At 35.9% G+C, this 72,089-nt stretch overlaps 4 protein-coding genes across 4 annotated transcripts; 1 reads left to right on the top strand and 3 right to left on the bottom strand.

The window, feature by feature from the left end:
- Positions 1-18,440: 18,440 nt before the first annotated feature.
- On the bottom strand, positions 18,441-23,663 carry LOC149405589 (GDT1-like protein 1, chloroplastic). The gene is made up of 12 exons (XM_089607953.1): positions 23,350-23,663; positions 23,172-23,256; positions 21,918-22,169; positions 21,755-21,808; positions 21,570-21,631; positions 21,249-21,317; positions 21,100-21,151; positions 20,915-20,989; positions 20,572-20,701; positions 20,204-20,274; positions 19,845-19,892; positions 18,441-19,329 (listed from the first exon to the last, which is right to left on the bottom strand). The coding sequence occupies exons 1-12, from the start codon at positions 23,496-23,498 to the stop codon at positions 19,258-19,260; spliced, it is 1,119 nt and encodes a 372-aa protein (XP_089464079.1). The 5' UTR covers positions 23,499-23,663; the 3' UTR covers positions 18,441-19,257.
- Positions 23,664-24,814: 1,151 nt separating this feature from the next.
- Positions 24,815-26,258, bottom strand: LOC149405588 (dirigent protein-like). Its single transcript, XM_089608070.1, has one exon. It carries the CDS (start codon positions 26,216-26,218, stop codon positions 25,613-25,615), a length of 606 nt encoding a protein of 201 aa, XP_089464196.1. The 5' UTR covers positions 26,219-26,258; the 3' UTR covers positions 24,815-25,612.
- A 4,815-nt stretch (positions 26,259-31,073) lies between these two features.
- LOC149405587 (uncharacterized) lies at positions 31,074-51,963 on the top strand. The gene is made up of 14 exons (XM_089607323.1): positions 31,074-32,338; positions 32,428-32,541; positions 32,609-32,763; positions 32,859-32,970; positions 33,044-33,194; positions 33,318-33,420; positions 33,524-33,662; positions 33,910-34,008; positions 34,481-34,613; positions 34,710-34,771; positions 36,203-36,317; positions 36,424-36,505; positions 37,093-37,288; positions 51,524-51,963. Exons 4-7 carry the CDS (start codon positions 32,963-32,965, stop codon positions 33,577-33,579), a joined length of 318 nt encoding a protein of 105 aa, XP_089463449.1. The 5' UTR covers positions 31,074-32,338; positions 32,428-32,541; positions 32,609-32,763; positions 32,859-32,962; the 3' UTR covers positions 33,580-33,662; positions 33,910-34,008; positions 34,481-34,613; positions 34,710-34,771; positions 36,203-36,317; positions 36,424-36,505; positions 37,093-37,288; positions 51,524-51,963.
- A 7,486-nt stretch (positions 51,964-59,449) lies between these two features.
- On the bottom strand, positions 59,450-60,363 carry LOC149405586 (disease resistance response protein 206-like). Its single transcript, XM_089605171.1, has one exon. It carries the CDS (start codon positions 60,270-60,272, stop codon positions 59,661-59,663), a length of 612 nt encoding a protein of 203 aa, XP_089461297.1. The 5' UTR covers positions 60,273-60,363; the 3' UTR covers positions 59,450-59,660.
- Positions 60,364-72,089: the final 11,726 nt, after the last annotated feature.

The raw sequence follows: 72,089 nt of genomic DNA, 5'->3' as shown, positions 1-72,089 counted from the left end.
AAAAGCAAAGTAAATACAATTTGCAACAAATTACCCAAAAGTTTTTACCGTACGAAGAGAACCTTAGGAGTAATTTCCAACCAATAATGAGAAAAAAAAAAATTTAATATCTTATTTTTAAATTAGAGCACTTATTTTTTTAATTTTTTTTTAACAATGCACTTCATTTTTTACGCGTAGAATAGAATATTAAGCTAGACCTGGCGTGGCGAAACGAAATCGAAGACGAAGACCGCGGCGAAAGAACCGCCAACGAAACCCCTCGTAATGTGCCACGTCATCTATGACACGAGCGATTTTATTATTATTTAATAATTTATTTTGGTGGGTTTCTCTCTCCTGACGTGTTGGGTCGCCACTGCCGCTCTTGGTGCGCGTTCTCTCTCTCTCTCTCGTCATCGTAAGTGGGTCCCACGCGCTTAGTTTACGGATTCCTAAATTACTTTATTTTAATATAATAATTTGGAGGGAATTCTGTCCTCTCTCTCTCACACGCTGGCGTGACACAGTAATCCTTTTTCTCTGATAAAGATCTTCAACATCCACTCTCCGAAGATACGCTGTGGACTTCACGCTCCTGTTGAAAACATTTTATAATTGATTTTTATTGGAATGCATACGCTGTGTTTTCCCCATGAAAATTATATGACTTGTTATAAAACAATGTATTTTCCAATGATTTTCAAAAATAAAATAAAAATTATTATGGCTGTATTCGGATTGTTGGGGGGATTAATTGGATTGGTAATATGCATAACAATATAAAAAAAAGATTCGCAAGTGGCTATCATTTTACCCCTTAAAATAGTAAAATTAAAATTAACATTGAAAAGGCCTTTTAAAAAATTAGAAAGTTACACCATGAGAAATGAAGATATATAAGCGAATACTTTGGACGGAAAAGATTTATAAAGTGATTAATCGATTCTTTTTTATCCTCTGTGTTTCTGATCATAAGTGTCCCACATTAAAGGGTCATGAGATCCAATCATCTCAAACCTTTTATGGAGTTTGGTCAAATGTTTAAATAATTAACCACTCAATATCTGATTTTGATGGTAATTATTTGGAGTACTCTTAAACAAAAAAAAAAAAAAAAAAAAAAATCAAAGTTTATGATGGATGATAGTTTTTTTATTTGTCTGCAGAGCTGTATATTTTAATTTAAAATAAATGTGAGCCTCGGAATCGAAAGAAGAGAAGTTCATCAAAATTATAGTTCCGATGGAGTTTGAAACTGGTACTTCTGATTCTTTTATATAACTGAAAATACACAGTGCAACCTGAAATTTTACATAGCCAATGTAATATTATCGGATTCTCTTGTAAATTGTTAATGAATGATCTGAAAGACGTTTCTTGTTTTGAAAATAATTAATTCATCTTTATAATTTTTTATGAGAGTAAAAAATCGTATTCATTGCATAACAATCGCTTCCCAATATTTTTTTTTTCTTTCGGAAAGGAATCACTTCCCAATGATAGAATACAGCATATCACATTAGTATAAAATATTTATGTGGTATTTTGTAAAAGGAAATTTGGAATGTATGGGTGGACAGGTTGGTGCTTTCATCATATTATTTTTTAAACAATTCGCAAAAGAATATAGAATATGCCGAGTGATATTCTGTTTTAAGGGCACGTGTGTAAGTGTTTCAAACACGAGCTTTTTCACGTGATCACAAGTCAAAACCAAGTGACCAACCTATGATAATAATCATACAAATTATAGTGATATTAGTTTTGTGATCATTTGTTTATTTTTATCGTTTGGATGGTTGTCCGTGTTGTGAAGTATCAGGACGCACCAAGCTAACACTTTTATATGCAAATGTGATTTCCCTATAGTATTGGCCAAAAAGATCTACACAAATTTAAAATGTGGACTTCCCTAAGCTTGTTATAAAGAAACAGTAAGGGCAAAAGAAAAAAAAATAGAAAACAATGTTTAATTAATGCATAATGCGAAATTCACCTTCGGCTATTGTAATGTATAAACTTTTGTAACCGCTCGACTTGTGAATTTGAATAAATGGACGAGTTTTAATTCAAATTCTTGTTGCATATGAGACGTCCTTAAATTTTAGATATCTTGGAAAATGATAATATTTAAGGTCGATGAAATTTCGGAATGAAAATGTTCGAGTAATCCAATATTATTATTCGAAACATACTCGGAGATTTAAAAATCTCAAGAGTAAAAATGAATTCCGAAATCCCTTAAATATATTCAAAATAACGAGAAGTAATAATCAACAGCATCGGATACCTATACTCGGGCCGTAACCCCTGGTGAAAGATAAACTGCTGTCGGCGGTCCTCCAAAGCAAAGGGGCAAGATGTCACGATCTCCTCCTCGAATCGATCCTCGTACTGAGCGATCGACTCGAAGTCGAGCTGAAAGAAACCATGAGCGAACTCGTTCCACTCATCCGTTCGCCCCTGGGCTGAAAAAGTGGCCCCCATAATGGCCTGAACATGTCCCATGATCGATACAGACTACCCAGCGCTACATGCCGGGTCCAGCGAGTCCAGGCTGGTCCCTGCAAGAGCGTCGTGGCAATACTAGTACGGAACATCTCAGGGATAGCAAGGGCGTCCATCCACTCGATGGTAGTACCAATCCATCGCACCCACGTAAGTGCACCCCTCACCCCGCTGAAAGTCGGAGCGGTAGGAGGAACAGATGCGAGAGCCTCCGGGTAGGATAGTATCGTCACTTGAGCCATTCCACCTGCCAAAACGACAGGCCAACGGTCAGCACAAGTTCCAACACTTTCCCATAACCAGAACATGTATCTCAGGTCTACAGAAACGGCTAAACCTGGGCTCTGATACCACAAAATCTGTCACGACCCGCGAGCGTCGTCACCTCGCCCGCAAGCCGCGACTCGACGGAACCAACATCACGTAGCGGGAGCATATCATATATGAATAATATAATGTAAACAAAACATTTAAAGTAAATACATAATTTACAAAACATATAATATACGAAATACGATATTATTAAAAGTGCGGAAACGTTTACAACAAAAGTGGTTATCGGAAATCTCGGGAAATTTTTCGTTTTTCTTTTAGAACTAGAAGTCGTATATCGACCCTTATACATACATATATATGTACATAGAAGCTCCCGACTTTACCTATATACACGAGATATTATTTAAGGAAGAGTCGATATTATTCAAAACATTATATATATAGAGGTCTACTTCCCGAGCCAGAACCCATAGCCCGTAGGTCAAGAGATACGCGTTCCGTCTCAGTTTCCTTCTCGGTCGTCTACATTGCCGCCTTGCCCTTATCTACATTACCAAGGGACATAAAACTATGAGTCGAATGACTCAGCAAGCGGGAGTCTAGCCTATGAAAGAAAAGCAGCTAATGCAAAGCATGTGACGTGCGAACAAGCAAACAAGAATGCAGGATGCAGCTATCACCTAAAAGTGACTAATGAGCGCGCATCCTAGAAACTAGTCTTCCCGCAAGGTTATACACTCCTCACTGCTATAACCTCCGGTCCGACTAGAGACCAGTTCCCGACTTCGAGCAGCAGTCGTTAACCGATCTAAGTTTTACACATGTCTGGGATCCACTAGTGGTACTTCCTTCATCATGACGTCAGCGTCACTGGTCTCTGGCATAGTGAGCTCGCGAACCGCGACCATCACCCACTACGCCCCGGTGTGCTCAAGGCAGCTTCCGGTGAGTCTTCCAGCAAGCAATGAGCTCGCGATGCGCGACCTTCACCCATTGCTTCGAGTACTCGGCGCACGGACCGACATGGCCCGCCAAGCACAAGTCAGGGACTTGTGAGTACCACCGACACGAGTTTAAAGTTTGGGTACACTGCAGCTAGCAGCGTACACGTTAAACTTATATACGGAAGAGCGTGACGGGATAAACCCCGAAAGAAATTATTGTTTCCCTTTGAAGCTCGTTTAATGTTTTAAGTTGAAAGCTCGAAATGTGACTTTCGAACTCTCTACTCTCGATTGAATTTGAGAGTCTATCGCTCTTCCGTCCTCTCAATTCTAACCTACTTCCTAGAGTTAGAAGAGAAGTCTAACCACACACAAAGCAAACAAGGCTGGTTCAAGTTAGCGTTTGAACCTAACGGGCGAACCCGAGCTAAGTTTTCAAGCAAGAGTGGCCGAAGCCTTAACTTTCGAGTTTATTCATTTTTAGGCTTTTACCTACTCTTTTTTACTAGCAAGCATATGCACAAACAAGCAGGATTATACCCTTGGTAAGTAGTTGACTTATGTCTCCACACTTACCCGGAATTGTTCGACCAAAAGCTTGACGATTCCCGAAGATTTCTTGCTTCTCACGTTCTTCGAGACACTTAGCACATGTCGAGACGTCGAGAGAACTAGCATCCGGAGTTGAACATCTGTTAGTTAATGGATTTCGAGTTTACTTAAAGATAATAGGGTTCGTTGTCGGGATTAGAGTCGGTTCGGAATTCGAGAATTTAATTTATTATTCCCCGGTTTTTCGGAGGTTTATTCAAGACTCGCGTATCCTCATATCGAGAGTGATACGAGATAATGTTCAACGAGTAATCACGAGTCTTAAATAAATCAAATAATCCGAAATTAAAAATAACCGAGAATTCCAAATGAATAATTAAATTAAATTCATAAACATTATTAAATAAATAATTCTAAATTATTTATTTAAATACTGAAAGTACATATATAAGAGTATTTAAACGCTGTAAGCGATTTAAAACTCACGAGTTAATCGAGCTTTATTTCGATAACTCTATCAACTTGAGATCTTCAGAGGCTAATCTCAACGCTCTCGACTCGTCTGGTTCCCGTCCGTCCGTCAATGTCTGTAAATCAAACCTGGAACCCAACGACGAGTTAACACCTTAAAACCAAATTCCGATATCACATAACTCAAAACCCGAACCCATAATCCAATCAAGCGAACTCAACATAAATCCAAATGACCGGAAACGACCACAAAACTCAAACCGAGGCTCAGACTTTATCATCACAACTCAGTCAAAATAAATCACACAATCAAAATAGGTCACACGGCCATGAACAACCACACGGCCAAAGCAACAAATCCAACCAAACAATCTCACGGTTAAGAAATCACTCAAACAAGTATTCAGAGTCTTAAATTCATCATCACAGCCTCAGATACTAACACAAACAAATTCATATATCCAGAAATACCAATTAACTCGCAGAATCAAAAAGCCCCAATATCAAACCCTAGTTCATCATTTTCGGCCAAAATCAAACAATACCCAGAAATCCGAATCCAATCTTCAAATTCAGGTTACAAACAACATCAATCGAGTTCAATGAACGATAAAAACCAATCAATTTAACCGAAATCAACTCGGATTCAGAAATCCCCAATTCAGAATTTCAAACCCTAATTTCTCAGAAAAATCAATTGGGTTTAGCTTGTTCTTATCGAAATTCTCACGAATTCGGTGTCCTCGTCGCTCGATTGTGTGTTCCCGGCGTCTACTTCCTTGGCGGCGGTCACGGCGAGCTCGCGGCGGCGGTGTGTCGCTCGGTCTACGCGCGCGCGGTGGCTCAGCGATCGGTGACGCGCGAAGGCGAGAGAGAGAGAGAGACGAGTGGGAGGTGGCGATGGCAACGTCGGGGCTCGGCGGTGCTGTGCTTCCTCGGGCCGGAGCGCGCGGTGGAGCTCGGTGCTGGGTGATGGCGCGCGAAGGAGAAGAAGAAGAAGAGAAGGAGAAGAACGAGGGTGATGGCGGTGATGATGGTTGTCGGCGACGAGCAGAGGAGCGGCCGAGAGAGAGTTCTTTTTTTTTTCCTGGTTTGCTTGGTGTGGGTTTCGGCCGAGTGAAGGGTGAGGAAGAAGAAGAAGATAGAGAAGAGAGAGAGAATGGTGAGGTGGCAAGGATTTGAGGAGGAAGTGGCCATGTGGCACCCTCACTCTTTGCCACGCGTGCATACGTGGACCAATCCCATCCTGCCACAACTCTCTCAAATCAACCCCAGCTTCTCTTTTTCTTTCACTTTCGTCCTTCAAAATATTGCATATAAGTCCTTTCAAAATAAACTCTCACAATCCTGTCCTTAATTAATTAAAAATAATATTGAAAAATAACCGAGAAAATTATTATTATTTCTCGTTATTTTGAATATATTTAAGGGATTTCGGAATTCATTCTTTACTCTTGAGATTTTTTAAATCTCCGAGTATGTTTCGAATAATAATATTGGATTACTCGAATATTCTCATTCCGAAATTTCATCGACCTTAAATATTATCATATTCCAAGATATTTAAAATTTAAGGACGTCTCATATGCAACAAGAATTTGAATTAAAACTCGTCCATTTATTCAAATTCACAAGTCGAGCGGTTACAAAAGTTTATACATTACAATCCCTACCCCCTTAAAAGAGTTTCGTCCTCGAAACTTAGAACAAGGAAGGGTATTTCTTTTGCATTTCGCTCTCAAGCTCCCAAGTAGCTTCTTCTGTAGAGTGACTCTTCCAAAGTACTTTGACCAAAGGTATGGTCTTATTCCTTAAGACTTTCTCCTTGCGATCTAGGATTGCGACGGCTGATTCCTCATACCTGATGTCAGGAGAAACTTCAACCTCTTGATCTTGCAGTACATGTGAAGGATCAGATATGTATTTCCGTAGCATCGATACGTGAAATACATCATGGAGGTTGGACATCGACGGTGGTAGAGCTAGGCGATACGCTGCCTTGCCCACTCGTTCCAGAATCTCGAAAGGTCCAACATACCTCGGGCTGAGCTTGCCTTTCTTCCCGAATCTCATGACACCACGCATCGGGGAAACCTTTAAAAAGACTTTCTCTCCTGCTTCGAATTCTAACGATCTTCTCCGCTTGTCTGCATAGCTCTTTTGGCGACTCTGAGATGTTTTCATTCGGGCTCGAATCGTCTTGATTGCCTCTGTAGTCTGCTCCACCAATTCAGGTCCGAACAGCTTGCTCTCGCCAGCTTCATCCCAATGAATTGGAGAGCGACACTTACGTCCATAGAGGGCTTCATAAGGCGCCATTCCGATTGTCGCTTGGTAGCTGTTGTTGTAGGAGAATTCGACCAAAGGGAGATAACGACTCCACGAGCCTGGGAAGTCTAAGACACATGCCCGAAGCATATCCTCCAACACTTGTATCGTGCGTTCACTCTGACCATCTGTTTGGGGATGAAAAGCAGTACTGAACTTCAATCGTGTTCCCAAATTCTCCTGCAGACTCTTCCAAAATTTGGAAGTGAACCGAGTATCTCGGTCGGATACGATTGAATTAGGGATTCCATGGAGACGTACAATCTCCTTGATATACAATTCAGCAAGCTTATCCACCGTGTAAGTGGTTTTGATAGATAGAAAGTGAGCTGATTTGGTTAATCTATCAACAATAACCCAGACAGAGTCATGACCAGCAGTGGTTTTTGGCAAACCTGACACGAAATCCATCGTTATCTGCTCCCATTTCCATTGCGGAACCTCTAGGGGTTGAAGCATTCCTGCTGGTTTCTGATGTTCCGCCTTGATTTGTTGACAAGTTAAACACCTTTGAACAAATGCAGCTACATCTTTCTTCATTCCTGGCCACCAATAGACCTTTTTCAGGTGCTGGTACATCTTAGTCACACCAGGATGCACGGAATACGGCGTTCCGTGAGCTTCCTCCATCAATTGTCTCTTGATTCCTTCGTCGGACGGTACACAGACTCTCCCGTTACACCTTAGAACATCCTTCTCGTCCAGTGTAAACTTACCTTCTGCGTCATTCTGAGCATCAAACATCTTGCTGAGAAGATACTCATCTGCGTACTGACCGTCTTTGATCTGTTCCAGCAACATTGGTCGCACACTGAGCGCAGCTATCCTTCCCGTGATTAGCTGAAGCTCCAGTTACGACATTGCGACATTTATACGGACCATAAGACGCTGAAGTATCTCTTCACCCAGAAAGAGCTGAACATGCGACAAGGACGCTGGTTGGAACTTCTGAATGACTACGACTTTGAGCTGCACTATCACCCTGGTAAAGCTAATAAGGTCGCTGATGCGCTCAGTCGTAAGTCGGTAGTTTCACTAGCAAGTCTAGTTGAGACGTCCCTCAAGCTGAAGAAGGATGTTCAGCAACTGGAGCTTCAGCTAATCACGGGGGGGATAGCTGCGCTCAGTGTGCGACCGATACTATTGGAACAGATCAAAGACGGTCAATACGCAGATGAGTATCTTCTCAGCAAGATGTTTGATGCTCAGAATGACGCTGAAGGTAAGTTTACACTGGACGAGAAAGATGTTCTAAGGTGTAACGGGAGAGTCTGTGTACCGTCCGACGAAGGAATCAAGAGACAATTGATGGAAGAAGCTCACGGAACGCCGTATTCCGTGCATCCTGGTGTGACTAAGATGTACCAGGACCTGAAAAAGGTCTATTGGTGGCCAGGAATGAAGAAAGATGTAGCTGCATTTGTTCAAAGGTGCTTAACTTGTCAACAAATCAAGGCAGAACATCAGAAACCAGCAGGAATGCTTCAACCCCTTGAGGTTCCGCAATGGAAATGGGAGCAGATAACGATGGATTTCGTGTCAGGTTTGCCAAAAACCACTGCTGGTCATGACTCTGTCTGGGTTATTGTTGATAGATTAACCAAATCAGCTCACTTTCTACCTATCAAAACCACTCACACGGTGGATAAGCTTGCTGAATTGTATATCAAGGAGATTGTACGTCTCCATGGAATCCCTAATTCAATCGTATCCGACCGAGATACCCGATTCACTTCCAAATTTTGGAAGAGTCTGCAGGAGAATTTGGGAACACGATTGAAGTTCAGTACTGCTTTTCATCCACAAACAGATGGTCAGAGTGAACGCACGATACAAGTGTTGGAGGATATGCTTCGGGCATGTGTTTTAGACTTTCCAGGCTCGTGGAGTCGTTATCTCCCTTTGGTTGAATTCTCCTACAACAACAGCTACCAAGCGACAATCGGAATGGCGCCTTATGATGCCCTCTATAGACGGAAGTGTCGCTCTCCGATTCATTGGGATGAAGCTGGCGAGAGCAAGCTGTTCGGACCTGAATTGGTGGAGCAGACTACAGAGGCAATAAAGACAATTCGAGCCCGAATGAAAACATCTCAGAGTCGCCAAAAGAGCTATGCAGACAAACGAAGACGACCGCTAGAATTCGAAGTAGGAGAGAAAGTCTTTTTAAAGGTTTCCCCGATGCGTGGTGTCATGAGATTCGGGAAGAAAGGCAAGCTCAGCCCGAGGTATGTTGGACCTTTCGAAATTCTGGAGCGAGTGGGCAAGGCAGCGTATCGCCTAGCTCTACCACCGTCGATGTCCAACCTCCATGATGTATTTCACGTATCGATGCTACGGAAATACATGTCTGATCCTTCACATGTACTGCAAGATCAAGAGGTTGAAGTTTCTCCTGACATCAGGTATGAAGAATCAGCCGTCGCAATCCTAGATCGCAAGGAGAAAGTCTTAAGGAATAAGACCATACCTTTGGTCAAAGTACTTTGGAAGAGTCACTCTACAGAAGAAGCTTCTTGGGAGCTTTAGAGCGAAATGCAAAAGAAATACCCTTCCTTGTTCTAAGTTTCGAGGACGAAACTCTTTTAAGGGGGTAGGGATTGTAATGTATAAACTTTTGTAACCGCTCGACTTGTGAATTTGAATAAATGGACGAGTTTTAATTCAAATTCTTGTTGCATATGAGACGTCCTTAAATTTTAGATATCTTGGAAAATGATAATATTTAAGGTCGATGAAATTTCGGAATGAAAATGTTCGAGTAATCCAATATTATTATTCGAAACATACTCGGAGATTTAAAAATCTCAAGAGTAAAAATGAATTCCGAAATCCCTTAAATATATTCAAAATAACGAGAAGTAATAATAATTTTCTCGGTTATTTTTCAAGATTATTTTTAATTAATTAAGGACAGGATTGTGAGAGTTTATTTTGAAAGGACTTATATGCAATATTCTGAAGGACGAAAGTGAAAAAAAAAAGGAGAAACAAGGGTTGAATTGAGAGAAAACGTGGTGTGTCCTGATTGGTCCACGTATGCACGCGTGGCATAGAGTGAGGGTGCCACTTGGCCACTTCCTCCTCAAATCCTTGCCACCTCACCATTCTCTCTCTCTTCTCTATCTTCTTCTTCTTCCTCACCCTTCACTCGGCCGAAACCCACACCAAGCAAACCAGAAAAAAAAAAAAGAACTCTCTCTCGGCCGCTCCTCTGCTCGTCGCCGACAACCATCATCACCGCCATCACCCTCGTTCTTCTCCTTCTCTTCTTCTTCTTCTCCTTCGCGCGCCATCACCCAGCACCGAGCTCCACCGCGCGCTCCGGCCCGAGGAAGCACAGTACCGCCGAGCCCCGACGTTGCCATCGCCACCTCCCACTCGTCTCTCTCTCTCTCGCCTTCGCGCGTCACCGATCGCTGAGCCACCGCGCGCGCGTAGACCGAGCGACACACCGCCGCCGCGAGCTCGCCGTGACCGCCGCCAAGGAAGTAGACGCCGGGAACACACAATCGAGCGACGAGGACACCGAATTCGTGAGAATCTCGGTAAGAACAAGCTAAACCAAATTGATTTCTTTTTTTCTGAGAAATTAGGGTTTGAGATTCCAAATTAGGGATCTTCGAATCCGAGTTGATTTCGGTTAAATTGATTGGTTTTAATTGTTCATTAGACTCGATTAGTGATGTTTGTGACTTGAATTTGAAGATTGGATTCGGATTTCTGGGTATTGTTTGATTTTGGCCGAAAATGATGAACTAGGGTTTGATATTGGGGCTTTTTGATTCTGTGAGTTAATTGGTGTTTCTGGATATATGAATTTGTTTGTTGTTAGTATCTGAGGCTGTGATGATGAATTTAAGACTCTGAATACTTATTTGAGTGATTTCTTAACCGTGAGATTGTTTGGTTGGATTTGATGCTTGGCCGTGAGTAGTTTTTGGCCGTGAGAATGGAATTTGGCTGTGTAATTCTTAAGACTGATTTGAATTGTTGATGTTCTGATTGTGTTGAGGCTATGATGAATATCAGGATAAAATTGGATTGCATTGTTGCTTTGGCCGTGTGGTTGTTCATGGCCGTGTGACCTATTTTGATTGTGTGATTTTTTTTGACTGAGTTGTGATGATAAAGTCTGAGCCTCGGTTTGAGTTTTGTGGTCGTTTCCGGTCAGTTGGATTTATGTTGAGTTCGCTTGATTGGGTTATGGGTTCGGGTTTTGAGTTATGTGATATCGGGATTTGGTTTTAAGATGTTAACTCGTCGTTGGGTTCCAGGTTTGATTTACAGACATTGACGAACGGACGGGAACCAGACGAGTCGAGAGCGTCGAGATTAGCCTCTGAAGATCTCAAGTTGATAGAGTTATCGAAATAAAGCTCGATTAACTCGTGAGTTTTAAATCGCTTACAGCGTTTAAATACTCTTATATATGTACTTTCAGTATTTAAATAAATAATTTAGAATTATTTATTTAATAATGTTTATGAATTTAATTTAATTATTCATTTGGAATTCTCGGTTATTTTTAATTTCGGATTATTTAATTTATTTAAGACTCGTGATTACTCGTTGAACATTATCTCGTATCACTCTCGATATGAGGATACGCGAGTCTTGAATAAACCTCCGAAAAACCGGGGAATAATAAATTAAATTCTCGAATTCCGAACCAACTCTAATCCCGACAACGAACCCTATTATCTTTAAGTAAACTCGAATCCAATAACTAACGGATGTTCAACTCCGGATGCTAGTTCTCTCGACGTCTCGACAAGTGCTAAGTGTCTCGAAGAACGTGAGAAGCAGGACATCTTCAGGAATCGTCAAGCTTTCTGTCAAACATTTCCGGGTAAGTGAGGAGACATAAGTCAACTACTTACCAAGGGTATAATCCTGCTTGTTTGTGCATTTGCTTACTAGTAAACAAGAGTAGGTAAAAGCCTAAAAATGAATAAACTCGAAAGTTAAGGCTTCGGCCACTCTTGCTTGAAAACTTAGCTCGGGTTCGCCCGTTAGGTTCAAACGCTAACTTGAACCAGCCTTGTTTGCTTTGTGTGTGGTTAGACTTCTCTTCTAACTCTAGGAAGTAGGTTAGAATCGAGAGGACGGAAGAGCGATAGACTCTCAAATTCAATCGAGAGTAAAGAGTTCGAAAGTCACATTTCGAGCTTTCAACTTAAAACACTAAACGAGCTTCAAAGGGAAACAATAACTTCTCTCGGGGTTTATCCCGTCACGCTCTTCCGTATATAAGTTTAACGTGTACGCTGCTAGCTGCAGTGTACCCAAACTTTAAACTCGTGTCGGTGGTACTCACAAGTCCGTGACTTGTGCTTGGCGGGCTATGTCGGTCCGTGCGCCGAGTACTCGAAGCAATGGGTGAAGGTCGCGCATCGCGAGCTCATTGCTTGCTGGAAGACTCACCGGAAGCTGCCTTGAGCACACCGGGGCGTAGTGGGTGATGGTCGCGGTTCGCGAGCTCACTATGCCAGAGACCAGTGGCGCTGACGTCATGATGAAGGAGGTACCACTAGTGGATCCCAGACATGTGTTAAAACTTAGATCAGTTGACGACTGCTGCTCGAAGTTGAAAACTGGTCTCTAGTCGGACCGGAGGTTATAGCAGTGAGGAGTGTATAACCTTGCGGGACGGCTAGTATACTAGGATGCGCGCTCATTAGTCACTTTTAAGTGATAGCTGCATCCTGCATTCTTGTTTGCTTGTTCGCACGTCACATGCTTTGCATTAGCTGCTTTTCTTTCATAGGCTAGACTCCCGCTTGCTGAGTCATTCGACTCATAGTTTTATGTCCCTTGGTAATGTAGATAAGGGCAAGGCGGCAATGTAGACGACCAAGAAGGAAACTGAGACGGAACGCGTATCTCTTGACCTACGGGCTATGGGTTCTGGCTCGGGAAGTAGATCTCTATATATATAATGTTTTGAATAATATCCCGTGTATATATGTAAAGTCGGGAGCTTTTATGTACATATATATGTATGTATAAGGGTCGATATACGACTTCTAGTTTTAAAGAAAAACGAAAAATTTCCCGAGATTTCCGATAACCACTTTTGTTGTAAACGTTTCCGCACTTTTAATAATATCGTATATTATATGTTTTGTAAATTATGTATTTACTTTAAATGTTTTGTTTACATTATATTATTCATATATGTTATGCTCCCGCTACGTGATGTTGGTTCCGCCGAGTCGCGGCTTGCGGGCGAGGTGACGACGCTCGCGGGTCGTGACAGCTATACTCAGTGAAACAATCACGAGCCTCATGTTGACCGCATATCATTCGGGGGGAACTAATATCTCGTCTCTAGTGTCGAGAGAGAAAAATATAGTGAATCAAGAGTAAAATAGAGATTTTCTAAATCGAAAAAAATTTACCTTTAGAGTGAATGGAGATGAGTATTTATAGTCTTTCATTTTAGCTTGAGTGGGCTTTGAGGGCAATTTGAGCCAAACAAATCATTTTTGGCCGATGATTGAGTCTTGGCCAAACGAGACTATGCCGAAGGTTGCATGACAAAAGTCTAAGTTTGACGATGGTTTTGGAAGCTTGTCGAAGGTCTCGTACCGAGAGTTAGAGCTTCGCCGATGGATCGTAAGGCCGATAGTTGTGCACGGGGCCACGCCAGAGGTTCCACAAACTCGTCTCGACAAAGTCTCATGGGCATGTGTTGCCGATAGTTCTGTGAGGCCGATAATATGAGCTTTGCCAAACTTCGCCGATGGTTCGAGATGGCAATGGTTTCGCGAATCTTGGCCGATGGTTCGGAGTGTGAGCTAACGCCGAAGGTGTGTCGCCGATAGTCTTCATGAACTCACATTGAAGGCATGGCCGAGGATTCAATGGCATGTGCTTATGCCAATGGTAGTCTATGGGACCACGCCGAAGCTCAGGTAACGCCGATAGTTCCCTTTTTTCCACTTTCTTCGCCGAAGGTCTTGCTGGCCAAAGGTCTGCAGACATCAATAGTGTCGTGTCTTGAAGTCTATTCCAAAGGCCGCAAACCTCGCCTAAGGTTCAGGATGTTGAGCACTTGGACATGCCTAAGGTGTTGCGTGGCCGATGGTTGAGTCACACCGAAGGTGTCGATGGTTTTGGTGGACTTACGCCGAAGATTCAAGTTGGTTTGAGCTTGCAGAAGGTCTACATGGACGATGATTTGAGCTTTTTAAAGGTACGCCGATAGTTTAGACGCGAGCTCGTAAGGTTGATCCCGTAAGAATTAGTCTCACGGGACGTGGCCTCGTAAGACTAACCTCGTGGGATTGCATCTCGTAAGACGTGACCTTGTAAGGCCGATCCCGTAGAATTGAGTCATGTGGGATGTGGTCTCGTAAGGCTAACCCCGTAGGAGTGCGTCTCGTAAGACGCGACCTCATAAGGCCGATCCAGTAAGATTGAGTCTTGTGGGACGTGGCCTCGTAAGGCTAACATCGTGGGGCTACGTCTCGTAAGACGTGATGTCTTAAGGCCGATCCTGTGGGATCGAGTCCCGTGTTTTTGTGATAAATTTATCACAAAATTCAATATTTATAACAAGTTTGATAATAAACGCGAAACATACAATTTTACTTGATTATAGTAAAAAAAATCAAAATAATAATATTTATTTTTTTTGCTAGCAAAATAATATTCTTTATTACCGATTTTCTTATCACATCGGATTTTAAATATCCCCTAGATCTTGCAATTTTTCGCATATATCTAAGTTTTTTGGTTGCTTCGGTACGATATCTTCAATATCTTTTTTAGTTTTGTAATTTATCGCGATGTTTTAGGTGATATCTCGCTATAAATCTCGCCCAATTTTTTTATAATATTTTGTGTAAATCTTTTGAAATATGGTAAAATATTGTTAAATATGATGATTCTCGTCCACTTTATAGATTTGTAGTAAAAAAATAAGTTATAAAATTGAAATGTAGCCAATGTTTGCAAATGTTTAGGAAAATAGTCAATGACAATTATATTTGACTTAAATATCCTCATTAAACATGTTATAATTAAAAAAATGTAAATAATTTAAAAATAGAAAATTAATGATAATGGGTCTATTTTTTTAAGCTCTCCTCGCCACGAATCCGTAGGATTTTTGAATCAATCAATTTCGAGTTCATATGAGGAAGATATGGATTTTTGAAGTTTTGATGAGAAAAAAAAAACGCTTTAAACAAAGGACAAAATGAAACATTCAAATGGGTTATTCAAGTGTCACCTTAACTGTTTGACTATTTATCTTAAAATTTCAAACGTTGGGTATATCTTACACGTTAAGTTTATAATGACTTAATTATTTACGAATTTCTTTATATTTTTTTATGCAAAACTAAATCATTACAAAAGGAGAGACGGAGAGCAATTATGGATAGAATTGACATCCATCAAATCAATCCAACTAAAGGTATTATACATAATAATAAACTCGTATAGGTACCAAAAAATAACATCATTTTAGCTGTTAAGATGCACTTGTTGCAACTAGTTAACCTTCTAATTTTTTTTAAGATTACGGTCGAAATAAATTAAATTAACTAAAATAATTAATTTAATTTCAGTTTATTTAATTTACTGTGGCCAAATGAGTTATTTTCTTAATAAAATAAAACTTTGACTTAAAAAAAAAAAGATGAACTATTGAGTTATTGATCTAATTATCCCAAATAAAAAAAAATAAAATAACAGGTATATAAATTTGCAATATATATATATATATATTATATATACACTCATATAATAATCACTAATTATAGACGCACTTATTATATATAGACTTGTATTATACAGACCTATATTATACATAGAAGTCTTATAATTATATCATTCAAAATATAAAATAGAATCAGTATATGCAAGTTTTTTTTTTATTTTGAGTACATATATATATAATTATACATTAGCATTTTATTTATTATATTATTTTATAAAATATCAGTCGATATCTCCGTTCGTCGGTAACCGATATCTCCATAAAAAAAATATCGGTAAATTGATATCAGTATTTTAAATATCTATAAAATCTTCGTCGATATTTTCGTTGATAATATATCTCAGTAAAATTGAACTATTACTATTGATATTTGATCCATAATTTCACGTGACACTGGAATGGCGTAATGTTGTTGCCCAATAATTCAGACGCACTTGGTTTTGTAGTGGGACTGTGGGGTGATTCATCTCTGTGTGCCCATATATATATACATCTTATTTATATGGTCTTTGAGGTAATGTCATATCATATCATATATCGTGTTATATTGTCTATACTTCTGTTCCATTGTCCCCACTAAAGACACTGAAAGACTGATTAACAACAGTTGTTGGTATGTTAGGTTTTAGTTATTAAGTTATTATTTACATAAAGAAAGGTATTTCTTTATGCCAGGGTGTGCTTTCCAATGAATTCACTTTTTTTTTGTCCTAAGATTGAGTCCATACAATAATAAAAATAGAAAAGAATGGTAGCTTAAGCGCTATTCTCACTTTTAAGCTATTTTTCTTGGATCCAACGATAAAAAGGGTATTGTTAATTAGAAAAGAAAAAAGAAGAAGGAAAGTTTTTATTGCAAAAAAAAAAAAAAAAGAAGCTGTTGAGACAAGCTATGGACTCATGGAGTAAGAGCAAACCCAACTTATAATCAATTATAAAAAATGTATTGACTTAAAAAGTAAATAATAATAATAATAATAAAGATTAATTACGCAAAACTCCCCTAAACTTTTACACCATTTACAATTTACTCCCGATACGTCCAATGTTTACCTCTAACTTTATATATGTATCAACTTTACTTCTTCCGTCTATTTTTTAACAAAATTAGATATATGTCAGCAATTAAATGAGTTTATAAATGAATTTACCAATATACCCTTAAATACTTTTTGTTAGGGTCCAGCGGTTATATAGCCCAATAGAATTTAAGCTTTTGCAAAATAGCCATAGTTTGCTAACTATAAGCAAAATAGCCATAGTAAGATTAATTCATGCAGGATTAAATTTAATCCCAACGAACTATAAAGATAAAATGTAAGCTTTATGAAGGCTGGATTAAAATTAATCGAGGCATAATTAAATTTAATGAAAACCTGAAAATCCAATTCATGAACGCAGAATACAAGACACCGTAAAATGCACAAATTCGGATAATCGAAAACCTCAATCCAGTCCATCCATGGCTTCCACTTTCGCTCTCCTCTTCTCCGCCCCTATCATCATCATCACTTCTCCCCATCGCCGCCTCAGTCGCCGGAGGCCTCGCTGCTCCCAATCTCTCTCCGCCGCTTCGGACCGAACCCTTAGTCTCCGGAGCTCCGTTTCTCTCGGCTCCGAGCCGGGCAGATTCCTTCATCGTCTCCGCTCTCCTTCGTTCAAGCTGCCTGCCGGGAGCTCCGTCGAAAGCTACGACAGCTCTCCACCGCAGACCGTCGTTGGCGAGAACTCGGCAGCGTTTGAATTTTGAATCGGAAGAGTGAAGAAGGAAAGGACGAAATTTTAGAACTAAAGCTTATATTTTTTACTCTCAATTGGTATTTTGCTTTACCTAATGAAACTATGATTATTTTGCAAAAGTCATAGTTTGAATTGGCTACTTCATACCATTTTTTTTAATGACTAATCATTTTCTTTCAAATATGTATCACTCTTCACTTTCCTTCTTCAGGAATGAGAACGCATAATTAGACCAATAAACACAAACTCAATCTAGTTTAAAACAAAAACAAAAAAAGTAGAACCTCTAACTCATTCGGGTCAACCCTCCTTGCCGCCATATCTTTGTACATTGTCCACGGTTGCTTTACTTCCACAAGCACGATGACGAAAACGAAGAGAGAACAAAGAAGAGAAGGAAGGTGCGTTTCATTAGGTTTTTTGCTTTTGTTTTTTTGAAGATGATTTCATAAGGCGTGGAATAGGTGTTTCGATGTTTATGAAGAATCGGTGAAAAATAAGAAGAAAAAAAGTAAAATTCTGTTTAGTTAGAGACAAGATGTCGCACACAATGTACAGTCAATGTATATCTCATTTGGGTCAACCCTCCTTGCCGCCATATCTTTGTACATTGTCCACGGTTGCTTTACTTCCACAAGCACGATGACGAAAACGAAGAGAGAACAAAGAAGAGAAGGAAGGTGCGTTTCATTAGGTTTTTTGCTTTTGTTTTTTTGAAGATGATTTCATAAGGTGTGGAGTAGGTGTTTCGATGTTTATGAAGAATCGGTGAAAAATAAGAAGAAAAAAGTAAAATTCTGTTTAGTTAGAGACAAGATGTCGCACGCAATGTACAATCAATGTATGCAACAATTTGATCCGATGCAAAAATGAATAAATGTATGGCATAAATATAAATGACACAAAGAATGGAAACTCAGTTCGATTCAACGTCATCTACTCTGGGGGCTCTTAAACCAGCAGAAAGGAAATTCACTATCTCAATATGTAGTCAATAGTACAACAATAGACTTATATGAACAACACTGGTCTCAATGTCTTTTTCCTATTACTACTTGTGAATTCCAAATCAGGCTCCCTTGAATTTGAGATCCCTCTCAATTATTTCACTCTTCAAACACTATCCTGATTTTTGTATACCTCTACATCAACGCTCGTGAAACCTTCAACCACGAAATCACAAAACCCAACAACTCTCTAACACTCGGATATCTGGGAATGTGTTTAGAGAATCACACCACACACATCAAACAGATAACTTTTCAGTCCGCCAATCGTGCACGTCTAAGAATCCTAAAAGTTTGATGAATGCGTCAAGACTCAACATATCGTGAATCATGTTATCCGACATCTTACCAATCCAACTTGCAATAAAAAATAAGTCAACACCAAATGTAACAAAAAGAATGAATGACGTTAGAGGTTTTTTTATTTTTATTTTTAATTTTTAAATGTAAAATAAAGAACGGTGAATTTATTTCTAAATTAATTGAAAGTCATTTTATCAAAGAGAAAAAAAGAGTTTTTACGATTTTACCCTCATTTTCCTCCTAAATGTGTTGAATATTAGATGGAAGGGGCAAAATTGATGCATTTATGAAGTTTGATATAAACGTTTGACACAAATCAAAATATCGGAGACAAGTTGTGGTGAAAGTTGTGAATGGTGCAGAAGTTTAGGGGGATTATGTGTAATTAACCCTAATAATAATAACAATGTTTTCAGTTCACTATTTCGACCAGAGTTATACCCGCGAAGACGAGAAAAAGAATGCCTCCGACATAGGCGATAACCTGTGATACACAAAACAAACAGAAAGAGAATTAACGGTCTGCAAAAGTTTCACTTACTTGGGATTCAAGTTACTTGGGATTCAAGTTTCACTAGCAAAAAAGCAGTGCTTAAAATGTGAGCTTAGTGTAAAGTTCCTTTGCTAGTAGTTCAACATGTTTAGCCTAGCTAGAGGACCTTTTAATTTTTTTTCCCTATAGAGCCTATAGATGGGAATAATAATAATACTGACAGCTCATTAGTATATGGTTGACATATTGTGGTACCATGATACACTTGTCTCCTCTTCAGAATGAAACAGCTAAGCTGTTTTTATCATTATTACTATTATTCCATGTTGTTTTATGTTTTCAAGTGTTGTGCTATTTCAAGTTCTTTTTTTTTGCTCGAAATTTCAAGTTCTTATTGTGCTTTTTGCTTTGTTTCAGAAATGGTAAAAATTCTTCTTCAAAATAGACACATAACATAACTTTTGTATTTTTTTTTTTTTAAATTTGAGAGTAAATTGTTATTTTACCTTCTCTGATAAGAATGAGCCCAATAAAGAACCTCCCAAAACAGCCAGCTGCAAAAAAAGAAAATAAATAAAAAAAAAGTAGAGGTGTAGCAATATAAGGTTCATCAGGACCACAAGCTCATTATATTATTATTTAATTGTGCAGACCAAAAGGCTAAATTAAATAATTAACAAGTTGACCAAGTCTGAATGGTTAGAGAATCTATGTCATCAAGCTATGCTAAAAATACATAAAGTGAAATCTGCATAGCAATTTTTTTTCCTACTATATAAACAAGTTCTCAATTCAACCAAACAATTACAATCATAAGCTAGTGCAATCTTTATTTATTTAAATGTTGGGATTATTAAAGATTTACCAAAGTTGCGACTCCGTGACCCGCTAACGCTCCTGCAATGACTCCAAGAGGCGACGAAGCCGCGGCAAGAGCTGAGAGAGAGAGACGTGTTATATCTCAATAATCAAGGGATTAGAAAGTAAAAACAAACAAATCCTTAGTAAAAGAATATAACAAGAAAAAAGAGAGAATTTAACGTTCGATGAAAGTTCAAAGATATACAAAAAAAATCTATGTGCATGGACTTCAGGTATTGATTTCATCCGAACAATTAAAAAGCAAAAGAATAAAAAAAAAATCTCTGATGAGATTGGACAGTCTTTTTATTTAGTACATGAAAATAAATTGAAATGTCTCTAAACCATAATTTATTTATGAATAAAATTTACCTATTGTGGAGAAAAACGATTTATCGCCCCATTCGGCGACGAAGACTAAGAGGAAAGTGCTCACGACAGTGCTCGCGGCAGTGACTATTCCAGTGCCGTTCCCCGAAAATCCCGACACTGCCAACTCTGCCTGATCCAAAACCAAACTAATTATTTTTCTTTAAAAATAAAAAATTAATCATGCAATCCTATATAATAATTTAAAATTTTCTTTTAAATTTTTAGTATATGATTTTTTTTTCAAATTTGTCCCGTTGAACAAAAAAAAAAAATCTTACAGACCCCATTAAATTTTATCATATAAGCTCTCCCTGAGTTCAAATTATGGCTCCGCTATCGTTACCTCTTTTTGTTCTTCGTCGGCTTTAAGACCGTCGCTCGAGCTAGCATCAAGCAATGTCGAAACCCCGAAATATACCTGAAATCAGTACACCTCATTGATTCAGACATTTTAGACATGGTATTCCGTGATTTGATAATTTAATGACATTGAATGAGAGAGAAGAAATGAAAAATATAAAATTATACCAACAGGATAACCGCGGCAATGTCATCTAGAGGTAAATCGTTCCCGCGAAAGCTGAGCCACGAACAAGAAAATGAATACTAGTATTCATAATATGATTTTTTTTTTCATAATTGATATAAATAAAGGAATTCAGCTAGAGAGAAAGTACCTGAAGGGTAGTATTTCATCCACATAGTGAAAAGTACGTCCAAGCGCTACGGATATTACAGACATTGCTCTGCGTTCGATATTCGCAAAAAAATTAAAAAAGAAAAAAAAATTAGTACATTACCAATTTATTAGTACTACTTGAGATATCTTGAAATTAGGACATAAATTCAGGTACTTGAAGTGAAGCCTTCCTCTCTAAATTAAGAATATATAGACGTGCATATGATTTGTTTTATTTCTCTCAAGCGTCAGAACGTAACGAGACGATATATATTTTATGCCGGAAAATTTAGTAAAGAAAGTTACTAAAATAACGTACGAAAGTGCTCCGAAAGTCCCGACGAAAACGACCCCAGCAGAGTTTCGAGCTGCTAATAGAGCCTGAACACGACATCAAAATAATAAAATTAAATTCTATAAAAATTAAAATAAAATATATGAGTTTTTTTACGTACACAGATAAAATAATCGGAATAAATATTATAGTCAAAGAACAATGTTCACCGCAATAAAGAAGGTCTTGTCACCCAATTCGGAGAAGAATATGAGCAAGAACGCCTGCAACAGAAAGAAGAAAAAAAAAAGTCGAAAAGTTAGCCATGAAAAATACAACGCTGAAAGAAATAGCAATTAATTAATAGGAAGTTTATGAGGAGATTTTCCTAACTGAAGCAAAACCTGTGGTAATATCTCCGAGGTCTTGGAAATAAGGAAGCGAAGAAAACGCGGCCGAGAGATCCGTAGAGGCAATCGCTGGCTGAGATCCTTGAAGCGTTATTAGACACCCGAACAACATCGTCATCTTCACGAAATCGCCTAGTGAATTTTCAGGCAAAATGAAGTGATCTACAGCCTTATCAAGCTTCGTCACCGAGTTCTTGTGATGATCATCCGTGACGTTTTTGGGCCTCGAGTATTCCTGTGAGGAGAAAAAAAACCAAGGCATATATATATTATTTTTAAAGTAATTTTAGAACATTATTTTGAAGTTCAAATAGTCTACTTTTAAACAAGTATTTGTCTTTGAAGTTAACGATTAATTACCAAATTATTTACAAGAATTTTTTTTTAATTTTATATTTTTTTATTTTTAAATATTTCATTCTTACTCCAAATAATAGTACACAATCAATTACATTGAACTCCAAAAAATAAATAAAAAATCATGATACATTGAACAAATTACAACTGAATTTGATACTATTAAAGGCCAATTGATTTAACTAAATAGTCAATTTAAACTAATGTATTTGCAAAATAGTCAAAGTTAGTCTAAAATTAGTAAAATAGTCAAAATGTACAATAATCAAGTTTCAAAAACATTTTCGACCTTAGATTAATTATGTTTAAAATGAAAAATTGCTTAGATAATCGTAAAAAACTTTAACCTTGGTGTTAAAAATAATTTGACAATGTAGTTTTGATTACTTTACTAAAAATTTGAAATTTTGGCTTTGTTTATTAATTAATTTTAAATGACTATTTTGTATAATTTTTCGCCACGAAATTGAAAGGCTACATCTAAATATTCTTTCTAATGACTGTTTTTAATATTCTATTGAAAAATAGCCTCAATATCACCATTTAATAAGTTTTTTTCAATTTTTCCACCAAAAGTTTTATTTAGGTAAAAATACTAGTAAGTATTTATACAAATAAAATTTTACCATGAACATGATGTCAACAATTGACATTTATTGTTGACATATGTGAGTTTTTAGTTCTATGTTTATTGACATATATGTCAACAATTGACATAAATTATTGACATCAATTGTTATGGTAAAATTGTAAATTGAAAAAAATTTATCAAATGAAAGTAATTTACAATTTCTCTATTCTATTCGAATGACACATTTCAAGAAGAAAAAAAAAGACACTCTAAATAAAATCATAATAACTCGAGAATTTTGACTCTTACATGACCATTTGAGCTCTCAGAAGTTTTCGCGTAACGCCGAAACCGTTCCTCGCTCGTGGCGTTCAAAAGCCACCGCTCTGAGTACCTGCAATCAATCAATCAATCAATTGAAAAGCCCCAATTTGATCATCACACGCATTAAAAAAAAACACCAGCTTCGAGTTCGCCACGTGGTCACCTAGGGTTTCGAATGAAGAGCTTGGAAACGCGGTTGAGCTTCGACTCCGATCGCAGAAACAGCACGTGCGAAGCCAGCGACGGTCTCGGCGGTTTGGGAAACAGAGCAGGAGCTGAATTTCGAGCCCCTGAGACCGTCGTGGTTCGCATATCTCTCTCGCTCAATCTCAAAACGCTTTATTTCTTGATTTATTTATTTTCTTTTTCTTCTTCGATGAATTGTAGCTAAAAGGCGCGAACGAGAATCGGTTTTATTATCTTACTCTATCCACTTCTGATGAATTACCTGTGGCTGGCTGATAGTTCGGTTCTTTCGTCCACGTGTTCTTTTTTAGCTGACCCGATAATGTTATCGGGTATGGGTTTGGCTTCCAGTTGGCCCAATTGAAGCCCATCCGATTCGAGCCCAGTCTGAATCCTTGGCTTGTTTTAAAAACGTTTTACGGGAATAACTGACGTTTCATTTTTATTCCGATACTATCTTCTTCTTAATTGTTTTTTTTAAAAAAAATTATTTTCATTTTATTTAAAATTTTCTTAGTCGTTTATAGTTTCATTTAACATAACGTTTAAATCATTCAAAAATTTAAGACACGATATTTATGAAATATTTGAAAATGTTAGATATTCAGCAATCTTCAAATGAGATATTTGTGAAATTTTCTCTTTTGTATTGCTCCTTTCGAGTTCTGAGCCCAAATGTTAGGGAAATTTGCGTCAATGTCACAAATTCGTCGAGTTTTTGCATTTGTGTCACAAAGTTGTCAAAATTGCATTTGTGTCACGTATTTACATTCGTGTCACATGTGCAAATTTCAAATTACTCTCTCTCATCATTTAATCTTTTTATTAGTTACTCAATGTCTTCTGAATTTTTACAATATCTCATTAAAAATCACTTCATCTTCCTCTAAAACTTTCTAAATTTTTTGCATGTGACTTATTTGTAATTGGATTGCCAATTTGTGACATAAGATGCAAATACCACCAAATGTTATGGGAGAAGCGATTCCGAAGAGTCCTTTTAGAGTAACTATAGTGGGAGTTGTTCGTACTAAATTATTTGGAGCTTATATGAAAAGTAATTTGAGTTCTATTGTGTTGAAAATTTCTCTTAACCATTTGGGCAATGGTGTTCACATAGCACCAATGTTCTCCAATATTTTACATAGAAATAAATATAAATTGAAGATATTTAGCATGATACTATGTAATAAAATGTGATCAGATGGTCTGAAAACTTGACACAATTTTTTAGCAATGATATTTGACTCATCATCTTGTTAGGCTTAATATAATAAAATGTGACCAGATGGTCTGAAAACTTGACATGCACTTCTCAGTATTATTATGCATAGTACGTAAACTTCAAGCAAAGTTGACTTGACACTATAAACGTTTCTAACGGTTATCATATTTAATAAAAAATTAATTTTCAAGTCTAAAATTCCCATCAGGAACCCCATTCAATTTGCTTCAACAACTTCTTTATCCCATTTTCAGGCCAGAAAAGGAAATACAACGCTCAAACTCAACAAACATTCGTTTGCCTTTTTCGCAAGAAAAGAAAACAACCATGATGACATTCACAAGAACATAAAAAAAAAAAAAAAAACTAACTAACAGCGACGTATAGCTAAAACGAATCAAGATCTTCTATCTTCTTATTTGTGTCTCATTTTATGTCCCTTCGATAAGTATAGATCGCACATTATCACTTTTTACCTCATTTTTAAATAGAAAATATGTATACAAAACTAGAACGTGACAGATTTTTATCGTAGGAACATAGACTGAGACAAAAAACAAAAAAGAAAAAAAAGGGACATAAGATATATCCTGCTAAACAACAAACAACATAACATAGAATTAATCAAGAGAAATTGCCAAAAATACTACTTTACTGACTTTGTGTGGAAAAACAAAAATATCATTAACTTTAATATTCCTTACATTTTGATCAAAAATCAAAACTCAATTAATATTTATCTTTATTAATTATTTTTTCATTTAATTGATTTGATTTCTCTTTCTCTCTCCCTAACTGAGTTTATTCAGAATCTCACCCTCACCGATTTCTCAAAATAAAGATAAATATTAATTGTTTTGGATTTTGATCAAAATGTAAGGAATATTAAAATGAAGGGTATTTTGGGTTTTCCATACAGAGCCAAGTCAAGCAGTATTTTTTGCAAAAATTATGTTTTAGTGGATTATTGGAAAATGTTATTGAAATGGTGGTAGATATGACAATTTCTCATTAATCAAACCCAACACTCGTAGAGCTTGATATCAACGCGAAGCCTGAAATAAACTTCACCTTCGAACGCGTCAGTCATCAACGTGGCGATCCCTCTAGCCATGAAGAAATCTCCGGTCCCGCCAATGACCGAAATGTCCCTAGTCTTGTTCATGAGCGGATCAGCCCCGGCAAAGTTTATGCTTCCCTTGTGCTCCTCGGAATCGAACACGAAAGAAAACCCTAGCCACGACGTGAAAACGTCTCGCTTGTCGTACAAGTAAAACCCTTGAGCCCTTCCGACCGGAGCTGAGTGGAGATCGTTGTCTAGGGTTATCGGGTCGTCGAAAACGACCACGTTGCCAAAGTGGTTTTGGCTCGCCAGGATCGTCTTGTTCCCCCAAGCCGGCGCGCCGACTATCGATGACGTGGCGTTCTTGAGGTTGTGACCGTTGTATATGATGTCGTGGAAATAGAACACCATTCTCTTGCATGGCTTGATGGCGTTGATTCCGTGGTGGTCGCGGTGACGTGTCGATTTCTTATTCGGCATGGCGTTCGAGCCCGGGGAGATCAAGAGGACGAGGACGAGGAAGAGCAGCGAAATCAAAATTATTGAATTAGACGCCATTTATGTTTGTTATTTCAGAGAGGAAGGTTTTGCCGTTTTTTCTTTTGCATGGATGCTCAAATTGCCCTTTATATAGTAATACTGGTTGAACAATTTGCTCTTCGGTTTTTTTTTTTTTTTTTGGTTGGGCTATGATTTGATTAATTTAATATCGAGAGTAGTTTGAAAGATTGACTTCTACGTCTTCTCTTTTAAGACCGACAAATAAAAATGGGGGGTTTTCATTTAAATTGGAGCTGTGCTGTCATAATCATTTCATACAGATCATAGTTTGGCACAGTGGAGCAGGATCATTATAATATATATGTGTGTATATATATATATATATATATGTTTATACCATGTTCATATATGATATTATAATATATGTATTGGCGAGCATATTTTCTATAGTTAATGGAACAGTTAAAATAAAATTAAGATATTATCCTTAAAATACTACAGAATTTTTTCTTTTATTTTTTGGAAAGAATTTTTTTTTTTTTTTTGCTTTGGTTTAGAACATTTATAATGCGTTATCACTTAAAAAATCGTTAATGTGCATAATTGACGTCTCAACTCAAGTAAGCTAAAATAGATGCAATTAATGCCCTATTTACTAATAACTTCTAAAAAAAAGCAATAAACTATTGTCATATATGTAAGGTGATGAACAGATATATATACTATACGCGCATGCTGATATATCACTTTCTTATTTGACAGAAAAAAAAAAACAGTCCATATAACTAGCTAGACTCTTAGTATGCGATTATCCCTGATAAAAAGTTCGCTAATTAACTTGAATACAAATCAATCAGAGATCTTATCTTAGGTGAACAAAACTGTTATATATTGGAGTTGGTTGAGAGGCTCAGTTCACCAACTTTACCGTTCCCACTAATTCGTTGTTGAAAGAATATTATTTGATTAAGAGCGAAGCAACGATTACACTAACTCTGTCTCAGAGTCAGCGTAGGGACCAAAAGCATTTAAAAATCAAACAAACTTACCACCCATTATATACGTACCAAGAAAGAAGAAGAAAAACTGTTTGTAGCGTTGCAAAATATTACAGCCTAAAGTTAATACATAGCAGCTTTCATATTTGTTAAGCTAGTGAATAAGAAAAACCTTATCGTATTTAAGAATAGAAACGTTATTAATCAGTGTGTAAATTCACTACTAATTAATTATTGAAAAATCTTAGCTGTTTTGGTAAAGAAATTCTCTCATACTAATATTTTGCGGTGTTTCTCTCGCATGTTATGTAAAAGAGATTTAAAATTTGGATAACTCTATCGAAGTTAAAAAAAAAATGACAAAATATTAACATTTAATCATTACATTAGTCATAAAATATTTTATAACAAAAATTTCGTCGAAATCCCCATAACATCAATCAAAGTATTTCACCAGAGATTCGAGTCCCTGCCTTGTTCGACAAAATTGAGCACAAAAGGGAAAAATGAATAATGAGATGGTGGTACTCATAGTCATCAGAGATTAGCGATAATTAAAAATGAATAACATGAAATATCAAACCACTAATGTCAATGACCACTCTTATAAAAGTTCATACAATACAAGTTGTGGCATCCTCAAACTTAAGAGCAATGCTAATGATAGGAAAACATCATTAGAATATAAATAACCCCACACTAACCATCATCGTGTGTCATCATATATAATTAAGCAATATAATATATATCATCTTACACATTAAGTATAACAGCCTAGCTACATGTATATACCCTAACCTCAGGGCCGGCTCTACTGGTAGGCCACTTAAGCAAAGACTTATGGCCCCAAATTTTTTTTACTAAAAAAAGGTTTAAAAAAACCTTAACTTTTCAGAAAAAAGGTCTCGAATTTTTTTAGAAAATAAGCTATTTATCTATTTTTTTAAATATATGTTTAAAAATCCTAATTTTTTTACTCTTGCTTAAGGTCACATATTAGTTTGGGCCGGCTTTGCCTAACCTTAACCAAAACCACAAACCAAAAACCACAAACCAAATGACATGCTAAATTATATATAGAGCAAACTTTTTATATAAAAATTGCATCAACACACACAAAACAAACATAACACAACCCAAAATAGCTGTCAAACTGAATAAGAACCCATAAAGCATTTTAGACAGATAATCATATCACACACTAACAAGTATTGCAACCAGTAAATGACACTTACAAGAACATCATATTCAAAACCAACATTCATCACATATCAGAGACACAACATAGATACACCTTATACAACGACACCCCACAGAATCTGAGAGACTCAACTCTGGAGGATCATGTTAAAAAAAGAATCAAGGTAAGCCGAAATAGATATTTAGAATATTTCAGCAAGCCCACATGCCAATTGAGACTTGACCATGTAGACCGAGAATAGAGAACTTTCTCTCTAAGTGACAATTTGAAACTAATTTAAAAGACCTCACAGTTATTGAAGCTGAAGTGCAAGCTAGAAATAACTCAACCAACGGAAATTAGCAATCATAAAACAGAATCCCCCGCCAATAAGTGATGTGAATCAGTACCACCCGGAAAAAAGCCCGGCCTCTAGAAACTCCCAGCTTATTGAGAAGAATATCCCAACTTCAACAGTTCAGCCAAAAATAATCAAATCTATTCTTAATGAAGAAGTAAAAACATAAGTCAATGCTTCCCAAATGTGCTACAAATTTAACGCAAGAAAAATTTGGTCAAACCCAATCACATATTCAAATACGTCATGAAACCCGAATTATTAAGATTATGGGATTTGGTAAAGAATATCAAGATTTTTACCAAACAAAATTATAATCGGGACAAAATTGTTAATAAAATTTGGAGAAATAATTTTTTTGTATGTTTTTAGTCTCTCTCTCTCTCTCTCTCTCTCTCTCTCTCTCATTAGACTTATTTTTTTCCTCCACTAGCGTTTTCTTTTCACCCACCTCCAACTTCCTCTTCATCTCCCGCCACATCGCCACTCTATTCGTCTTCCTCACGTGTCGCCACATCGTCGCGCACGGCGCCTCCGCCATCCTCACTCACTTCATCCTTGTCGAGGTGACCAGCTTCTACTGCTTAGACTCTCGTCGGAACTCGTCGCGCCGACGTTCCTTTAACCGATAGGATTTATCGTCTCATCTCGCCGCTGTTCTTTGTCCTCTATTCTCTCGCCGGACCCTACCTTCTGGTTTTCTCTGTAAGATTACTTTGAGCTTTTTGAAAGTCTTGGTCTTTTTGTGAATTTTGCTTGGGTAAGAGCAAATTGTTCCTTGTATAATTAGGTTTGGGGCTTTAGTGATTATCGTGTGATTGGATCTTTTGGAAGTCAAATTTAAGTGGTTGCCCAAGTATTTTCTTTAGAACACAACTTATGTATCCACGGTTTGGTGATATGTATGTCAATAAATTCGAGATAACTTTTTTTATTTTGTATGTCAACAAAACCATAATTTAGTACATGTCAATGAATTAGAGATTTTTTTATTTTATGTCAACAAATCTTGTATCGGGCCACCAAACACAAGAGTTGTTGACATACATATCATCAAATCTAGGATTTGTGGACTTGCATCTCAACAAATGCATGATTTATTGAGTTTCTATACCAACAAATATAGAATTGTTTGAACTTTTAATGACATATATGTCAATATATTGTTTGAAAATTTAATGACATATTTGTCAACAAAATTTAATGACATCGCTTGTGTTGAAGATTTAAGACATATATGTCAACAAATATCATGATTTGTTGACTTGATTTTTAAATTACAATATGCCATATTATATTTCAAGTAATAAAACTTGCACTGATTCAAAACCACAAACTTTACATAAATAAGGATGAGATGTTGCCAATAATTGAAAGTCTAACCATAATGTAGTCTATTACTATTAAAAGCTAATTAATAATCTACCACATAAATACATGAAGAGGGTGTGATTATAATTGAGTACATCAAGCAAATAATTAAATAGAGCAACCTTCATCGATGTTGATACAAAATAATTAAGCAGGAAAGGCCTTAGTTAATATCAAGGATATAGATATAATATCATGATCGTATTAATACCGTATTCTATTCGTATTTTCTAATAACTCACACCATTCCTGATTCGGAATTGCAACAGAATCGAAGAAAGAGAGTTGAAAAATTTCGTAATTATTAAAAAAATGTATAAAAACAAAACATGACCGGAAGATATACACCACTTTGAAATATCAAGTGTGTACGGAATTTTTAGAGGTGTATATAAAAAAAAATCTAAGGTTCAGTATGGATTTTGCAAAATTGATAACTAAGATGGCGTAAATTCATGTATATTATTTTTTCAACTCTAAAATATCACAAATTAATTTTGGGAAATCAAAGTCTAATACGTTTACGATTATGTCTGGTAATTAATTATGAGATCTTATAAGTGGATCATGAGAGTTGTCAATGTATTGTATTCCAAATGCAAAATGTTAATGAAGGGACTTATAGGAGCATAATTTCCCGCGTTGGATCAAAAGTCACATCACCATCGTTGGAACTGAATAAACCTGAGCTAACGGCGAGGAGAAAGAAAAGGAAAGTTAATTTGACACGCAGATCTGAATTTAATGCTGGGCGAGTCATTTAATAGTTATTAAATATTATAACACGGAGTGTGTTTTATATCCGTTGGTGTATATACTGGGGTGAATCGCAATATAACTACAACAGAATCCCCGGCAATTATCACAACAGATCAAACCGTTGGATCAATATATAATCTAACGGCGAGGAGAGAGGGAAACGAAAAGGGAAAGTTAATTGGACACCAAGTTTCTGGTGGTATATAAAACAGGGATCACCGGCGTGTAAATTGCGATTTAGGGTTTCACCGTCTCAGCTCGTTCGTTCCCAGCCATTCCCTCTCTGCCTTGTCGCCAAACCTCGACGCCGTCGCCGGACTCATCAAATATATCGCCGGTCTTCAATGTTCGAATAACGGGTACTTCAATCTTCTGCCGAGACTGGAGTGGTGGTGCCGATCTGCGGTGTGTCCGGAGGCCAGGTCGCGCCACCACCACCAGATCTCAACCCGCCCGGCAAGCTTCTATCGGAATTCCGGAGGCGGTGATCGGGCTAAAAGCGCGGGTGGAGAGCGAGATTGGCTGTGTAATACAAAAGTCCCTTAAGCCGTCCCTTCGAACATCGAATCTCCGATCGTCGGCGCCGAGCCCAGTCGAAAGGTCGCCATGTTCGGGTTGCGGGTACTCCTCTTGGAGTTGGCGGTGTTGATCTTCCAGATTGCACCTCCTTTATCCCGTCCGGGCGTGAAATGGCGATCTAGGGTTTTACGGCACCGTCGCAGCTCGTTCGTTCCCAGCCATTCCATCTCTGCCCTGTCGCCAAACCTCGATGCCGTCGCCGGAATCGCGGCGACCTTAGCAAGAAGCTCGCCGGTAACGGGGACTTCAATCTTCTGCCGAGACTAGAGTCGTTGGTGTCGATCTGCGGTGTGTCCGGAGGCCAGATCGTGCCACCACCGCCAGGTCTCAACCCGTCCGGCGAAGCTTCTTCCGGTTCTCCGGAGGCGGTGATTGGGCTAAAAGCGCGGGTGGAGAGCGAGATTGGCTATGGATACAAAAGTCCCTTGACCCATCCCTTCGTCGGTGCCGGAAAAACCCTAGAAAGAAAACTCGTTTCGTTGGTTCCTAGTCTTTCCCTCTCTGCCTTGTCGCCAAACCTCGATTCCGTCTCTGGCATTGCAAGGCTGATCGTGACCTTAGCAATAAGCTCGCCGATTTCGATAACGGGTACTTAAATCTTCTGCCGAGACTGGTGTTGGTTGTCTTGATCTGCGGTGTGTCCGGAGGCCAGTTCATGCCACAACCACCAGATCTCAGCCCGTTCGGCGAGCTTCTGTCGGAGCTCCAGAGGCGGTTATTGGGCTAAAAGCGCAGGTGGAGAGCGAGATTGGCTGCGGAGACAAGTCCCGGTGCCGGAGATGCCTGAGAATAGTGCCTTCGTGATATCGAGCGAGAGTTTTCGTAAAAACCCTAGAAAGCAAAGCTGAAACCCCTCACTCGCTCTCAGTCTCTTTAATTCGTTTTGCTTCGTTTCGACTCAACCGCGGAACTCCCCTGCTGTAAATATACCAGTATCACGTTCCGTTCCTCTTTGTATGTTTTTGCTAATTCTTTCTGAAATTGCTTTTAATCATAGATTTGTTGTTGTTTTTTGATCTAGGTTGTTTCTGGTTCGACTCAACATGGGCCACCAGCTCGTTTTCCCTCCCTGCCATCACCGCCCACGAGGATGTTGTCTCGGGAATCTTGTCGATGCCTTTTAGAACAGTACAATGTCATCATTCGAATATATTTTTTGGACTTTTCTGTGTATATGTTTCTAACTCGATATCTTTACACAGGCTTTGCGAGAGGAATTGAGCCATTCGGCTCGTTCTCTATGCGAGTGAGATCAATGCGCTTTGTAAGGAACGTCGGAATCGAGAAAGACAGCAACCTCGTACAAGAAATTGAAGCCGAGGGACATGGGTCTTTCAACACTCTAAGAAGACCACTGGTATATGTGAACAAAACCTTGCTTTATTTACTGATTACTACAAGTGGCATTATTATGCATTGCTTTTTTTACTTACATTTACCAATTGCATCAAGAAAGGGCAAACTTGACCTCCCATAGCACAAAGCTGGAGCGCGTCATCGAAGAGATCGTCGGGCTCCCACAGTTGACTGCTCGCTGAAGTTCGACTAATTCGGCGATGTCAGTGTATAAGACATAATCCTGTTCATGAAAGTTTATCTATTATTGTATGTAATTGACACTTTGCTGAACATCCCAGGCATGAAGACTTGGGGTTTTGGATCCAAGTTTTTTTATATATTCAAAGCTCCGTACTTTCTCGGCATGAATGTATATCGTGTAGAAGGAACACATCTCATGGTTTGAGAGACCCAGTCGAGAGCACTTATGGGAATTGTGACCTGAAAAAGGTATGTGAAACAATCATAATCTCAGAACTGATGTGAAAATTTATGTTTGTGTAGTGGGGGTTTTTTTTTTCGTTACATGTGAAAACACGGCTTTGAGCTCTGACCAATCCCGCGCCGGACCAGTTGCGGAGTGTTGAGAACTACAAGGAGATGTCTGTGCGTTTGATGATTCAAGAAACTTTGAAGCCGGGGGACATGGGTGTTTCAACACTCAAGAAGACCACTGGTATATGTGAACAATATCTTGTTTTATTTACTGATTTCTACAATATCTTGTTTTATTAACTGATTTCTACAAGCGGCATTATCATGCATTGTTTTATATACAGAGCTGGAGCACGTCATCGAAGAGATTGCCGGGCTCCCACAGTTGACTGCTCGCTGAAGTTTGTCTGATTCGGCGATGACAATGCATATAAGACATCGCCAATGCCCTTAAGTATCTCACTTGTTTCGGGAGACTCTCAGGTTAGTATATAAGACATATCTGATTCATGACAGTGTATCTATTATCATATCTAATTGGCACTTTACTGAACATCCCAGGCATGAAGGACTGGGGGCTTTGGATCTATTTTTTTTTTTTTTTTTTTTTATATATTCAAAGCTCCATATTTTTTATTTGTGGATGTATGTGAAACAATCATAATCTCAGAACTGGTGTGAAAATTTCTGTTTGTTTAATGTGGGGTTTTTTTATATATATATTTTCCAGTTACGGGTGAAAACAAGGCTTTGAGTTCTGACCAATCCCGTGCCAGATCAGTTGCGGAGTATTGATCGGTCCCTGGGTGAGAACGACAAGGAGATGTAGGTACGTTCGATGATTCATGAAACTTTGAAATATGTGGTTTCACAGTACAATGTCGGTCAGCTTCTTACCCGGAGAGAGGTAATCTGCAAAAGAAAAGAAGTATATACCCTTTATTAGAATTTTGAAACACAATGTTAGGAACTATTCATTGAGGGACACAATGTTATCGAAGCGTCGGCAGAGTTTGTGATCTCTCTAAAAATTCAAATTTGATCAAAAGGTCTTTTCAACTATGCTTTATATCAAATTTTTTCATATATTCATGTGTCTGAACTCTGCTCGTTTAGTAGTCAGATCATGGTTTATGACACAAAGGGAAGCAATATATTCTTCTCTTAACACTCTGTTTGTTGTCTTTGTTTATGCACTCATCTTCTTAACCCGCTCATCGGTAAGGAGCATTATCCAAGGACAGCATGATACACTTGTCACTTTGTCTTTGTTTTCTAAACAGTCGGTGTTGTCTTTGCAGAATATTTCATGGAGATACTAGCTTATAGATTCAAATTGCATTGTTAATTCATCAATGTGGTCGTGAAGATGAGATAGAGCAGTTCTCTCATGACTGGAAATCTGGCCGGAATGGGAGATTCAGCGCAAAGCAGGTTGGATTCTCATCTGAAAATTGTTCTTGTCAGCTTTTGCAAGCCAATATATCTTCAAGCTTTCAGAGATTTATTAATTCTGTCTCTCTCATGTAGGACTCAGGATTTCAATTGAGTTGGGAGGATCACTTCACTCAATTTTCAAAAGGCCAGAATAGGTTGGTTTTTTTCCCTTTTGATTGAGCCGAAGCAAATCTGTAGAATACAAATCTGTTGTGATTGCTTCTGCTTATGGGACAAATTAAAAGTCTAAGTTATATCAAAGCTTAATTTTCGTGGATGGGGATAACCCATATAAGAAAAAAAAAATCATGAATGGGGATCAGGGGTGATAGAAAGTTGTGCTTAATTTTTGTGGAAAAGGAAAGTTAATTAACCATACCTTACATAAAGTCATAAGCTAACCCCTGACACCTTTATCTTTAGCGTTCTTTTTACAACCTAAAACAGAACCCCGTGTGTCTCTGTAACCTCCGTCTATCTCGATTCTATTATGATGTACTTTATCTGTACCTATTTATTTTTTATTTCCTCTTTTTAGTCGGAGCGCTTTGATATGTGTTTGTCCTAATGGATCTCTGGTTCTTTTATACGAGTGTTAATGTAGCACCGAATAAAACTTAATATTGATGTGTTTCCAGTTACTTCATGTGCCTTGATGACTACAGTACGATTTCTTTTATGCCTTGATGACTCAGTTTCTTAATGTGTTTGATACTTATAGTTTGAAGTGATTTTGTTGCCTCTTTTTAGTTGAAGCGTTTTGATCTGTGTCAATCGGAGTCGATCTCTGGTTCTTTATTACTTCTTTTCAAATGTTATTGTTGCACTGGATAATAGAACTCAACATTGATATGTTTTCCAGTTTTATTTTGAGCAAGACGTGAATGGTACAAAATCATTTATCTTATGCCTTAATGAATTAGTTTCTTCACATGCTTTGCTATTTTACCTCTACTTGGAGGTGATTTTGTTGCCATAATCCAATATGTTGCTTCTCACAGTAACTAGTTGTGCTCAAAATAGATGCATTGTTATCAGCATTCGTGGTTTATTAAGAATGAATACTGAGGATGAAAAGAAGATATTGCCCAAGGTCTCTACTTCCGAAACCTTGCTCACGGCCATGTGAGTGGCTCCCCGAGAACATAAGATAGAACATATTAATATCAATAAATTTAGGTATATTCTACTTTGATATTGATCGAATTATCTTCTTAGTTTTCTTATATTATTTATATATGAAGGTATTTTTTCCCTTTGTAAGCCTTGTAGATTGTCTTGATCTTCCTCTGGTTGGTAGGGACATATAACTGTTTTTTTTTTATCTATTCTTCTATGATGTAATCGGTCATGCTCCTACCTTCAATAATAATATCAATACTTGTGGCCCCATTGAGTTTCTATCTTTATGTGTGTATAATTTTATACATAGTTCAAGGTTTCAGGCTCATGAAAATGCTTTATATCAGTACTAACCACTGTTTTTCTATGGCATCAAAGCCTTAAAGTGAGATCACTACTTTGTTAGCTGAGTGATGTCTTGGTGTGCTTTAAATTTCAATTCTTGTGGTATTACTCTTTTGCAGATATGGTCAAGACACAAACCCAATGCATTTGGATTTTGCTGTTTTTATGTTCGGTTGATTTTCTGTCTGGATGGTATATTGGCTCGCCTTTATCTCTTCTTTCAAGATGGTCTGGGTCAGTTTATAGCAAGCCGAGCTGATTTATTTCTACGGGCTTCTTCTTACTCAAGAGTGACATATCTTCATGGATTGGGACTCTGTTTCTTTTTCGTAATTTCTAGAGCTGACTTTATACACGAAAATCAATGACTTGTTGCGGTAAACCAGCCTCAATGCGTTTATTGCGAGGCCGTCCTTGAATCGGTACATAAAGCTCTCTCTGACTCAGATCAACTCTAAATTCTCATTATATATATATATATATATATATATATATATATATATAACTGAATTTTATTTACAGCAGTGCAAATGATGGAATGCTTTATTAAAATAATGTCGAAACTGTTGATCCACGATTGTTGAAAACTGATATGTGCAAGTGAAACTATAAACCTGGATCATCAACAAAATCCATGACGTTGAAAATGAAAATATGTATATATATATATATATATATATATATATATATATATATTTTAAATGCAATTACATATGATTTCCGAGCATTTTTTATTTTACCTATTAGCTTACTAGCCTGTGTATGCCCTTAAAAGTTTTTTATTTTATTTTTTATGAATACCTAATACATCAGCAGATAGAAGGGTAGTTTCTTTAAATGAACTAATTCCTCCTGACATGATGTACATATGTTTCTAATCTGTGAATTTAAATATTGATGTACGTCAATTAATCTCTATAGATATCTTATTCAGAATCTAGGTCTGTTTTCTAATCATGAAAATGAATGTGAAATAAAGGTCAGTGGCTCTTTTGATGCCCAAATTTAGGGAATGAACGGGGAGTCCAGCGAACCATCTGGAACCCAGACATGAGCGCAGTGATGGTGGTCATAATACCCCACAAAGTGGCTGTGAAGGTGTTCATGGCCGTGCAATATCTTGTGAAGGACACTAGCGCGGTGAAGGTCGCTCCCGTTCGAAGTGGGGTCGGTGAACGGCCAAGGGCAAGACAGAGACGGAGGAGGTAAGTATACTCGTTTTTGGGAAGTCCACTAGATTACCGTCACAACATGCTTGGATTAGTATATGGTTGGAATTTATTTGGTTGCAGTATCTTCAGGGATTTTTGGTTCTCAGTTTTTCTGTACGAATTCTTCCTTCTGACGAGTCACTATGGTATAAGTTCTCCAAGGGGCTTATGTCATGTGTTTGGTTGCTTATATTTTGGGACCGTGTATTGACATCTAGGGACTTATATTTTTGTTTGATTGCTTATATTTTGGGATTGTGTATTTTGCTTCTGTTAGCTCATCTCTGTGGAGAGTTTTGTTTATTTTAGCAGCTGGTACTAGCTGTTTTTTTTTCCCTATATTTTAGGTTTAATGGTTCTTTTTGGTCGACGCTTCTTTTTGGTGTGCATTGGTTGACTTACCTTACTTTTATTTTGGCTATGATATTTGGATCCCTGGTTGTCTCGAATAATCATTTTCTAGATGTGAGGTTGGGTATAATCTCTGAATGGTGAATTCTGATATGAGAACTATTTGTTTCTGCGCATGGCAAACATATTCGTTTTTGGGAGATTCGCTTGATTACCACCACCATCATATGCTTGGATTATAGATCATTTTGAGAGAAAAGTTTCTATTCTCGGTCTTTGTGGAGATCCATATTATGTCTTTTGGCTTCCTTGCAGTTCGTTGCTATTTTTTTTACTTGGTTTGTGATTGAATCTCTTAGATTTTTATGGTTTTCTATGATTGACTCTCTTAGTTTTTTTTTTTTTTTTTTTTTTTTTTTTTTAATTTGGTTCTTAATGATTGTCTCTCTTTGATTTTTTGTACTTGGTTCTTTATGATTGAATCTCTAGATGTATAGAGTACTGGTTGTTTAGCTTTACCATTATATGTTATGCTATATATTAATTATATCGCATGGGTGTTGTAAGTAGGCCCCTTTGAAGTGTCTGTTGATTCCGTCCATTTTTTGTCTGGTTTCTATGAATTTGCGCGTGATAGTACTTTAAATATGTAACCTTTGGATGTATTTTGAGCTGGTACTCTTTCTTATTTACGTAGATTAACTTTCTATTTAATGGGTTGTCTGTTATTTATGTGGTGTGTGGCTTTAAATACTTGTATTTTGTGTCAATTGCGTGATGATTTTTTTACTAGGTTCTTTGAATCTCTTATATCTTATTCACTAGGTTCTTTATGATTGAATCTCTTAGATGTATATAGTATTGATTGTTTAGCTTTACTGTTTTATTTTATGTTATATATATATTGATTATATCGTATGGATATTGTAAGCAGTAGTGTATGTGATTCGTTCATGCAAATTCTTCATTTTTTGTCTGGTTTCTATGAATTTGCACGTGATATTACTGTTGTAGTAATTGGTTTTAGGTTACTTGGCTTTGTATTCTTCTCTGGTGAACCTCAAAATGGTTTTACGTTTTTTTTCCGATGATATATGTCTGTCTGGTTATAATTGGCTCGTGGAAATATGTCATGTTAAATCTTTGTTTTAGTGAATGATTGAACCATAAGAATCGATCTATGTTTCATGTGTAAACTTGTGATGATGACTAAATATGTCCAAAAGGTGATCATGTCCAAGAAGAATGCTGATTTATATTGAATTTTGATCTAGAATTTCAGTCTAAGTAGAATGTTGATTGATAAAGGATTTTGATTTCCGATTTTGGTTATTATAATTTTTTCGCTTCGCTTAGAGTGTCCACGAGTATAGTGGTTTCTTCTATATTTTGTTTAATCAGCTTAGCGTAGCCTTGCCCTTGAGGTATGAGATTTTGGTATAAAATGAGCTTTGAGATTTTGGTAATGTGCTAAACTATTTTAGACCCTGTTTTTAATATATACATATTAGGACGATTATGAGATTTTGGTATAAAATGAGCTTTGAGATTTTGGTAATGTGCTAAACTATTTTAGACCATGTTTTTAATATATACATATTAGGACGATGAAAAATTTGTATGTACACGTACAAACACCCACACGCCAACATTTACATACGCATTAGAAAGCTGAAAAATATTGAGCCGATTTCTCGTCCCAACAATCTATACCAGATTTATTTGAGTTGTCGTATATTTATTTATATGAAAGAAGGGTCTCAGAATCCGATTATGAAGATTAAACCGAAATCCGAAAGAAATTAATAGATAACACGAATTTGAATATAGAAAGGGCGAAAGAGAATTCCCTTTTTTGATTATTGAATGTAAACCTTACAAGAATAGAGAATTTGAACGAGAATGAACAGGAAATAGAATAATAAACTCGGAAATTATATGGCAATCTTTCGAAAAAAATTCATCCCTTTTCAAATGAAGATGGAACGAGCTTTTATAGCTAGCTCGCTGATTCTCCTGCCTCTTCAGATCGATACACGTGTACGTGCAGAGCCAGTCTTCGATCCTCTAATCTCGCATATATCCCCATCTTTAGGCGATTTGACCGTTTCTTAGGAGACCACCCGTTTGGATTAATTGGCGGGACCGTCTAAGAGCATTTATGGGCTCGGGTCGAATTAGGATTCGATCTTTGATGAAGTATCCCTTGCTATTGTCTTGGGCCGATCTCACCTTTGCCTGTGATTTTTAGGCCGAACTGGGCTTTGGGTCGACCTAACCATTATCTTCATCCCCTTTGGACCGAACTTGTCTTGGGCTTAGTTGATCCAACTCGCTAGTGGAAGGGGGCGATATCCACTCCCACAAATATTACATCCATCATGTATTCCTAACGAACAGATTTGACTAATCAATGGAACCCTACTGTCTGATATAAGTTTTCTTATAATGTTTTTTTTTTTTTTTACCATTTAGATATTAGACAAACAAAATCTATGAGCCCAAAAAAATTCATTCTCGAACAATTTCTTTCTTGCAGGCTTTTTTTTTTTTTTTTTTTTTTTTTTTTTTTTTTTTTAATCACAGAGCCTATTCTATTCAAAACTATATTTCAAATTTGCTTGTATCAGTTGCTGGAAATTCGTCAAGGTGAAGACTTGAACTTTATTGCTATCAAAACCAAGGATTGAAATCTCGTATCTCGCAACCTTACCGCACTTTAAATTTTGAGGGTATCTCGTCTCGTACCAGGGTATTCCGCGGTATTTGACGAACGTTGAGGGTATCTCGTACCGCGTGGTAACTCGCATTCCGCGAGGTATACCGCAAATAAAATGGTATTCCGCGGGGTATTTGGACAATAAGTAATTTTAAAAAAAATTACAATACATACATATGTTACAAGTGAAATTAATGGGTTTAGGATACTAATAAAAATTGTTTGATTTTCTCCTAATGAATTTTGATACTTATAAATATTATTAGTATGTTAAAAATCATTTAATATCATTTAAAACATATTACACTTAGAGAGTAATTTTGATATTAATTTGTAAATTAGAATTTTTAGAGTAATTTTGATATTGATTTATAAATATTGTACTTTCACGAAATTAATTTTGATATCACTTAGATATTAATTTGCAAATTGTAAAAAGAAAAAGTACAAATTACATTACCAAACATAGTACAAAGTACAAACCAAGACTATATAACATAGGATAGAAGTTAAAATCTAATACATTACCATACTGTGAGAGGGTGTGGAAAAAAACATCTTGTGCTTGTGGTAATGGCGCAGCTAGCAGATACTAAATGGGTATCTCGCATCTTGTGCTATTTGAAATGACTTTGGCATACCCAAAACAGTCTAAAATTTTTTTTAACATTTTTTAAATATTTTTTTAACATATTTTTAAGTCTTTTCGCGAGATATTCATTTTCTCCCGCGGAAAGTGCGAGAAATTGCGCGGAAAGCGCGAGAAATTGCGAGAGACGGCGAGATTTAATACATACCGCGAGATATACTCATCTCGCTCTCGCAGAGGTGCGAGAAACGAGATCTCGCGCGAGATACCCTCATCTCGCGCGAGATTTCAAACCTTGATCAAAACTACCATAAATGGATGAATGTGAATTCCCAAATGATTAAAAGTAAAAAAAATAAATAAAATATTATCATGGTGCACATACATCAACTAAAATGACAAAACAGGGGCCCATCGGAATACCGTCCAAAGCTGATTTGGGTATTTTTATTTTTTTATTTTCCGTGATTGTAATTATGGATTAAAAACACGCCCGGCCCAACCCCCTCCCATGAGAGGCCCATTTTTAGATTTTGAGTTATTATTTTTTTAACAAAAATAAATTAATGACCTTAAGTCTAGATAAGAGAAAGCGAAAGCAACGTTAGTACTTTCTCTCGGCAACAAAAGGCACACTAATAGGCTAAACTAAAGCCCAAAACCTCTCAGCCACAAAAATGCAATAAAGTTAAAATAGTGGTATTAAGAAATAATATCAAAGTTTATATATATATATATATATATATATATATATATATATATATATATATTGTTACTTTTAGTGCTAATTTTTCTTGCTCGTATGTGAAGAAGATCATGGTTGTTTTTGCGCTTGAAGAAAAAGTTTAAAGTACAAACGGTCATTCATTTCTTCACATATCCTTAACTCGAAGGCGGTCTCGATCATTCAGATGATGATAGTTTTCTTATTTTTCATGTAAGTCTAAGAAACTAGAGAATACATATCATAAGTGTAATTAGTGATAAAGATGACGGTAATCGATGACTAATTGAGAAGAATGTTAAAAAAAAATTATAGTGTTGAAATTTCATTTTTGCTTAAAATTTTCAAATTTCGTCAGTGAAATTTTTGATATTATAATATCATGGTTACTGAACAGCCACAATTTTCATTCAGTGACTTATTTTCTCTGCACCGAAATCACATGAAAGTTCAAAGTGGGTTGAGGCCATCAAAGTCAGTTTTTGGCCGGATTTTGGAATTTAAGGAGGGTCAGAGATGGAAGTCTTTTTCATCAACGAATGATGGAATGTCACTTCTTGAGAATGTATGGTTTTATTATGGCTTCATTCTCTGTGCCCGAAGTATAAAAATTCATCCTTAGAGATTAGCTAGGAGCTATAAGATATGATGTAAAGATGACTTTTTCTGGTTTGGTGATTGTTTTTCTTTTCGGTCCTCTTTTTACGGGTCTGGCATGTTTGTTTTGCGTGCGGTCCGGTTCTAGGCCAAAAACCAACTTGCTTGCGGTCGGGCCTGGTATCGTTGAATCTCTTTCTAATCAACCTATTCGTATCGAAGACGGTGTTGATTTCGACTCGGTCGTGTTGCCAAACACTGACGCACGAGTAAGTCATACCGAGATTTATCCCAATCGCTGGTCCATCTCCTTTCACAGCCATCATTGGAAATAAAAGCTTAGCTTCTGAAAAGCGAGAACGACGTCCTTCAAACTCAAATCCTTAACGCTCTTAATCCACAACCACACGAGCTCTTCTCCATGATCTCCCCCACGAGCTTCATCGCCTCCATCTGCGTGCACGCAAGATGTTTGAATAAATGTCCCCACAAAAATCAATGAGGCTAACATTGATAAGAATTGTTCGATCTCTTCCTCGGGAATGAAAATCGATCAGGACTTGCTGACGTTTTGAGTTATGGATTTGGCGAATTGGTACTGATTATTTAGAATCAGCTACGACTCGGACACGGGGATGATTCTCTCGCGCCGGGATTTGAGGAGGAAAAAAAAGAGGGACTTGAGCTTTGTGTGGTTGGGCATGGGGGAATGGACGAGTAGGAGAGAATTATGTAGGGACGAAGGGCATGAAGGTTGCGATGAAGGACTTGAAAGATGAAGAAGAAGATAAATCAAAAAAGAAAAAAAAATGCTAGAAGGGATATTTATTTAATATTTTTCTTTAATGAATTATCGTGAATAAATAACACGTTTGCCCCCTAAAATACAGTCCTTGTTACAATGTGCCCCTTGTAATATAAAAACTAGATGTTTTCCCTTCAATATCATGTTTCATGGCATTATAGTTCTTTTGTTGACGGTTTCTCTCACACTATCAATTAATTGACCACGTGTTTATCGGTGATAGTTAAGTGAAGGACATTTTTGTAAAGTCCAAATACTATCTGATTACATATTCTAAGATAAAGAAAATAAGTTTAATAAAGAAAAAAAATAGATATTTTAAATAAAACGTAAAATATAAAAAAGAAATATTATCGATTGAGATTATCATTTCACTCGAGAGATTGACTATCGCCGTCGCGTTCATCTCCGCCGAGTTCAACGAACCCATATCCGTCAGCGGAGACACGACCGTCACCAAATCGAAAACTCCAGCCTCACCGTCGACGAGCCCAACCTCATCAAACCTGAATTCACCGTCATCGAGCCCAGATTTGCTCTCGCCCATTCGAGCCCAAAAAAGTCGTTGCTCAAAGTGCCCGGTTGAGTTCAGCTTCTACTGCTTAGACTCTCGCCGGAACTCGCCGCGTCGACATTCTTTTCGCCGATAGGATTTATTGTCTCCTCTCGTTGCTATTCTTTGTCCTCTATTCTCTTGCCGGACCCTACCTTCTGGTTTTCTCTGTAAGATTACTTTGAGATTTTTGACAGTCTCGGTCTTTTGGATCGTGTATAATTAGGTTATAACGAATTGTTCCATGTATAATTAGGTTTGGGGCTTTAGTGATGATCGCGTGATTGGATCTTTTGGAAGTCAGATTTAAGTGGTTGCACAAATATTTTCTTTAGAATACAACTTATATATCCACGGTTTGGTGATTTGTATGTCTATAAATTCGAGATTTTTTTTTATTTTGTATGTCAACGAATCCAGAATTTATTATATGTCAATAAATTAAAGATTTGTTGACTTCTATGTCAACAAATCCTTGATTTGTTGACATTTATGTCATTAAATCTTGTATCGAGCTACCAAACACAAGAGTTGTTGACATACATGTCATCAAATCTAAGATTTGTGGACTTGCTTGTTAAGTTTGTATAACAACAAATATAGAATTATTTGAAAATTTAATGACATATATGTCAACAAATGACATAATTTGTTGACATTATGTTATCAAATTTGAGCTTGTGTTGAAAATTTTAGACATATATGTCAGTAAATGATATGATTTGTTAACATATATGTTAACAAATATTATGATTTGTTGACTAGATTTTAAATTACAATCCGCCAAAGTATATTTCAAGTAATAAAAAAAACTTGCACTAATTCAAAATCACAAACTTGACATAAATAAAGATAAGATGTTGCCAATAATTAAAAGTTTAACCACAACGTAGTCTATTACCATTGAAGGCCAATAAATAATCTACTACATAAATACATGAAGAAGGTGTGATTATAATTATTGTACATCAAGCAAATAATTCAATAGTGCAACTTTCATCGACGTTGACACAAAATAGTTAAGCAGCTAATAAGCTCACACCATTCTTGATTCGGAATTGCAACAAAATCGAAGAAAGAGAGTTGAAAAATCTCATAGATATTAAAAAATGTATAAAAACAAAACATGACTGAAAGATATATACCACTTTGAAATATCAGTAGTGTGTACGGAATTTTTCAGAGGAATATACATAAATCTAAGATGACATAAATACATGTATATTACTTTTTCAACTCTATAGAATATCACAACTTAATTTTGGAAAATCAAAGTCTAATATATTTAGGATCAAGTCTGGTAATTAATTATGAGATCTTATAAGTAGATCATGTGAGTTGTAAATGTATTGTATTTTAAATGGAAAGTGTTAATGAAGGGACTTATAAGAACATAATTTCTGGTGTTGGATCAAAAGTCACGGCACCATCGTGGATCATAAACCTAATCTAACGCAAGGAGAAAGAAAAGGAAAGTTAATTTGACGCGGAGAGCTAATTAATGTTGGGCGAGTCATTTGATGGTTATTAATATTATAATACTACGGAGCTAGTTTTATATCCGTTGGTGTATATATTGGGGTGAATCGTAATTAAATAATATAACTACAATAAAATCCCCGGCAATTATCACAACAACAGATTACAACCGTTGGATCAAATTATAATCTAACGGCGAGGAGAGAGGGAAACGAAAAGGGAAAGTTAATTGGACGCCAAGTTTCTGGTGGTATATAAAACAGGGATCACCGGCGTGTAAATTCCGATTTAGGGTTTCACCGTCTCAGCTCATTCGTTCCCAGCCATTCCCTCTCTGCCCCGTCGCCAAACCTCGACGCCGTCGCCGGACTCATCAAATATATCGCCGGTCCTCAATGTTCGAATAACGGGTACTTCAATCTTCTGCCGAGACTGGAGTGGTGGTGCCGATCTGCGGTGTGTCCGGAGGCCAGTTCGCGCCACCACCACCAGATCTCAACCCGTCCGGAAAGCTTCTATTGGAATTCCGGAGGCGGTGATCGGGCTAAAAGCGCGGGTGGAGAGCGAGATTGGCTGTGTAATACAAAAGTCCCTTGACCCGTCCCTTCGAACATCGAATCTCCGATCGTCGGCGCCGAGCCCAGTCGAAAGGTCGCCATGTTCGGGTTGCGGGTACTCCTCTTGGAGTTGGCGGTGTTGATCTTCCAGATTGCACCTCCTTTAACCCGTCCGGCGTGAAATGGCGATCTAGGGTTTTACGGCACCGTCGCAGCTCGTTCGTTCCCAGCCATTCCATCTCTGCCCTGTCGCCAAACCTCGACGCCGTCGCCGGAATCGCCGTGACCTTAGCAAGAAGCTCGCCGATAACGGGGACTTCAATCTTCTGCCGAGACTAGAGTCGTTGGTGTCGATCTGCGGTGTGTCCGGAGGCCAGATCGTACCACCACCACCAGATCTCAACCCGTCCGGCGAAGCTTCTTCCGGTTCTCCGGAGGCGGTGATTGGGCTAAAAGCGCGGGTGGAGAGCGAGATTGGCTGTGGATACAAAAGTCCCTTGACCCATCCCTTCGTCGGTGCCGGAAAAACCCTAGAAAGAAAACTCGGTTCGTTAGTTCCTAGTCTTTCCCTCTCTGCCTTGTCGCCAAACCTCGATTCCGTCTCTGGCATTGCAAGGCTGATTGTGACCTTAGCAATAAGCTCGCCGATTTCGATAACGGGTACTTAAATCTTCTTCCGAGACTGGTGTTGGTTGTCTTGATCTGCGGTGTGTCCGGAGGCCAGTTCATGTCACAACCACCAGATCTCAGCCCGTCCGGCGAGCTTCTGTCGGGGCTCCAGAGGCGGTTATTGGGCTAAAAGCGCAGGTGGAGAGCGAGATTGGCTGCGGAGACAAGTCCCGGTGCCGAGAATAGTGCCTTCGTGATAGTGATATCGAGCGAGAGTTTTCGTAAAAACCCTAGAAAGCAAAGCTAAAACCCCTAGCTCGCTCTCAAGTCTCTTTGATTGGTTTTGCTTCGTTTCGACTCTACCGCGGAACTCCCCTGCTGTAAAATACACCAGTATCACGTTCGGTTCCTCGTTGTATGTTTTTGCTAATTCTTTCTGAAATTGCTTTTAATCATAGATTTGTTGTTTTTTGATCTAGGTTGTTTCTGGTTCGAGTCAACATGGGCCACCAACTCGTTTCTTGTCGATGCCTTTTAGAACAGTACAATGTAGAGACATACGAACCATTGTCATCATCGAACAAAGAAAGTTATAAATAGGGAGTACTTTTTTTTTCATTTAAATTTATTTTTACTTTTCTGTGTATATGTTTCTAACTTGATATCTTTACACAGGCTTTGCGAGAGGAATTGAGCCATTCAGCTCGTTCTCTATGGTGAGTGAGATCAATGCGCTTTGTAAGGAACATCGGAATCGAGAAAGACAGCAACCGAGGGACATGGGTCTTTCAACACTCTAAGAAGACCACTGGTATATGTGAACAATATCTTGCTTTTATATACTGATTCCTACAATATCTTGTTTTATTTACTGATTTCTACAAGCGGCATTGTTATGAATTGGTTTTTACTCACCTTTACCAATTGTATCAAGGAATGGAAAACTTGACCTCCCATTGCACAGAGCTGGAGCGTGTCATGAAGAGGTCGCCAGCCTCCCACAGTTGACTGCTCGTTGAAGTTCGTGTGATTCGGCAATGACAGTGTATATAAGATATCGCCAATGCCCTCAAGAACCTCATTTGTACTCTCAGGTTAGTATATAAGACATTATCCAGTTCATGAAGTGTATCTATTATTGCATGTAATTGACACTTTGCTGAACATCCCAGGCATGAAGACTTGGGGTTTTGGATCCAAGTTTTTTTATATATTCAAAGCTCCGTACTTTCTCGGCATGAATGTATATCGTGTAGAAGGAACACATCTCATGGTTTGAGAGACCCAGTCGAGATCACTTATGGGAGTTGTGACCTGAAAAAGGTATGTGAAACAATCATAATCTCAGAACTGGTGTGAAAATTTATGTTTGTTTAATGTGGGGGTTTTTTTTATGTGTATTTTTTTCTGTTACAGGTGAAAACAAGGCTTTGAGTTCTGACCAATCCCATGCCGGATCAGTTGCGGAGTATTGATCGGTCCCTTGGTGAGAACGAAAAGGAGAAGTTGGTACGTTCGATGATTCATCAAACTTTGAAAAATGTGGTTTCAAAGTACAATGTCAGTCAGCTTCTTACCTGGAGAGAGGTAATCTGCAAAAGAAAAGAAGTATATACCCTTTATAAGAATTTTGACACACAATGTTAGGAACTATTCATTGAGGGACACATAATGTTATCAAAGCGTTGGCTAAGTTTCTGATCTCTCTAAAATTTCAAATTTGATCAAAAGGTCTTTTCCACTATGCTTTTTATCAAATTTGTTCATATATTCATGTGTCGGAACTCGCTTGTTTAATAGTCAGATCATGGTTCATGACACAAAGGGAAGCAATATATTCTTCTCTTAACACTCTGTTTGTTGTCTTTGTTTATGCACTCATCTTCTTAACCCGCTCATCGGTTAGGAGCATTATCCAAGGACAGCGTGATATATCTCATTCAGATTTTGAGGTAATTCGTTCATATTTATGTGTTTGAACTCTGCTCGTTCAATAGTCAGATTTTGAAGTTAACTGCTCATTTGTTTTGTTGCATATTAAGACGAGATGGAAACTATGTAAAGCACTGAGTTTTACATATGCAATTATTTTTGTTTGAAAGTATTATGCTTCATCTCACAAAAAGAGTTCACAAACTAAGCACTTTTCTCTTCCCATTTCAAACAAAATTAACTGCGTTTTGTTTTGGGGCCACAAATACCTTCCGAGATTCTTCCTGAACTAAATTCAAAAATAAAAAAGAAAGTATTCGTTATAAATATGAATATCAAGCGAGACTATTTTCTAGTTCCATCGTATTTTAATTAATTGATTATTTCTTTCATTTTTTATTACTTAACGGACATGTATCACAGAATTCACGAACATAATGGTAGATGTGTCAGATATAACATGGTTTAAATTTCTGTACTATAAGGCATATGCTTTAGCTCATTGACCTATTGCTAACATCTAAATGAATCTTACTGTTACTGTTATCATTATACCGAATAAATAAGCGATGTTATAACTTGTCACCTTGTCTTTGTTTTCTAAACAGTCGGTGTAGTCTTTGCAGAATATTTTATGGAGATACTAGCTTATAGATTCAAATTGCATTGTTAATTCATCAATGTGGTCGTGAAGACGCGATAAGGAAGTTCTCTCGTGACTGGAAATCTGGCGGAATGGGAGATTCAGCGCAAAGCAGGTTGGATTCTCATCTGAAAATTGTTCTTGTCAGCCTTTGCGTCTTCAAGCTTTCAGAGATTTATTAATTCTGTCTCTCTCATCTAGGACTCAGGATTTCAATTGAGTTGGGAGGATCACTTCACTCAATTTTCAAAAGGCCTGAATAGGTTGGTTTTTTTCCCTTTTGATTGAGCCGAAGCAAATCTGTAGAATACAAATCTGTTGTGATCGCTTCTGCTTATGGGACAAATTAAAAGTCTAAGCTATATCAAAGCGTAGGCATAACCCATATAAGAAAATAAAAATCATGAATGAGGATCAGGGGTGATAGAAAGTTGTGCTTCATTTTCGTGGAAAAGGAAAGTTAATTAACCATGCATTACATGAAGTCATAATTGCATAGCTAACCGCTGACACCTTTATCTTTAGCGTTCTTTTTACACCCTAAAACAGAACCCCGTGTGTCTCTGTACGTGTGTGTTGTGTGGTCAACAATCTTAACCTCCGTCTATCTCAATTCTATTATGATGTACTTTATCTGTACCTATTTGTTTTTTATTTCCTCTTTTTAGTCGGTGCGCTTTGATATGTGTTAGTCCTAATGGATCTCTGGTTCTTTTATACGAATGTTAATGTAGCACCGAATAAAACTTAACATTGATGTGTTTCCAGTTACTTCATGTGCCTTGATGACTACAGTACCATTTCTTTTATTCCTTGATGACTCAGTTTCTTAATGTGTTTGATACTTGTACTTTGAAGTGATTCCGTTGCCTCTTTTTAGTGGAAGCGTTTTGATCTGTGTCAATCGGAGTCGATCTCTGGTTCTTTATTACTTCTTTTCAAATGTTATTGTGGCACTGGATAATAGAACTTAACATTGATATGTTTTCCAGTTTTATTTTGAGCAAGACGTGAATGGTACAAAATCATTTATCTTATGCCTCAATGAATTAATTTCTTCACGTTCTTTGCTATATTACCTCTACTTGGAGGTGATTTTGTTGCCATAATCCAATATGTTGCTTCTCACAGTAACTAGCTTTCTGAAAATAGATACATGGTTATCAGCATTCGTGGTTTATTAAGAATGAAAACTGAGGATGAAAAGAAGATATTGCGGGAAGGAAAACTGTAAGTTCTAACAGAGCCCAAGGTCTCTCTATCTCTACTTTTTTATAGTATTCTATGATGTTTTTTAGCTTCCAGGGCTTCTGAAAACTTGCTTACGGCCATGTGAGTGGCTCCCCGAGAACATAAGATAGAACATATTAATATCAATAAATTTAGTTATATTCTACTTTGTTATTGATCGAATTATCTTCTTAGTTTTCTTATATTATTTATATATGAAGGTATTTTCCTTTGTAAGCCTTATAGATTGTCTTGACCTTCCTTTCGTTGGTAGGGACATAAACTGTTTTTTTTTTTTTTTTTTTTTTTTTTTTATATATATATCTGTTCTTCTATGATGTAATCGGTCATGCTCTTACCTTCAATAATAATGTCAACACTTGTGGCCCCATTGAGTTTCTATCCTTATATGTGTATAATTTTATACATAGTTCAAGGTTTCAGGCTCATGAAAATGCTTTATATCAGTACTAACCACTGTTTTTCTATGGCATCAAAGCCTTAAAGTGAGATCACTACATTGTTAGCTGAGTGATGTCTTGGTGTGCTTTAAATTTCAATTCTTGTGGTATTACTCTTTTGCAGATATGGTCAAGACACAAACCCAATGCATTTGGATTTTGCTGTTTTTATGTTCAGTTGATTTTCTGTCTGGATGGTATATTGGCTCGCCTTTATCTCTTCTTTAAAGATGGTCTGGGTCAGTTTATAACAAGCCGAGCGGATTTATTTCTTTGGGCTTCTTCTTACTCAAGCGTGACATATCTTCATGGATTGGGACTCTGTTTCTTTTTCGTAATTTCCAGAGCTGACTTTATACACGAAAATTAATGACTTGTTGCGGTAAACCAACCTCAATGCGTTTATTGCGAGGCCGTCCTTGAATTGGTACATAAACCTCTCTCTGACTCAGATCAACTCTAAAATTCTCATTATATATATATATATATATATATATATATATATATATTTGCATTTTCAGTAATATATATATATATATATATATATATATATTAAATGCAATTACATATGATTTCCGAGCATTTTCGATTTTACCTTCTAGCTAACCTGTGTATGCCCTTAAAAGTTTTTTATTTTATTTTTTTATGAATACCTAATACCTCAGCAGATTTAGTAGAAGGGTAGTTTCTTTAAATGAACTAATTCCTCCTGACATGATTTACATATGTTTCTAATCTGTGAACTTAAATATTAATCTGTGAATTAATCTCTAAAGATATCTTATTCAGAATCTAGGCCTGTTTTCTAATCATGAAAGGGAATGTGAAATAAAAGTCGGTTGCTCTTTTGATGCCCAAATTTAGGGAATGAACATGGAGTCCATCTAGCGAACCATCTGGACCCAGACACTAGCGGTGAAGGTCGCTCCCACTCGAAGTGGGGTCGGTGAACGGACAAGGGCAAGACGGAGACGGAGGAGGTAAGTAAGTATATAAAATAAAATTGCAGCCAAATTGAAAATTAAAATTATATTTCATTTTGCACTTGAGCAATTTTGTTGAAATCTTAATATTTTGCAAATCACTCAAGATTTCACAATTGTTTAGAGAACTACTTCAACGATTGGGATGCCGTTTCTGTAAGGTTGCTCATGGTCTGGGCATCTATACCATGTGATGTTGATTTGTTCTTTATATTGGGTTTCTCTTATGTAAGGTTCTTGCCATCCTAGTGCGACACTTGTTGCGCAATTGATCAATGGTTGGAATTTATTTGGTCTCAGTGTCTTCAAGATTTTTTCTTCTAAGTTTTTCTGTACGGATTTCTCCCTCTGGCGAGTCACTATGGTATTAGTACTCCAATGGGTATATGTAATGTTTTCAATTGCTTATATTTTGGGACCATGCATTGACTGGGATTGTGTATTTGCTTATGTTAAATTCATCTCTCTGGATATTTTAGGTCTAATGGTGGAAGCTGGGATGTTCTGGTCTATAAACAAAAAAACGTTTCTTCCAGAGCCCGGGCTTCTTTTTTAGTTATAAGGGATTTGAATGAGTCGTTGGTTGATGCTTCTTTTTGGTGAGTACTAATTTCGTTGGCTGAGTTACCGTTCTTACTTGTACCCCTGATTGTCTTGAATAGTCGTTTTCTGGGTGTGAGTATGGGTATAATCAGTGATTCGCCAATGTGTATAATCTGTGATTGACGAATTCTGATATGAGAAAACTATTTGTTTCTGCGCATGGCAAACTATACTCGTTTTTGGGAAGTCCGCTAGATTACCGTCACAACATGCTTGGATTAGTAAGGTTGGAATTTATTTGGTTGAAGCATCTTCAGAGATTTTTGGTTCTCAGTTTTTCTGTACGAATTCTTCCCTCTGACGAGTCACTATGGTATAAGTTCTCCAAGGGGCTTATGTCATGTGTTTGGTTGCTTATATTTTGGGACCGTGTATTGGCATCTAGGGACTTATATTTTTGTTTGATTGCTTATATTTTGGGACCGTGCATTGACATCTAGGGACTTATATTTTTGTTTGATTGTTTATATTTTTGTGTGTTTTGCTTCTGTTAGCTCATCTCTCTGGATAGTTTTGTTTATTTTAGCAGCTGGTACTAGCTGTTTTTTTTCCCTATATTTTAGGTTTAATGGTTGTAGTGAGTTGTTCTGGCCTATAAACAGATGCATATTTTCCAAAGGTCGGGTTTCTTTTTTTGGTTATACGGGATTTGAATGAATCATTGGTCGACGCTTCTTTTTGGTGAGTACTGATATGCATTGGCTGACTTACCGTACTTGTACTTTGGCTATGATTTTTGGATCCCTGGTTGTCTCGAATAGTCATTTTCTAGATGTGAGGTTGGGTATAATCTCTGAATGATGGTGAATTCTGATATGAGAACTATTTATTTCTGCGCATGGCAAACATATTCGTTTTTGGGAGATTCGATTGATTACCGCCACCACCATGCTTGGATTATAGATCATTTTGAGAGAAAAGTTTCTATTCTCGGTCTTTGTGGAGATCCATATTATGTCTTTTGGTTTCCTTGCAGTTCGTTGCTGTTTTTTTACTTGGTTTGTGATTGAATCTCTTAGATTTTTACGGTTTTCTATTATTGACTCTCTCTATTACTTTAAAGATGTAGTGTCTGTTGATTCGTCCATTTTTTTGTCTGGTTTCTATGAATTTGCGCGTGATATTACTTTAAAGATGTAGCCTTATGTGTGTATTTTGAGTTGGTACTCTTTATTATTTGCGTAGTTTACTTTCTATTTAAAGGGTTGTCTGTTATTTATGGTGTGTGGCTTTAAAATACTTGTATATTGTGTCGTGCTTGATGATTTTTTTACTAGGTTCTTAATGATTGAGTCTCTTATATCTTATTCACTAGGTTCTTTATGATTGAATCTCTTAGATGTATAGAGTATTGATTGTTTAGCTTTACTGTTTTATTTTATGTTATATATATTAATTATTTCGTATGGATATTGTTAGTAGTTTATGCTCTCCTAGCGCATGATAGACATACTATTTATTATATTATATATTTGTATGTTTATTCAGTAAAATTTAAAGGGAAAATAACACATTTATACCCTGTGTTTTAGTGAAATGCCGAATTTAACCCTCGGTTTTCAAAAATGTCGAGTTCATACCCTCTGTTTAACTAAAATGACGAAATTATACCCTGAAATGAATAACAGCGTCACAAATCTTCTTTTCATTGATATTAACTCTTATATAAGAAAAACCGAATCAAATTTAAATCAGTACTCTAACTTCCAAATTCTCAATTTTGAAATAAAAATAGCCTTAAATTGAAATTAAATAATAAAACTCATACTTTCGAAGAAATGACTTCATTCTGTTTTCGAATTGTAACTCTAAATCTTGGATTCTCTGTTCGAATATGCGATTTTGATGACTATCAACTATCGATGTTTACCCATTTGCCTCTTTTTGTGTTCTTCACGATTAAGAAACTGTTGTTTATTTTTTAGTTTTTAAATAAATTACATATATGGCGCGAATGAATAAAGATAATTGATGTTTATGTATAAATATTATAGTCAACGTCAATGAAAAGTCAATAAAAAAAATATTCGTGACACTGTTGTCTATTTCAGGTAGGGATGGCAACGGGTACGGGTAAAGCCGGGTACACCTATTCCGTTACCCGTACCCGCTATAATTTTTTACCCGTTACCCGGACCCGTTTACCCGGATTTTGAGACGGGCCGGGTAACGGGGATACCCGCCGGGTAAGCGGGTTAAAAATATTGGACTCGTTACCCGTTTACCCGGTTTAAAAAAATGGTAGCGGGTCGGGTAGACCCGCTTACCCGTTTACCCGTTTATAAAATAAAAATCCATCAACAATATAAAGTTTAAAAATAATAAAATTTAAGTGAAAAATATCAAAATGCTACTACAATATAAAGAACATTAAAATTCAAAATAAATAAATAAAAATACAAAAGAAGTCTTCATTGCAAATTGATATTTTAATTGTAAATTTGGTCATCTTCATTGCAACATATTAAAATTTGTTATCTTTTTTAATATTTAAAAGTTAACGGGTCGGGTCCCGGGTAACCGGGTACGGGATGATTATTCCGTTACCCGTACCCGGACCCGTTAAAACCCTAACGGGTATTACCCGTTTACCCAAAAATAACGGGTATTATCCGACCCGAATAAATCGGGTAACGGGCCGGAACGCGGGTAACGGGTCAAATTGCCATCCCTAATTTCAGGGTATAATTTCGTCATTTTAGTTAAACAGAGAGTATAATTTCGTCATTTTAGTTAAACAGAGGGTATGAACTCGACATTTTTGAAAATCGGGGATTAAACTCGACATTTCACTAAAACACAGGGTATAAATGTGTTATTTTCCCAAATTTAAATGTTGTGCTACTTTTTGGTTTGCTCTTAGTTTGAAAATGCCACTAACAGTATAAATTTGGGCGTTCTAGTCATCTTTTACTGTTGTAGTCATTGGTTTTAGGTTGCTTGGTTTTGTATTCTTCTCTGGCGAACCTCAAAATGGTTTTACGTTTTTTTCCAATGATATATGTCTGTCTGGTTATATGTTGGCTCGTGGAAATATGTCATGTTAAATCTTTGTTTCAGTGAATGATTGAACCATAAGAATCGATCTATGTTTCATGTCTAAACTTGTGATGTTGACTAATATGTCCAAAAAGGTGAACATGTCTAGGAAGAATGCTGATTTAGATTGGATTTTGATTTAGAAGTCAGTCTAAGAAGAGTATTGATTGATAAAGGATTTTGATTTCCGATTTTGGTTTATTATCATTTTTTCGCTTCTTCGCTTAGAGTGTCCACGAGTATATAGCGGTTTCTTCTATATTTCATTTAATCTGCTTAGCTTAGCCTTGCCCTTGGTATAATCTAAATGAGGTCTGAGATTTTGGTATAAAATGAGCTTTGAGATTTTGGTAATGTTCCAAACTATTTTAGACCATGTTTTTAATATATACATATTAGGAAGATGAAAATTTTGTATGTATACGTACACACCCACAGGCCAACATTTACACACGTATTAGAAAGCTGAAAAATATTACATCCATCATGTATTCCTAAAGAACAGATTTGACTAATCAAAGGAACCCTACTGTCTGATATAAGTTTTCTTATAATGCCCACATTTGAATAACTATGTTTTTTTTTTTACCATTTAGATATTTTAGACACACAAAATCAGTGAGCCCAAAAAAATCCGTTCTCGAACAATTTCTTTCTTGCAGCCTATTGTTTTTTCTTTTTTTTTTTTTTTTTTTAATCACAGACAGCCTATTTATTCAAACCCATTTTAAACTATTTTTCAAATTTGCTTGTATCAGTTGCTGGAAATTCGTCAAGGTGAAGACTTGAACTTTATTGCGATCAAAACTACGTAAATGGATATGAAAAGTGTGAATTCCCAAATGATTAAAAGTAAAAAATAAATAAAATACTATCATGGTGCACATACATCAACTAAAATGACATAACAGGGGCCCATCGGAATACCGTCCGAAGCTAATTTGGGTATTTTTTATTTTTTATTTTCACTGGTCCGGTCCAAGACCACGTTTTAAAATTTTAACACGGACCAGACCACTTATAAAGATAAATCGAATCAAATCAGACCAGTGAAATTGTAAACCATTTAAGACCAGCGGTCCGTTTCGCTGTTTTTTCACACAATTATAAATAAGTTCTAAATTAGTAAAGAAGGTAAACTATGTATTCAATATGAAATATTTAAAGACTTGGAAAAGTAAAAAAGTAGAAAATTAATAATCGATTAAACTTTTAATAAAAAAAATGGGCTTTCAATCGAGAATAAAGTGTAAAGTTGAAAGCTTTCAATCGAGTATTTTCTTTTGTTGAATTTTAGACTTATTTGTCATTTTACTTTTTTATTTTCTCCTTACGTGAAAACTTCAAGAAGAAAGATAGTTTGAACTTTGAAGGGTATATTTGATTGGATGAAATGGGATTGGAATGCAATAGAATGGATTCTAAAAATATTCAATTTTTTTTGTTTGGTTTATGTTTACGAAGCTAGAATTGTCATTTTATTAAATGCTCGTGGCTCCATTTTCAACTTAGGCCCGGAGTTGAAAAGGACCTAAATTGTATCTCAAAAACTCCAAATTATAATCATAAAAAATAATGCATAAATTTAAAAAAAAATTACAATTTTAATCAAAACAACAAAAATATGAGTAAAAAATATATATATCATTAATATAAAATTAAATTTATGTGTCAAAATTACTTTATGTACATAAAAACATAATTTTGAAAAAAAATTATTTATATTATTTAAAAAAAATTGGACCCGAACAGGGCCTAATTAGGGTCCGGATTGGAGTCGGGTTGGGCTTTTATGAGGGCCCGGATTGGGTGGGCTTGAGGGTCTACCCTAAGCCCAGCCCAAGCCTTAGGTTCTGCCCGATCTTTTACCGAAAAAAATCGGGCCGACCCAAAACTTACAAAAAGAAAAATAGCGTTGGGCCTGTTAGCCCACGGACGGCCCGGCCCACTTGACAGCTTTAGGCTCTGCCAACTCTTTGCTCGACTCTCCCCCGCTCTTCACTGTGACTCGATCCTTCGCCGTGACTGTGCAGTCTGCCTCTCCAAGTTCGAACCAGAGGTTCAGCTCCACCTCCTCATGACTAATGGTGCCAAGTCGTTGGTCTCTCTCCGTCCGAGCTCAGTGACAGTGTAAATCAGTCTTTCTTTTAAAATTTATTGATGAATTTCTATTAGACTTAGTTGTATGTACATGTTTATCAGTTTTGTATGAGTTAAGATTTTTTTATTTATTTACTTTTTTACCGATGAAAGTTTATTAGTAATTTATGCAGAAGTAGAATTGTATATTTTCGGATGAATTTTAAGAACCGCAGTTGGTTTGATTTTACTGGCATTATATTTCATTAGTATCATTACAGAATGTAGAAATTGAGGAAGTTAGAGATGTTCTCCAGCAATAGAAATATGAATACAGTGATTAACATATAGGAAGTTAGAGATGTTCTCCAGCAATAGAAATATGAATATAGTGATTAACATATAATGATTAATATATTCACTCGCTGATTAATATAGAGAAATAGTGGCTAAATTGTACATATATTATATGTTTCAAATTTTTTTTTTTTTTAATTGATGTGTTAGCTAATCTCTCTTTTCACTGGTCAGAGATGAATTTGATCTTTTTTTTTTAATATATGATTAATAATGATGAAACAAGAATAACCGGGGAAGAAGCGAAGAGTGAGGCAAACACTTTCACTAATAAAAACAAAGGTAAGAATGCCTCGTAACTTTGGGATCATTTCAGTAAGCTCGGGGGGAATTGATCGAAGTGTAACTATTACGAAAATGAATTCGCTTGCGATTCAAAGAAAAATGGGATGTCGTCTGCTTGAAGCCACATGTAGGTGAGGAATTCGCTCAAGTGAAGATGAAGAAAAACTCAATTGTGAAGTTAGCCGAGGACGCTCTCCGGCAAATGTATGAAGCCTATGTTCTTGAGGAAAGTCCTTCAATAATACCAAAGTTTCAAATATCGAAGACGGCTACAAATACTTCTTCAATCCGTATATCAACAAATGAATCTCATGATGCATTCGTGAAGAAAAAATACAACCAATGTGGTGGATGAGAAAGAGATGAAGTTGATAAGTACTTGATTGAAAATTGTGAAAGAGCTTTTGGGAGGAGATCTAGACAACTACTTTTATTTGTTGGGATGGTGGAAGATCAATGACATCAAGTATCTCGTTCAGGGCCGCCCAAACTCAACGGGGGCTCTAAGCGATTCAATATTTTGGGGCTCTATAATACTAATAAAATAATTTTTTTTTTTTGTCCAACCCAATTGGGAGCCCAAGGCACAAGTCTTGCCCGCCTTAGGTCAGGGCCGGCTCTGATCTCGTTCTATCGTGCATGGCTAGAGACGTTCTTACTCTTCGGTGTCAAATGTTGCGTTTGAATCGGCATTCTCCACAAGTGGTTGCTATTAGATCCTTTTCGAAGCTCGGTATCTCCAAAAATAGTGGAAGCTTTGATTTGCACCAAAAGTTGATTAAGTTCAATGATTCAAAACAAGTTGTTTCCGGTAAGTTTTTATTTTATGATTTTAGCATAATTATATGTATAATTAATTTTTTTATAATACATATCCTTGTTTATTATAACTTATATTGTTTTATTTTAGATGAAAGGTGAATTTATCGCTACCGAAGCGTCTCAACAAACATCTTAAAGTACAACTTGATCATGCCTATAAAAAGGTATTTGATGTGACTAACTCAAAAACTTATGTGAAGAATACAATTTAGCATATGTAACACTTGTTTTAATACGATTTTATTGGAAATAATAATGATTTTGTATGTACAAACCAACTTTTGTAGGTGTTTGGATTCGGAACTTATGGAAGTTGAAGAACCATGAATGATGTTTTTATTTTAACTTATGGATATGACATTTCGGATTTTTTTTTTTTTTTTTTTATGTTGGAGCCTTTATCTTTTTCTTTTTTTTACTTGGATTTGGATGACTGTAAAATCTTTAAATTTGGAACTTTGAATGAGTAGAACTTAGACTTTGTTGATTTTGAAGAGATTTAAATTGTAAAACAGGTAAAAAATAAAAATGAAATTCGAAATCTGGTTATCCATTTTTAAAATTGGTTAAAAAACTGATTATCGGGTTTTGAGAATTGGTTAACCGAATTTTCGGTTTTGGTTCAATTCAGTTCGATCATTGGACCAAAAATTTCAAATTCGAATATTTGGTTTCGGTTTTCAAATTGGTCCAAAACCGAACCGACCCAACTTCAGTCACTGAACAAGACAAGGAAAAAAAAAAACATTATATTATCATTATTATCAAGTGTGAACGCAAAATTCTATCAGAAAGCAGTACATAATCAAATCTCTTTTGCACCCGGGGGGAAAAAAGTCAAAACAAACTCTCACATAACATAAATTAGGACAACAATAAAGAAACACAACACAAAAAGCAAAACGAAACACACGCACTACTAAAAACTCTCGAATAAAAAACAAAAAAATCACGTCCAACAATCGTAGAACTTGATATCAACCTTGAGCCTGAAATAGACCTCGCCCTCGAAAGAGTCCGTCGAGATGGTCGCGATTCCGCGGTGCATGAGAAAGTCTCCGGTGCCTCCGACGACCGAGACGTCTCTGGTCTTGTTCATCAGCGGGTCGGCTCCGATGAAGCTGATCGTCCCTCGTCCGAGGGCCGGGCTATCGAGCGAGAACGTGAAGCCCAGCCACGCCGTGTACGTGTTCTTCGTGTCGTATATATACATCCCTTGGGCTCGGCCCACGGGACGAGCGTGGAAATCGTTGGTCAACGTGATCGGGTCGTCGAAGACCACCACGTTGCCGAAGTGGAATTGGCCGGCCAGGATCGTCCGGTTCGAGCCCTCGGGCCCGCCCACGATCGCCGACGTGGCGTTCTTCGCGTTCTTACCGTTGTAGATCACGTCGTGGAAGAACAGGACTAGGGTTTTGCATGGCTGAGGAGGACGACGATGACGTGGCTTATTGCCCTTGTTGTGGTTTGGGTGGGCTGAGGATGGGCTTGCCGTGAAGAGTGTGAGAGCTGTGATTATGACTATGATTAGACAAACCGAGCTCTTCTTAATCACTGCCATTTTGTTCTTGGCTTCTCAATATGACACTAATATGTATATTATTACGTACTATATATATAAATGGCTAAGCTAGTTTTGCTTATTGTTTTGAGTTTTCATTTTTATGGGGAACTTGTGACCTTTTTATAAGCTGGTTCCCGAGGGTTTTTTTGGTCTTTTTCTAGTTGGATATAGTGATATGCGTTACTAATCAAAGAGTCAGTGTGTTAGTCAATTAATTATATTACTTTGATATTGAACGATTACCGGGATAAGTCAAACAAATTTGACACGTCTCTCCCTTTGTTTTGTTATATATGTATGTATGTATGTATTTGATTTGGATATATCTTCTATCTAGTCTAGTTTGTTGATTAGAAGCTAACTTTTTGTTAAGTTACCCCCATGTGGTAAATGATTGAATCACAGTATATACTAATAAGATCATATTCATTACTTTTAATCTTTATTGTGACTTTTCAAAAGGTACTAATTAATTAGTGATGATAATCTGTAAAAATGTATTAGTCCACCTTTTTTTTTTGTGCTTATATATATGGTATCCTTTACTTCATCTTTATAGCGACTTTATAAAGTACTAATTAACTATTGGTAAAAATATGTGAGCATGTACTAGTCAATTTTTGTGTCCTTTGTATTGGTGACGTGGCAGAATATCCGTATTGGTGGAGCAATATGTTGAGCTATATATGTCTACCAAACACATGAGCAAGCGGATTAAATTATATAGAGACCATTATATCAAGTTGAACTTTCTTTTTTTTCTTTTAAGGGAACATCAAGTTGACCTTATTGAGGGGCAAAGTTTCCACTATTAGCTCAATTAGGTATTAACATATATATTACGAAAAAGTTTGCACTAATTAACAGGGAAAAGTAATTTCTGACTTGATTAATTGTTGCTGCTATTTGAATAATGTACACCAAAAAAATATTGTTTTTCCCCTATTATATGGAAACATACATAGATATACATTTCCTTTGACATATTGATTAAAAAATATATTTAAGCGTGGAACAATATTATGTAAAAGGGTTGAAACCAGTGACGGAGTCAGTATAGGCCCAGCAGGGGCTTAAACCCCCCCTCAATTTTATTTTTTTGCACTTTTTGCCCATTTTTAAAAAAATTACATTTTTTTCCTTTGAAAATTTATACTTTTGGCCCAATTTTTATAAATTTTTACAATCAAACCCCCCCTGAATTTTTTTTTTCAAATTAGTCCCCCTAATGGGCTTTTCTGGCTCCGTCGCTGGTTGAAACAGACGTTGAAACTTGAAACATGATAGAAGTAAAACTAATTAGACTGGACGTCTTAACTAATATGTAATATGTATCTCTAATTTTATACCATTTTGTTTTTTACTTGCTAGAAATATAAGCCAAACTGTGTGTTTGTCAGATTTCCACGGTGTAATAGATATTTATATGATATGGATAAAAAGACATCTTAACTAATTCACGTCTTTTTAAAAATTCTTATTTATGATATTTTAATTGCCTATCATGTAGATTATTACTTTTAACTGAAATCCTTTTTTCCCATTTTTTTCTGGAAGAGAGAAAAGAATACTTGATGAGAATACGGAGATGTGAAGGCGAAAGGTTAACGTTTAAGGGTTAAATTATTAATGCTAGACCAGATAATAAAAAAACGATCGTTTAAGGGTTAAATCTTTCAAGTTCTGCTCTATAAGCTTTCCAATGTGCTACAGCACGACAAAAAAAAAAAAAAACTCACTAACTATAATAACTGGTTATGAGACGAAAAAATGTTCGTCCATGGTTAAGAGTCCTTAACAAAGTTTCTTATACCAAGATAAACTCAAGCGACTTATTATTTTTTTTTAGAATTTTTTTGTTATTTTTATTTTTTAGATAAAGTAATTATATCATGAGTGTTACAAAAATTACACGGAATAAATTAGAGAATCAATAATTGAAATAAATTAATATTGACGTAAAGAAAAAAAGTGATAAGAACATTAACAAATAACAATAATACGAAGTTTGAATCTCAATTGGAGCAAATATAGTTTTGGAACATTAACATTCATAAATCTTAATCGAAGCAAATTTATTTTTAAAAGATACGTCGAGATTCGTTGGGCAAAATCCTAAATTAAAGCTTATATTGTTAACAATGCAAAGTGGAAAAGATTTTGGGAAAGAACAAAGAGGATATATATGTCATCATAATACCCAAATGGAAGATATAGTGAAATAATACAAGAAGAAACAAGGGCACTGTAGCAAAATAGTCAAAATGAAACTAAAATATTTGTTTTTAGCCTACGTTTCACAACTTTTAGGGAAATTATCAACAGGTTTATGTGGCAATAATTAAGGTCCGATTTGCTCTTATTTATTAACAAATTCGTCATTATCTCTCTCCTACTTTTTTCTTACACTTTTTTTTTACATAAAAACTTCAAAAAACCATATCTATCTCATATGAACTCAAAATTGAGTGATTCCAAATCCTACGGATTCGTGACGCCAAGATCTTCAAAAATAGATCCATTATGTTTGATGAAAATTCATGTTTAATATCATAGATGTAAAAAAAATCATGTTACTACCTTAAATGTGGAAATAACTGAAATTTTTTGAAATTATTAAAAAAATAAATGGAAACGTAAATATGATGCATTAAACATAATTTTTCATCAAACACAATAGGTCTATTTTTGAAGATCTCGACGCCACGAATTTGTAAGATCTGTAATCACTCAATTTCGAGTTCGTATGAGAAAGATACGAATTTTTTAAGTTTTGATGCAAAAAAATTATTTGAAAAAAATAGGAGAGAGAAAGTGACGAATTTGTTAATAAATAAGGGCAAATCAGACCTTAATTATTGTCACATAAGCCATTTGGCTATATCCCTAAAAATTATCAAACGTATGCTAGATCCAAAATCACATGTTTAAAGTGGTCTAGTTAGCTACAAAATCTCAATAATTAAATAATACAAGAAGAAACAATAAGAAGTTCAGACAATAAAAGCTTAAGACTAAACTACTCTTACAAAAATATGAACAAAAAAATTAATAAAATAGATAATTTAAACGTTTGACATTGTTAAATAACCAACGTTTGATAAATCTTAAGTAAATAACCATTTTCAGACGTAAATCTTGGATAAATAACCAACTGAAAGTGATAATTTCCTTAAGATTTACATCTGAAAATGACTATTTACTTAAGATTTATAAAACGTTGGCTATGTAACTATGTAAAACGTTTAATTTGGCTATTTTGTTAATGGTACGAATGACTAATAATTTTACTCTTTCGCTAGCTGTCAACGGCAACCAAAATCTTCATGACGTTTCATATTCGAATTGTTCAAATTTAGAGATCAGTCCATTATTGGGCACACAGAGTACTGGTCCACAAATCTAAGCAAATTCAACGTGTTCTGGGTAAATCCACTAGGGACCGTGAGGGACAACACTTATTTAGTTATCCTTTACAAATGAATGTTGATTCTAATCATCTTTGAGCATATATTTCACATTATTCATCTTGACTTTGATTCTTAAGACTAATAATTAATTTTATACCTCTCTCTCGCAACAAATAACAAAAATTCGGTTACACTTGTACATTTTGACGTCCGAGTCTCACTAAAAATATTACCACAAAATGAGTCGATCAATATAGCTACTATTTTTTTTTTCAACACATATATGTAGCAAGCATGGGGTAACAATTATTATATTGGTGATTAGAAATGTCTATTACATATAATATTTTATCTTTTGCCCGAATGTTTAATGAAATTTTCCCAAAAAAAATATTGGTAAGCTACTTTTTTTTGTTTTAAAGTCATATGATTCCCTATGAATATATATTCACTCCTATTCCTCATATAAACTTTCTACTCTGGCCGAAGATTGGTGGAGGTAGGTGTTGATTTTATATATTTTTATATAGTGATTAGTGGTCCAAAAATCAAAAGCGTAATGATTCCTTAAATTAATATTATTATTTGAGGAAAATGCGCGCATTTACATCACATGTATATGGTTCAAGGCTTTTACAATTAGTAGTAGTGGTGCTAATTATGTATGTGCTTCAATGTGTATTCTTGTATCCAATAATTTTAGTTTGAATGTTACTCTTTCTTTTTTCTTTAGATTCGCGCATGATTCAAGCTGAGTAGATGATTTGGTGTCAAGTGTCAACAAAAGCTTTACGACAACTAATTCCTAACCCGCCAACTAAGGGACTAGCTAGTCAACTTTTTCGCATTTTTAAAATTACAAAAACTGTTTTAGTCGTATCGCTCAGATTGTCAAATAAAATATTGTAACTAGGTTTCCAATAATTCTAACTTTTTCTTGAAAATGAGTACATAACTAATAAATCCCGCGAATTGGTGAATTTCTTTTTAATTTTATATTTTCTCGACATTCTATCACAGTCCACAAAACTCACACGAGCATTAGGTTTTTTTTTTTTTTTTTCAATATGCCTAAACAACCCGCCGACATATAACAAATAAAAAAAATTAACAAAATTTATATAATTTCATAAATTACTTATTCATATTCAATACTTAATTAGTTTATTAATTGGGAGTTAAGCTGAAATATTTTCAAGATGATTTATAAAATAATTTATTAATATGTGCAAGAAGTTATATAAAAATTGTCTTTAACTGGTTGGTTGCGTCCCAATTATATAATGATCATACGATAGTTTTACATCAAATTTTTAAGTAATTAACCCACTAAAATTTGTGAATTATTAAATCATCAATATTTCGTTAATTATAGGTAAATAGTCATTCGGATGCCCCTTTATGTATCACGTAAATTTGATCATGAAAATGGCATAACGAAAAATTGACTATATAGTAATTTTATTATGTTCATAAGGCTATATATCTAGGGAACCCTATCATTTATTTAAGAGATATAAGAAAGAAAAAAAAAACAAATCATATGGATTCCATATTGAAAAAGGTTATAATTCTAAGCTTGCATATGCTTACCTTAATGCAAATATTTAGGTGGATTTAGGAAAAGCGTTATGCTATGTTAAAACTATTGATAAATTTGAAAACCAATCGATCGACGTCTAAGGTAGAGTCATGGCCAATGGAAGGAAATGGAAATACCATTTCCAATAAACCACCTTCCATTGCTTTCGAAATGGTATTTTCATTAGGCAAATTGTTGCCTTCCATTGCTTATTGGAAATTGAATTTCCATTAAGCTTAATGGAAAAATGAATTTCCGTTAACTTCCATTAAGTAATTAAAAAAAAAATCAAATTTAAATGGTAAATGAAATGGAGTAAACTATTAAAATTTAAAAAAAAAATGTACTAATATGTAAAATGAATTTCATCTTTATTAATAACTTTTTTTTTTTAAAAGTAAAAACATTACAACAATATTTTGAATAAAATATTACAATAAGGCTACATTTCATTAATAGTCATGTTTTGAAAGTTCATATCAAAGTTATCAACAAGATCAATGTTCACAAATGTTTCTTGCGAACGTTTTTTGTGTTGACACCAATCTTTGTATATAGTGAGAGTCTCGACCATTTCGGGTTTCAAACTCTGTCTTCGATTATCAAGGATGCGACCATAACTACTAAATGAGGACTCGGACGACACCGTTGAAACCGGGATCGAATGGACGTCTCGGGCCATCTTCGACAAGATCGGAAACATGTTCTCGTGTTGCCGCCACCACGCCAGCAAGTTGAGGTCGTCTTGGTTCATGGAGTCAAATTGTTGAGAGGTGTATGACGCGATCTCATCGTTGGAAGCCGTATCTTCAGCGGTTTGGGGATGCGGTGATGATCTTGGAGATAAAGTTCCACCTCGGGCAAAACGAGCTATGTCTCGGAACATTCCTTTGCTTGTCGATGAGTGTCGGGGTGGACTCGGCTAGGGACACACTGGAGCATGTCTCTGGTAAAACCTGAAAAATGAGTAAAACTCTTCCACGACCTTAGCATGATCATGTGTAACGTAATCTTCTCAAGTATGACGTTTTAAATACTATAAAAATGTCACATAACTAATTCGGGGGTCTAGAATGCATGCAAAACCATATAAGTAAGGAATTTTTGAAGTTCCCCAATATTTTGAAAATTTTGCTCTCATAGATTCTACGCATGGTTGAAAAATTTCGAAATGGTTACAATCATGAAGATGTTCGGAAATTTTTGTAACACTATGTGTGGCTAAATAAGATGTGGGTGTGTAAACAGCAGACAATGCACATGTTTCATCGTAAAAAAATGTGAAGAAAATGAGTAAAGACCTTAGCCATTGCGATGTCTGTTTCGGTTATGTTATGGCCTCCGTTACTGTTCACGAATTCACGTGTAATCTCTACATGTCTTTCGGACAAGAAAGAATGCAACATTAAAAATGTTGAGTTCCACCTAATCCTGTTATCGGTGTGCAATTGTCTCTCATCAAACCGTTGATTAAAAAACGCTTCTTAAGGTCTCTAATCTTACGGATACACTCGTCAAAATACCTAAACCCGGCTTTCACTATGAGGTTTATGATGTGGGTTGCACATCTTTGGTGTAAAAGACACTCTTGATTAGGGATCTTAAGACGTAAGGCTCTCATCATGGTATCATTGTTGGCGTTATCTAGTGTTATTGAGATTATTCTATCCTGAAAATTTCACTCTTCTACAACGTCAAGAAGGATTCCTGGTATGGCATCAGCAGTATGACTACCCTCTATTCTCTTAAAGGCTACGATCCTCTTGTTGAGATTCCAAGCCTCGTATATGTTATGAACTACAACAGACATGCAGTCCATTTTGGCATTTCCTGAACATATGTCAGAAGTGAGGGCCACATTAAATCGGGCAAACATGAAGCAGGCTCTAAGTGTGTCTCTATCTCATAATATCACTTCAAAGAGTTTTTCTTGAAATAATGTTAATGTCAGGAACTAAGTAATGCACAATTCTACCAAAGCCTACGTTTTCTACATGAGAAAAAGATTGATCGGTAGGAACTATGTACTTAACTAGTTCTTTTCTAAATTCTATGAGATTGTGGGTACTTACCATATATGTAGACCCCTTCAAGACGCAGACCCTGTAGTGGTGGCGCAACGAAGAAGTACCATGAGAGGTAGAGTCGGCTTTGACGTGCTTCCCGCATTTGTTACATATACCCTTCTTTCCTTCGTCGTCGTTGAACTCGATGAAGTATTTCCACATTTTGGAACGAGATTTTCTTTTCTTCTTCTCTTGTGGAGGTTGTTGTGCTTCGAGAGCTTCGTCTTGAGGTGGTGGAGGAGGTGACTTGTGTTGATGTGGTGGAGGAGGTGGCTCGTGTTGAGGTGGTGGAGGTGCCTCTTGTTGTTGTTCTTCAAATCTACGGAGTTGTTCTCGGTACACGATGTAAGGATCTTCTTGTGGATTTTGATGGGAGCTAGAAGGTTGGTCGTGAGGAGGAGGATTTTGGTGGGAGCTAGAAGGTTGGTCGTGAGGAGGATGATATTGTGTATGATATTGTTCGTGAATTGGACGGGGATGAAGTGGAAGTTGTTGTGAAAGAAATTGTGGTAGATATTCAGTTTGATAAGGGGAGATCGGGGAGAATCGGGCTAATTCTAGAGGGACATTTGGTGGATGCCATTGTGGTCATTGAAATTCGATGTAATTGGGATTTTCATAAAGGTTTAACCAATTTTGTGGAAATTGGTTAGGTGGAGATGGTTGTTGAACTTCGTCTGTTGCTCGTCTTGTTGTTGTGATTGCAACGGCGTGAGAGTACAACTAGAACTTCGGCGCGATTCACGTGAACCTCGACAAAAACTCGGTGAGATGATGACTCTCCAGATGTTATAAAATTTTTATAAACTATAATTAAAACGTAACTATATAAAAAAAATTATAATACTAACTTTAGTATATAATAAAAAATTTATAAACTTAATTCTCTGGAAAAAAAAATTATAATACTAACTTAAAGTATATAATAAATATTTTATAAACTTAATTATCTAAAAAAAATTTATACTACTAACTTAAGTATATAATAAATATTTTATAAACTTAATTATCTAAAAAAATTTAAAATTTATTAGTAACTTAAGTATATAAAATTAAGTAGAAAAAAAAACTAAAGCATACACTATTTTTTTTAAACTTAAGTGTAAAAAAAAAATTAGAATACAAACTTAGATAATATATTTGTGGAGAATTTGAAATATTGAGTTGTGATTAAAATGGTTAGAATTCGGATGTATTTTATAAGAGAAATAAAAAGTAGGTTAAAATTTAAAGAATTGTGCAAATTCGGAGGGCCAACGGTCAAATAATGGACAAATTTTTTCAGCCGTCCAGATCATAACCATTGATGATCTAACGGTTGAGATTTAATAAAAAAAAATAAAAAATGCAAATATGGACGTTTAAACACACAACCACAGTTTCCTCTCCAATGGCACAATTTCCTTATGACACATCCAACACCTGCCTGCCATCTTCCGCCACGTGTTTGAAGGAAGTCTTCCGTCGCCCAATCACGCGGCACACAAAACTTCTGTGACACTCAGGCGCGCCACGGAACCGTCTTTCCGTGGGCGTGCCGTCCGAGAAGCCACCTTTAAGGTAGACATATCTTCTTTTTTTTTTTTTTTGAATAAAGGTAGACATATCTTTTGACAATATCATTGTTGAAGTCAATCCTCCCATATTTTCAAAATGTAAATAAGGGTTATTTTCACAAATTGTCACAATATTTTTTTGTATTGCACTGATAGTCCATAGAATTTCAAATATGGTACTTGTAGTCCTGTCGCATAACTTCCATCAATTTTTGTTGAAATCTCAGTTGTATCACATACGTTGCATTTTTTTTCAGATCGACATAGACAATCTTATTTATTTGGGTACAATTGTCATTTACTGTGAAAAATCATAATCAAAATAACTATATTCAAATTTAACAGCAAAATTTGCGAGTCGCATATACTTGAGATTTTACCAACAAATACATTCGGGGTTACACGCCTGTAAAACAAATTAACAGAAGTTAGGGCAAAATTTTAATGAGGGCCAAATTTCAAAGATCAATATCTTACTAAAAAAATAGAGAGAGAGTCAATCCGTTACAAACTTACAATAGGAAAAGTTCAAAGGGTCCAAATACGCCTTTGAATCATAATTTGAATGGGACTGCGAATTTTCAAAAGAAGAGCAATAGTTTGTTTGAAGTTATGTACACGATGTCATCATTTAGCAGGAAAAGAATGTTGTGAAACTATCCCTGAGAAACGACATCAAAGAAGACATTGTTCTGGAATAAACGACAGCAAATTAAACCAAAGCACAAATGTGCTTATAATAAATACCAACAAATCTTAAAAATCAAGCTAGAAAAAGTTGACATTAGATCTCATAGTTAGATAACATAGATTTTTTTTTTATCTCATTTCACTAGCGCATAATACAAACAAATTTATAAGTAATTAAGTCACTAAAAATACGAAAATTTGTTTCTTAGCTAACTATTATTTGTAAATTTTAAGTAAATAGTCATTACAGTGAAATGATATTGTTTGAACGTTTTTAACATTTTATTTAGACCATTGGAGGCTGATGGTTTATTTATAATTATTAACGATTATTTACAATTATAAACGTCTTTTTTACTTCATTAATAAAGTCTCATGGTTGTTTACATGAAAAAACTTGAGTTTTCGTACTGTTATATATCTAGAGAGCCATTTCTTAATATTCTACGATCAATGATAATAACACTATTATAAATACGAATTCCTGATAACCATTCAAAGCTTTTAGGAAAAATTACAAGAAGATATGTTTCCTTACTTGAAACATTTTTAAAACATCGGTTATCCCTTTTAAATGATATAGTATTTATAGATGTAAATAATTATTTGAGATTACTTTTTTGTAAACAGTAAATAATATAACCCAAAATATTAGGGAAGATACTAATATAATTACTTGATTTTTTTTAAATAGGTTTTATCTCTTTTTTAGGTGTATAATAACACTATATTTCTTATTTTGGTTTTATTTATTGAAGCTTGAAACTTTAATAAATAAAAAACTGGCAGGCTTTATTGATTTAAAAAAAAAAAAAAAAAAAAACCTCCTAATTCCGTTTATAATATCCAGCCTTACATTTGAATCAGATAAATTGAGACATGTTTCTAATATTTTCAAGATACTAGTAATTTCCATGTGGTAACTAATACATATTAAAATCTGAATGCATCGAGACTGTCTATTTAAGTAGTGTGACTAATAATTTAACAAATACGAAACATTGACTACTTTTAAAATTATATTTTTCAATAGCTACTCATAACAAAAATATATTTTATATCCCGGACGACATCTTAAGAAAATCTTACACATTTTAGAAATTTTGTTTTAGTTATTTATTTTATTGCCACCAATATAACGTACCAGATACTCATTTCACAATTAATTAAGAAACTCCACATTTCCACCTAATACTTAACTATATACATATATTCAATATGATAGATATATAAAAAAATAACAAAAAAAAAAAAAAAAAAACCAAATTTAGTCCTCTCTTCCGGGGAAAAAAAAAAAAATCAATCACGTCTATGACAAAATGGGGTCATGCGATTGATAAACTAAAATAATAATTTGTGTAAACAAGAAGACAAAGTCCGTACACAATCTTTTTCAAACTCAAATCTCATTACGATATTTTTCTAAATATAAGTAACGCTATGTAACTAAATTGAGAACCGCTATTCGGCACCTTCACGAATTTGGACGATCCAAACAGCTTTTGATAAGTGAAACAATTTTATTGAGTTTTTCGGTGTTTATAACTTTTGTTAGGGAAAGTCACAAGTTGACGAGAGACTTGTTGAGAATAGTAACTTTTACTAATGTTCCATATGATACTTTTAGTCTGCACATTGTATAAAAAGTACGTAACGTAACAACTATTTTTTTTTTCTTTCTTTAAACTACTTTATAAATTATTTCAAGTTTCAGCTGTCTTGTTTTGCTAAAAAGATGAAATCCAAATTTAATTATTTTAATATTTCAGACATTAACAAAAATATAATAAATAGGTCGTAAAGGTTAGTATTATTAGCCGCACTTGATTACTTCAAGAAAAAATATACCAACTAGACCACATAAAATATTTAAATTGTAATTTAGGCAACCTTTTAACTTTTTATTATACATAGCCAATAATGTAAATATGGCAGTTTGTGACTAATATGCATTTACTATAATATCCTTCACTTAACACTCATTAAATATAGCTAATAGCCAACGCTTTAATCGGTCAAAATTTGAAAGCGATTTACGTTAATTATTTTGCAACATATATAATTATTAAAAGATAGTTATTGAGTGGATCCTTCAATTGGTATTCAAGGTAATTAAATATTAATTAGTAAGAAATCAAATATGATTATTAGATATTATTTCAAATTTTAAATAAAAAAATTGTATAAAATAGCTATTTAAAACCAATTTAGTTATAAGCGAAATAGCCAAAGTTTTAAGCAAACTAGTAAAAATTATGTTGTAAAACAAAATTGACATTATCATTAAAAAAAAAAAAAAAAAAAAAAAAAAAAACTTGACGTTGTATATAAACAATTTATCACTTTCTAAATTTGTAATCGCATGGTAAAAAATTATTCAAGCCTGATACTTGCACAATTTTGATTTTTTGTTTTATTTTAGACAAACTTTTTTTATTTAAAGGGTTCTTCAAATGAACTATTGATAAAAGTGAAAGACTTAAATTACAAAAATAGCGCAAATGAAATTC

The sequence above is a fragment of the Urtica dioica genome, chromosome 2, assembly GCF_054948205.1.
Source record: "Urtica dioica subsp. dioica isolate 48M chromosome 2, U.dioica_male_clone48M_v1_H2, whole genome shotgun sequence".
In the NCBI taxonomy this organism is placed as follows: domain Eukaryota; kingdom Viridiplantae; phylum Streptophyta; class Magnoliopsida; order Rosales; family Urticaceae; genus Urtica; species Urtica dioica.
Note: the sequence above shows the minus strand (reverse complement) of the source record. Positions and strands in the feature narration are given on the sequence as shown.

Coding starts and splice junctions, on each gene's coding strand:
- LOC149405589 (XM_089607953.1), bottom strand. CDS start 23,498: ATGCGAACCACGACGGTCTCAGGGGCTCGAAATTCAGCTCCTGCTCTG. Junction 20,990..21,099: donor TTGCCGCGGTTATCCTGTTG/GTATAATTTTAT, acceptor TACTGATTTCAG/GTATATTTCGGGGTTTCGAC. Junction 20,275..20,571: donor ATCGTTTTTCTCCACAATAG/GTAAATTTTATT, acceptor TCTCTCTCTCAG/CTCTTGCCGCGGCTTCGTCG.
- LOC149405588 (XM_089608070.1), bottom strand. CDS start 26,218: ATGGCGTCTAATTCAATAATTTTGATTTCGCTGCTCTTCCTCGTCCTC.
- LOC149405587 (XM_089607323.1), top strand. Junction 33,195..33,317: donor GGAATTGTGACCTGAAAAAG/GTATGTGAAACA, acceptor GCGCCGGACCAG/TTGCGGAGTGTTGAGAACTA. Junction 33,421..33,523: donor AACACTCAAGAAGACCACTG/GTATATGTGAAC, acceptor TTTTATATACAG/AGCTGGAGCACGTCATCGAA.
- LOC149405586 (XM_089605171.1), bottom strand. CDS start 60,272: ATGGCAGTGATTAAGAAGAGCTCGGTTTGTCTAATCATAGTCATAATC.